Below are 72,089 nucleotides of genomic sequence, written 5' to 3' on the forward strand. Positions count from 1 at the left end.
CAGCCCACACGTGCTATTGAAATTGAAGGACTACAGCCTCTGAGTCAGCAGCATTGGCAAGAAGTTGCTGAAGCTACTGACATGATATGGGATGTGAGAATAATCCACTTTATTCCTGGAACAAATGCAGTAATTGCTGAAGAGTTCAAGCCTTTGTGTGAAGTGAGGTTTTGACAAAGAGATTGAAAGCTGACTAAATGAATTTGGGTAATGTGCATTCACTAAGACCTACATTAGCAAAACAAGCAAGCCTTTACACTGATAATGTTATTGGACTAATGTTTAAAGTGCTTGCTGGATGATTCTTTTTGCTGTCTGATGTTAAAAAGGAGCCTCTCATCACTCCTTCAAGGACAACCTGACCAACTTGTACCTTGAATGGTCTCTTTGGCATTCAAGGATTTGTTGCTTGATGTGTATGGGCACTGAGGGTTATAGCACTTCCCAAAGACTTGAATAGTGCAGCACTCTGTAGCTGGAATATGAACACTGGGAGATCTGAGTGTCTAATGACTCCCAAAGAGATCCAAATGAGACCCCTTCTACCATCACCTGGCTTCTAACTCCACATCTGCTTCAGCTACTCCTTGTTACCCTGGAAGTGGCTATTCCTACACATTCCTCACTTGCTCTAACTCAGTGAAAGCTCTACTGTCCCCATCCGACAGAACAATGCACATCATTCCTTTGAGTTGCATAAGCTCGAAATTGCACAAAGCCCCAGCTTTAAAATACACATCCGTATTTTAAAATCGAAGCACACCTTACCCCTCTCCACTGCTGTGAACTACTGTAGCTCTACAGTGGCCCATTAACCCCTTGACATTTCAGATACCAGTAGGATCATTATTTATTTCTCTGGGTGTGGGCATCACAGATATGGACACTGTTTATTGTGGTGGTACTGCAGTACACTTGCACCATACGCTGGGATGCTATTTCAGTTACCTGATGAAGTGACCATAACCTTCGGCCAGGAGTGGATGCCCAATCTTCACTGAGTGGTTCAACCCTTAACCACTACAATCTCCAGTTGGTGCATCAGCAATGTTGACCAAGTCACTGCCCATATGCTCCTGACTTCCCACTCAATTTCGCTCACCTGCTCCATATCCAGCGAGTGGCTCTTACTACCTCCTCTCCCATCCTGTGAGTGGCTTCAATTTTGCTTTTTTCATCAAGGCCCAGCACAGACAACAACCTTCCTGCTGACTTTGACAGGAACCCTCTATAGCCAATCTCCATGTGGAATAGACACATCTGCCGTTCTTTGTCCCTGTATTCCTGGACTAAGGACAGGTACTTCAGGGCCTTCCTCTCGTGAGCCCCCTCGCATCCTTCCTCTCATGGTACCGTGAGCTCCAGGATGATTTTCTTGTCTTCGGTGGACTACTGTCCGATGATTGGTCAAAGTATGGGTTGCATCAACTTTGGGAATTGCAGCTTCCTCCACACATTGACTCTCATCTCCCATGATTAGGCAGTTTGCAGCAGATTGGATTTGGGTCTCTTTGATATGACTGATGTGGCCCTCTCCTTGATGAAAATGTCTGCCCTGTTTGCTTCTCTGCAACACGATCAAAATAGCCTAGTGTTACTAAAATGCAGTGATTAGGGCTTGCTAGCTGGTTCAAGAACATAATGGTTGAAGAGAGATAGCTGATCTTGAGCCCGGTGGTGTGGGCTCCTGTATCTCTTGCCCGATGATAGTTATAAGAAGATGACTTGGCCCGGATGATGAGGATCTTTGCTACTGGATGTTGCCAACTTGAAGCATTACATTTTGTAGATGTTACTGACAGTGGGGAGGGACCATGTCAATGAAAGGAAGAGAAATAATATTTACAATTCATTTAGCCAATCATAATAATGAATGGCAGATAGATTTTACACTCAATAAACAGAAGACAAAGCATACTTAAACAACTGCCTCAAAGAAAGTGTGATTTTTGGGGAAAGTGGACAATTTAGAAAGATCTGAGAGAATATTGACCAGAGCATAAAAGCATTCTATTAGTGTGAAACCATTTGCAGCACAACTGATCAGATCTCACAATGCATCTTCAGTGCATGAGAATTAAATTACCCTCATCTCATCATGGATCGACAGTGAGTGCATGCTTAGGATACCGTTTTGCAGTCTCATGCCTTACTCAGACCTTTAGATGTCTCAGTGGTTTGCATGCTCCATTCTTTTTCCCGCAAACCAAAGTCATGCAAGCTGATGGGCTAATTGGCCACTGTAAATCAGCTCTAGTGTGCCAATGAGCCAACTTGGGGAAGTTGATGAAACTTTGAGGATAATAAAAATTAGATTAATGTAGAACTAGTGTAAATGAATGGTGAGTGGTTGTGATGGACTGAAAGGCCTGTTTTCATGCTGATTCTCTCTATGACTCAATTATAACTTTGGAATTTTACCTTTGTTGGAAAAATCTAGTTCACTTCAATATTCCAAAAGTTCCTGGGACCAGACCTCCAAGCCTTCCTTATCGAGGGAAGTCCTCTGGATACACAAGACCCAAGGCAGCCCAGCTTTTTGACCTTACCACTATTTCTCACAATACACGACTCTCTGCCGCACACTGGGAAGGAGATCTACTTTTTATTGTCATTTCTTGTCACAAGTATCACAAGCTCTGACTCAGACTTTAGCCATTAATATAGATAGCTACATTTCAGAACAAGCTGACAGGTGATAGGTAAGATCTGGTGAGTGGGAAGATGAGTGGGAATGTGGGATGAAGTAAGAAGTTGGGAAGTGATAGATGGAAGAAGTAAAGGGCCTAAGAAGAAGGAATAGGAGTGGGTGATGGACCATGGAAGAAAGAGAAGGAGGAGAACCAGAAGGAAGTGATGAGTAGGTCACAAGGGTTGGGGTGGCTCCTTGGTCCATTGCCCTCTCTTATTAGATTCCTTCTTCTTCAACTTTCTTCTACCATCACCTTCTAGATCCTTACTTTACCCCTGTTACCTTTGTATCTTCAGAACATTAAGCTAATTCAAAGGGAGACACAGAAGTCCAAAATGCAGGTCTAATCTTCAAGTTTACTTCAAGTGAGCTGTACACGTATCATGTAGCAGTGTGACAACGTATGAAATTAATGTATTCATACATATAAACTAATTAATTATTTGAATGAACAAGAAAGCTTTATCAAATATACAAGGACTGATTGATAAGTTTGTGGCCTAAGGTAGAAGGAGTCAATTTTAGAAAACCTAGCACATGTATTTTTCAACATCGTCCCCTCCTACATTTACATACTTAGTCCAGCGGTCGTGGAGCATATGGGTCCTTCTTTGTGGAAGACGGCATCTTGCACCTCCAGAAGTGGTCCACTGCAGGGGTGATTGTTAAGCTCATGGCCTAAGGTAGAAGGAGATGAGTTATACAGCTCTTGTTACATGCATATGCAGTTCAAATCTTTGAGTGATTGTGCAAAAAGTTTGAAGTTAATAACTCATCTCCTACCTTAGGCCACAAACTTATCAATCACCCCTGCTGTGGATCACTTCTGGAGGTTCAAGGTGCTGGCTTCTACAAAGAAGGGATTTGGATGCTCCATGACCTCTGAACTAAGTGTGTAAATATAGGAAAAATAAATACGCTAGTTTTTCTAAAATTGTCTACCTTAGACCATGAACTTATCAATCACCCCTCGTATATATACATATAAGATTATTCAAATGTTATTGAAATATTAAATACACACAACCCCTTTCTAACACCCCCCCACCTTCACTCCCCCCTCACCTGATCTCACGTAACCCCTGCCAACCTGTACTCCTCACCTCCCCCCCCACTTCCTTATTTTGACCTCTTCTCCTTCCTTCCCAGTACTTCCCAGTGCTTGGACCAAAGCACTGACGCTCCACTTCCCTCCATAAATGCTGTATGACCTGCTGGGTTCCTTAAGATTTCCATCATCTGCGGTCTCCCTTGTGTTTATTTTCTGCAGGAATTGGACACCCTGGTCAACACAGAGGAGTTGGGCTGAAAGGCTTATTGCCATGTGGTATGACTCTATATAGAATTGGGACTCAACATTGTAGACTCTACTTTTTCCCCAACTTGTGAACAAGTTTATACAAAGAAAGTTGAACTTTCACGTTTATTTGAGCACATCAAGAAAAGCCATTGTGAGCTAAATTCTAAAGTTTATAATTGAAATTCTTCTGTGCCTATTTTGCAACTAGTCAGTAATTTTTGCAGAGAAGAGAGTGTCAACTGGTAATGTCAGAATTCTACCCAATCCACCTATTGAAATGATGTGTTTATCTTTCAGGGTATAGCAGTTTATGAGCTAGCTATTGAGTCTTGATTTGGGAGCATACAAAGGAGTGATTGAGGAGTATTGAAATAATTATACAAGCATTTTATGTGATTCTGTTTAAAATCACAAAATATGCAGAATAATCCAGATTATTTGTAGAGATTGTTATGAGAATATTCTGAATAATTTCCAACCACTGGCTTTATTTTGGGAATCCAGGAACATATGACGTGACAGTCTTCAACTTTATCCCTAGTGGAGATTTTTCGCCCCATTTTACCACCTTCTTGTGTTTCCTCACTTCTGCCTGACGAGGCCATTTACTTTGCAGAAATAATCTGGTGCTGCAGGTCAGAGAAGTGTTTATCAGCTCTCGCTGATTAGTTCCGTGACTCATAATCATCAGTCAATTCAGGGTGAATTGTACTGAATGTATGACTTTCAAAAGTGCAGCATCAAAACAGGCACAATTTGCAATAAGTGCCACCTGTAAGTGTTTTAGTATGGATGCTTTTTTTCCCATGACTTCATTGCTGGCCGCAAAATAAAGGTCAAGGACGTAGGGATATATATATATATATATATATAGCACAATCTTGCAATTGAGGTTAACACCAAATGTCTAAATATCCACAAGGTTCTTACATTACCACCAGGTTCAAGAACAGCTACTTCCCTTCAACCAGTCAGTTCTTGAACCAACCGCTACCACTCTGATTACTACAGACTAGTGACCTGTTGATCACTTGCACTAGAACTTTTTTGTTGCTTTAGTTGCGTTCTTCCTTATAGAAATTGTGTCTAATTTCTGTTTCACCTGCACTTGCTGCTTATCTGATGTACTATACCAGTGATACTGCAGAAGGTAAGCTTTTAATTGCACCTGCGCATACCTGTACTTGTGCAGATGGCAGTAAATTAGACTTTTGGCTTTGAAACTGAATACGGATACTTGCTTTCCCATTGAATAGGCTGAGATGTTCTGACATCGGGACAGGGACATTGGAGATGCAAGTCTTTCCTTTCTTTGTGTTCGTAGCACTTTATCCCAGCATTGTGCTTCACCAGTGAGGAATACAGTTTTGGTTCAACTGTATCAATGGTGCCTCTTTCACTGATGCTCTAAACAACTTTTATGCACCCATCAATGTATGCCACACAACATCAGCCATGAAAGCTACCTCTTCCAGGTGAGCAGCCACTGTCTGTAACAGCAGCAGATGTGAGAAGGACTTGCAGAGAGTCACCCCCATATGGTAGCCGGGCCAGACAACATCCCAGGCCAAGTATTCAGGGACTGTGCACACCAGCTCACTGATGTCTTCATGTACATCTTCAACATTTCACTCATCCAGCTGCTGACTCTGTGCTTCAAATCAGCCATCATCATCCCTGCATGAAAGAACGCTACACCTTCAAAACTAAACAACTACCATCTGGTGGCGCTGACACCAATCATTATGAGGTGCTTTGAACGGCTGGTAGTGGCACTTATCAAATCCTACATTCCTGCCACACTGGACACTCACCAATATGCTTATGGATAGAACTGCTCTACAACAGATGCCATAGCGTCTGTCATGCACCTGGCCCTGACACACCTAGAAAACAAGGACACTTGTGTGTCCTTGCTGGTCTGTAGAATACTGCTTTTGGATTTTATTTCAGCATTCAATGCTATTGTCCTGCAGACCCTGGTGAACAAACTCCCCCTTGGACTGAATATACCATTGTGCCATTGGGTGTTGGAGTTCCTATCCAACAGACGCCAGATAGACAGGATGTTTCTCTCCCCCATCATCCTCAGCATGGGTACCCACAGGACTGTGCACTGAGCCCATTACTCTACACTCTGCTCACTCATTACTGCATGGTTAAATACCCAAGTTACAGCATTGTCAAGTTTGCCAATGACACAGCAGTGGTGGGGAGCATCATCAATAACGATGAAGCAGCCTACAGAGGATGCAGAAGAATTTGAGGCCTGGTGTAAGGCAAATAACCTCTTTCTCAGTGTCAACGAGACAAAGGAGACAATTATCGACTTCAGGAGAACTCGCAGCACTCACATCCCTCTTCAGATCGGCGACACAGCAGTGGAAACTGTGAGCAGTTTCAAATTCCTGACAGTGCACATCTCACAACCTCTCATGATCCCAGGACACATTCCAACAAGCAGGAAACAAGCTCTCCAATGCCTCCACAGTCTGAAGAGATCTGGACTCTGCACATCTCCGCTTATGTCCTACAGATGTGCAGTAGAGAGCATCCTAGCAAGTTGTATCACTGCTTCGTACGGAAACTGAACTGCGGCAGATGTGAGCGCGCTACGAGGGGTAGTCAAAACTGCTCAACGATTCACCAGCACCAGCCTACCTGTCACTAAGGACATAAATACATAATGGTGCTGGGAAAGGGCCAGTAACATCAAGAAGGATCCCTCCCACCCTGCTCATGGACTGTTTGTCCCACTGCCATCAGGGAGGAGGCTTCATTGCATCTGCACTAGGACCATCAGCTTCAAATACAGTTACTTTCCCCAAGCAGTAAGGCTGATCAATACTCTCATCCACAAACCCACCTCTCAGCACCCGCCATCAGCACTACTTTATCATTTCCTGTCAGAATCAAATTTTGTACAGATATTCCTGTGCCCAGCATCACTGCATGTACATACAATCCAGCTATGGATATGAGATATCCTATGTACTTATATTTATTTGTGGGGGTTTTTTGGTGCTGCTTTGGATCCAGAGTAACAACTATTTCATTCTCCTCTACACTTGTGTACTGAAAATGATGTTAAACAATCTTAAATCGTAAACCTTGAATCTTCACATCTAATACTCAGAGGGAATGGAAGGGAGAAACAGAAAGGGTAGGGTGAGGAGGTGGTGGGTGGAATGAGAAAAAGAGAAAGAAAGGAGGAAAGAGAGAAGGGGAAGAAAAAGTGAAAGGGACAAAATGGAAGAGAAAGAAAGAGAATTAGAAAAGGGAGAAAGGAAGAGAGAAAGTGAGAAGGAGAAAGAAAAGACTAAGTACAAAAGAGAGAAAGAAAGGAAGAGAGAAAGGAAGAACAGGAGAGGAAGAAAGGGAGGGAGAGCAGACTGAAGGTATACTTACATTTCTTAAATTCCTTTTACAGCCTGAGGACATGCCATACTTTACAGCGGGGAAATAATTTCAAAGTGCAGTCACTGTGTTCATTTACAAAACTGAGCAGCTAATTTGCATACAGCAAATCCTCATTAGCACCTATGAAATGAATGATGATCAGAAGGTTTGCTTTAGATGATATTGATTAATGGATAGATATTGGAGTCTTTGAGGCATAGAGAGAGAAAGCATGAATGTCGTTCAGTGCCGGCTGACCACCAGCCACCTGTTTATATTAAACCTGCCCTAATCCCGTTAGCACTTGTTCTCCCTTCATCCTGCACCCCCAGATCCTGCTCCTCATTGCAGGGAGCCATTTACAATGGCCAATTAACCTACCGACCTAAGCACCTTTTTGGATGAGGAATGAAATCAGAACACTGATGCAATGCTGTGTGGTCAAAGATTCAAAGTACATTTATTATCAAAGTAGCTATGCAGTATACAACCTTCCCACATCACAGACTTTCTTGTAGGATTTGTCTTCCCACAGACAGCATCGAAACAAGGAAAACAAGAGACTAGAAACACAGCACAGGGACATCAATAGAGAAGGCCAAGGACTGACATATTGGAATGGGAATGCGGCATAGAACTAAAATGGGTGGTCCCGCATTTTCAAGCAGACAGAGCACATGTGATCGGTGAAGCCATCTTGCAGTCTACGTTGGGTCCCACTGATATACAGGAAGCCACACCAGGAGCACCGGATATGGTAAATGACTCCAACGGACTCACAGGTGAAGTGTCATCTCACTTGGAAGAACTGATTGGGGCCCTGAATTGTAGTGAGGGAAGAGGTGAAGGGGCAGGTGTGGCACTTGTTCTGCTTGCAAGGATATGTGCCAGGAGGGAAGTCAGTGGGGAGGAATGAATGGACAAGGGAGCCCAGTAGGGAATGACCCCTGAGGAAAGCAGAAGGTGGGATGGAGGGAAAGATGTGTTTGGTGGTGGTATCCTGTTGGAGATGGCAGAAGTTAGAGTTATGTGCTGGATGTGGAGGCTGGTGGGGTGGTAGGTGAGGACGAGGAACACAACCCTGGTGGGGTGGCAGGAGGATGGGGTGATGGCAGACGCGCACAAAATGGAAGAGATGCGGTTGAGGGCGGTGGTGATGGTAGAGGAAGGAAATACCTCTCTTTAGTTCTAGAATGAAAAACTTCATCCTGAGAGCAGATGCGGTGGTGACAGAGGAATTGAGAGAAGGGGATGGTATTTTTACAAGCAACAGGATGGGAAGAGGTATATTCCTCTTGTGAGAATCAGTAGACTGATAAAATATATCAGTAGATAAGCTGTCTCCAGAAATAGAGACAGAGACATCAAGAAAGGGGAGGGAGGTGCCGGAAATGGACCAGGTAAATTTGAGGGCAGGGTAGAAGTTGAAAGCAAAGTTGATGAAGTTGATGAGCACAGGAAGCCGCACCACTGAAGTCATTGAACTAGTGTAGGAAGATCTGAGGAGTGATACCAGTGTAGGCTTGGAACGTAGACAGTTCCACGTAGCTGACAAAAAGGCAGGCATAGCCTGTACCCATGCGAGTGCCCCTGACTACAGCTTAAGTTTGAAGGAGGAGGCAGCAGCTGAAGGAGGAATTATTGAGAGTGAGGACCAGTTCTGCCAGACAGAGGAGAGTTGTGGTGGAAGGGAACTGGTGTCCAGAAAGGAACAGAGAGCTTTGAGGCCTTCCCGATGGAGTTGGAGGTGTGTAAAAAATGGATATCCATGGTGACAATAGGATGATTGGGGCCAGGGAACTTGAAATCATTGAAAAGTTCAAGAACGTGTGAAGTGTCACAGATGTAGTTAGGAAGGGACGGAGCCAGGGGGCAATAAGACTGAGTTGATGAACACGGATATAAGCTCGGTGAGTCAGGAACAAGTGGAAACAATGAGTCTATCAGGACAGGCAGCTTTGTGGATCTTGGGTAGGGGGTAGAAACAGAAGGTGTGGGGTGAGGGAACTATTCTGCCTGGATTTCCAGCATCTGCAGATTTTCTCTTGCTTGAGCGGGTTACCAGCGCTATAATACCAAACAACACAAAAAAGGAAAACTGTATCGATAGTAACCGAACTGGAGAAAAATGTTTTAAAAAGCCCAAAGATCCACACTGAACAATTGAGAAACAGCTTCTTTTCCCCCACCATCAAATTTCTGAACAGACCATGATTCCATGAACACTTATTTTTCATCACCTCATTCCTTTTATATGCTATTTATTTAGTACATAATTTTTTAGTAATTTCATGCCTTTATGATGTACTGCTGCAGCAAAACAAAATATTTCACATCATAAAACACTGATTATAAACCTGATTGTGGGGAATTACAATAACACAAAGCTGACATCCCACAAAATCTATTCCTCAACCTTAATTCTTTTCACACTGCTAATATATTGTTTGATTTCTCAGGACCCACTTAGTTAGATACCCTTTAATATAAATATTCCAGCTGTTTTATTCTTTTCTTACCCATTATCTATTTATTTGGTGCAGAATCCTCAAATTCAACTTGTATCAGGCACAATAATAAAAAAAACATAACCTTCAAAACGAGCTGGATTTAGAGATTGGCACTATATAAAATGCTCAGCTAACACCTCAAGGGAAAGAGACAGTTAAGTGCTCGGAAGGTCAAATTCACAAATTAAATGAAGCTGTCAATACTTAATCAGATGTTAGATAGAAAGGTTCCATTAGCCTTAAGATGACATTAGCTTAATAATCTTGAAAGAAAAAAAAAAGAGGTCTTGCTTCTGTACTCAGTCATTTTTAATGGTCAATACTCTTTATTTCCAAAGCTCTTTTCTGGGGGAAGTTTTCTCCAGAGAAGCTGGCTTTTCTTCTGACCTTTACTACTTCTAAAGGAGCTTCCTTGTTTGAGTTCTGCAATGACTAAATGTACCTCAAGATACTCACAAAGGAAGCCGCCTCAGTGAAAGAAAATGGGAAATATTTTATTAATGAATGCTTTCAGAATATTTGACTCTTAAAATGGAACTTGTTCAACTGCTCCAAGTCACTCCACAGCAAGCTTTGTTGACTTTTCATACAGCTTTTGAGCCCCAGAGGACAGAGGGAGAAAGAGAGGAAGAGAGAGAGAGAGCTGAGTCTGACTATTTTAAGTATTCGAGGGTTGTGCAGAGGAGAGGGTGTTTGCAAACTGTGGCATTCCTTGAAGAAAATAGTGGTTAATTGTTTTATGCAGAGGAATTTTGGTGGTGGCTAAAACCTCTGGACATTGAGGCATGGATTTCAGATTTCAAAAGCTATCTGTGTTTCAGCATTACCTTTTGACAGTGAGTTCAAGGAACTAAATAAAAAAAAGCTTTGTAGGCTTTTTCATTCTTAAGAAGACGAGAAGTTATTGCTCATCCCTAACTGCTCTTGAATTAAGTGAGAAGGTATGTATCATTATGAGCGTGGAATCACATCAAAAACAGATCATTAGATTCTTTTCTATTAAATGTCAAAAAAAAGCCTTTCTGCAACCCTGGCTCAAATCTAACACCATAGAACATAGAATAAAACAGCACAGTACAGTCCCTTCGGCCCATAATGTTGTGCCGACACTTAAACCCTGCCTCCCATATAACCTCCCACCTTAAATTCCTCCATATACCTGTCTAGTAGTCTCTTAAATTTCACTAGTGTATCTGCCTCCACCACTGACTCAGGCAGTGCATTCCACGCACCAACCACTCTCCGAGTAAAAAAAACCTTTCTCTAATATCCCCCTTGAACTTCCCTCCCTTTACCTTAAAGACATGTCCTCTTGTATTGAGCAGTGATGCCCTGGGAAAGAGGCACTGGCTGACAACTCTATCTTAATACCTTGTATACCTCTATCATGTGTCCTCTCATCCTCCTTCTCTCCAAAGAGTAAAGCCCTAGCTCCCTTAATCTCTGATCATAATGTATACTCTCTAAACCAGGCTGCGTCAGTAAATCTCCTCTGTACTCTTTCCAATGCTACCACATCCTTCCTATAGTGAGGCGACCAGAACTGGACACAGTACTCCAAGTGTGGCCTAACCAGAGTTTTATAGAGCTGCATCATTACCTCGCAACTCTTAAACTCTATCCCTCGACTTACAAAAGCTAACACCCCATAAGCTTTCTTAACCACCCTATCTCCATCCACTCTATAAAGTATTGGTTAGGCACAGGAGTACGTTCAGCCAGAGACTCATTCCACTGAGATGTAACACTAAGCGACATACGAAGTCATTCCTGCCTGTGGCCATCAAATTTTACTACTCCTCCCTTGGAGTGTCAGACACCCTGAGCCAATAGGCTGGTCCTGGACTTATTTCCACTTGGCATGATTAACTTATTATTATTTAATTATTTATGGTTTTATATTGCTATATTTCTACACTGTTCTTGGTTGGTGCGGCTGTAACGAAACCCAATTTCCCTCGGGATCAATAAAGTATGTCTGTCTGTACCTGTGGGGCAACTTTCAGGGATCTGTGGACATGTAACCCCAGATCCCTCTGCTCCTCCACACTACCAAGTTTCCTGCCACTGACTTTGTACTCTGCCTTGGAGTTTGTCCTTCCAAAATGTACCACCTCACACTTCTCTGGGTTGAACTCCATCTGCCACTTCTCAGCCCACGTCTGCATCCTATCAATGTCTCTCTGCAATCTTTGACAATCCTCTACACTATCCACAACACCACCAAACTTTGAGTCATCTGCAAACTTGCCAACCCACTCTTCTACCACCACATTCAGGTCATTAATAAAAATCACAAAAAGTAGAGGTCCCAGAACTAATCCTTGTGGGACACCACTAGTCACAACTCTCCAATCTGAATGTACGCCCTCCGCTTTCCGCAGGCAAGCCAATTCTGAATCCACCTGGCCAAACTTCCCTGGATCCCATGCATTCTGACTTTCTGAATAAGTGTACTGTGTGGAACCTTGTAAAATGCCTTACTAGAATCCATGTAGATCACATCCACTGCACTACCCTCATCTACATGCCTGGTCACCTCCTCAAAGAACTCTATCAGGCTTGCTAGACACGATCTGCCCTTCACAAAGCCATGCTGACTGTCCCTGATCAGACCATGATTCTCTAAATGCCCATAGATCCTATCTCTAAGAATCTTTTCCAACAGCTTTCCCACCACAGACGTAAGGCTCTCTGGTCTATAATTACCTGGACTATCCCTACTACCTTTTTTGAACAAGGGGATAATATTCGCCTCCCTCCAATCCTCCGGTACCATTCCTGCGGACAACGAGGACATAAAGATCCTAGCCAGAGGCTCAGCAATCTCTTCCCCCGCCTCGCAGAGCAGCCTGGGGAATATTCCGTCAGGCCCCGGGGACTTAACTGTCCTAATGTATTTTAACAACTGCAACACCCCCTCCCGCTTAATATCAACATGCTCCAGAACATCAACCTCACTCATATTGTCCTCACTGTCATCAAGTTCCCTCTCAGTGGTGAATACCGAAGAGAAGTATTCATTGAGGACCTCGCTCACTTCCATAGCCTCCAGGCACACTTTCCCAAGTTTAGCTCTAATCGGTCCTACCTTCACTCCTGTCATCCTTTTGTTTTTCACATAATTGAAGAATGCCTTGGGGTCTTCCTTTACCCTACTTGCCAAGGCCTTCTCATGCCCCCTTCGTGCTCTCCCGAACCATGCTAGCAAACCTACCCGTAAGGATATTGCTCCCCCTCGAGTTCAGGTGCAACCCATCCAATCTGTACAGGTTCCAAAGAGCAAACAGTCAGCATGTCAGGCAGAAGCTGCAGAGAGAGGGGGAAAAGGGAACAATTCAAAAGTGAATAGAGTTCATTTGTCATGTTTGTTGTTAATTCACGTTGATCTAGCTTCTACTGTACTATGCAGCTCCTGCAAAGTCTAAGTTTCAGAGCATTTACGCCCTGTGATTTAGGTCTGTGGCAATGAACTTGAACTTGATGAAGAACTCTCGGTGATAATCTCATTGTCCAATAAAGAGAAAGAAGTCTCAGAACCAGAACCACAATCAGGTTTAATATCACCAGCATATGTCATGAAACTTGTTAACTTTGTTGCAGCAGTACAGTGCAATATGTAATGATAAAGAAAAAAACAGTGAATTACAGCTGTCAAAATGGTTATTGTGATGTGTCTAGTGAGTTAGTGTAGAGGGTAGTGCTTGTAGCTCTCATTTTAAGCTTCCACCGCTGGCTAGTAGTCTTGTGAAAAGGAGAGCTGAGTGTGTTAAGTCTCTCCCTATCGATACATGGTATCTCCAACAGCAAGCACTTCCACTCCGTCCGCCACAACAGACAGGATCTCCCGGTTGCTACCCACTTAAACTCTGCTTCACATTCCCATTTGGATATGTCCATACCTGGCCTCCTCTACTGCCATGGTGAGGCCAAACTCAAGTTGGAGGAGCAACACCTCATATACCGCCTGGGCAGTCTCCAGCCCCTTGGCATGAACATTGATATCTCCAATTTCCGGTAATTCTCTCCCACTCCCTTCCCCCATCCAAGTTTCACTCCGCCTCCTCCTCCAGCTGCCTATCACCTCTCTCATGATTCCGCCTTCTCTACTACCCATAGTGCTTTCCCCTTGCATTCCTTCTTCATCTTTCCTGCCTATCCCCTCCCCCACCCCTTGATCTTTCCCCGACTGGTTTTTCACCTGGCACCTACCAGCCTTCTCCTTCCCACCCTCCTCCCACCTTCTTTATAGGGCCCCTTCCCCCTCCCTCTTCAGTCCTGACGAAGGGTCTCGGCCCGAAACGTTGACTGCTTGTTTCCACGGATGCTGCCCGACCTGCTGAGTTCCTCCAGCGTGTTTGTACATGAAGCTTCATGTAGTGCCTCCTTGGTGATGACACACGGAACTCAGGCTGAACTACAGAAGACAGGGAGGGGGTCTGACCCCTGCATACGTAGGACGCAGGCCCACCGGCGATGGACATGTCCTGTGCCCGTGAACCAGATCCCCAGCTGTGGGTAAACAGCCCCACCCCTTTGTGGGCAGTCTCGAGGGAGCGTACAGAAGGAAACCCAGACAGCAAATCTGGAGTGGAGCCTCGAAGGTGGCTGGATGTCATTGAACATCCTTCCTGCAGCCAAGCTGGTGCTAAATGTATTGCTTCATAAGCTTTCTTTTGGACTACACCGGTAAGGCCGAGAGGGGGATCTTGATGACTGAGCATCTCAGGATTTCCATACCTTCCACCCAGGCTTGTGATGATGATGATATATATATATATATATATATATATACACATACACACACAAAACCATTTATGTGTATATAAAGTAGTCAAATTAAATTAGTAATGCAAAAATAGAAATAAAAAAGTAGTGAGGTAGTGTTCATGGGTTCAATTTTCATTCAGAAATCAGATGGCAGAGGGAAAAATGCAGCTCCTGAATCATTGAGAGTGTGTCTTCATGCTTCTGTACCTCCTTTTTGTTGGAGCAATAAGAACAAGGAATGAACTGGGTGATGTGTGTCCTTAATGATGAATGCCACTTTTTTGAACATTGCTCCTTGAAGATGTCCTGGATACTATGGAGGCTAGTGCCCATGATGGAGCTGACTAATTTTACAACTCTCTGCAGCTTATTTCAGTCCCGTGCAATGGCCCTTCCCCAATTCCAGACCGTGGTGCAGCCAATCAGATTGCTCTCCATGATACATCTGTAGAAATTTTCTGAGTGTTTTAGGGGGCACATCAAATCTTCTCAAACTCCCAATGAAATATAGCCACTATCTTGCCTTCTTTATAGCTGCATCCAGGTTAGGTCCTCAGAGATATTGAGAAATTACTCTTTCCAGATTCAGATTCAGAAAGTCTTCAGAGTTCCCTGGTTGCTACATCATTCTACAAATTCACAGTTAGATCATTTAAGACTGATAGAGTTTTCAAGAACAGAGACATAGGAATCATGTAACTTTTCTGTTAAGGCCCTATGGAACAACGAAGCAGATTCAGAAAGTTAAACTTCACATTGCCTTTCATTCTTTCTAGGTTCCTATGATAAAGGAACACCCAAGTTCAGAAGTCTTTCAAGGGGTGTTAATGTTTCTGATGTTTTGTCCCCAAGGTTGTAAAATCCTGGTATCAGACATCTGAGGACAGCGGATCCCAAGATTGTTGGCCTGAGGTCAGTTGGTGGGTCCTAAGCTTATACCTGGTGAGTGCTGGGATGAATCTAGATAGAGGTCGAAGCCCAAAGGCTGAAGGTTCTAGGTTGGTTAGCCGGTGGTTGGAGGGCGGAAGTGGCTTCACCTGAAATTGGATACCTGACTGTGTAGGGGTTTGTTTTACAGTTGTTGTTTGTTGTATGCCGGCTCCACATTTTCTGTTGAACACTGTGGGTATGCTACATTGGTGACAGAATGTGTGACAACACTTGTGGGCTGCCCCCACATATCAGATTGTGTTGGTTGTTAACGCAAATGACACATTTCACTGTATGTTTCAATGTATGTATGATAAATAAATCAATCAATCCAATCTAATCAATGCTTGTCTCTCTTTGTAGTCGAGGCTATTGGGCAGCAAGATCTATTGATGCTTTATACACCATTATGGTACAGTATATGGTCTTGTGTTATATTATTGGATCAGGATATCAAGGAGCAGGCACCAAGTCCAAAACATGAGAACTGATCAAGTAAAGGGCTTTGTTTCAAAGAATGGACAGGGATAAACCTCCTAAAAAGTATTTATCTTATTGCTGTACGGAACAACCATCACAATTTCACCCAGGTCCTTGATTTAATGAATTCCATGGAAGTTACCCTGCCTCAAACATAAATTATCACTGAGCCACAGTGTCACACTGAAATCCGTTATACACCAGTGGGTTATAATATCAAACTGTCGGGCAGTAACAAAAAATTGTCCAAAAACTTCTGAAGCTTGCCGAAGGAAAAGAAATTCAAGGAATTTACCAAGGGTTGCGACAATTTGCTTTCATGTTAAGTGAACTGGATGCCTCTTGCAATGAAATGCTGTATGATTATGTAAATAAAGATAGATTTGAGTTTTTCTTATAGGTGGCATGTGATACATCAGCGCTGCAGGAGGGAAGTCCACTGGTCTATGCTCTATTGGAAATCAGAGTGTTGCATGTACATATGCTTTGAAAGACTCCTGGTAAGTAAAGAGAAAATTAAAGACATGAATCTCTGCAGCGTATTTCAATCCCTCAGGATATTTTATCCCTGTTAAAGTGCAAATATTAATGGAATGTAAGATTCACAACTGTATGTGAGTTCACACTTTGCTCTCACAGATGTTTTCCAGGTAGATCATGCCATGCCTAATCATATCATGATAGTGACAAGAGAAACAGAATGCAGAAGAGAGTGTTGCAGTTACAGAGAAAGAAGAGTGCAGGTTGACAAATGAAATGTTGGGGTGATGACAAGGTAGACTGGGAGATCAAGAGTTCATCTTGTAGCGTGTGAGGCTCAGTTCAAGAGGCTTATGACCATGGGGTGGAAGCTGTCTTTGAGCCTGGTGGTTCATGCTCTCAAACTTTGGAATCTTTATTTTATTTGGAGATACAGTACGGAATGAAAGCATTCTGGCCCAATGAGCTGTGTCACCGAGCAGCTCATCTATTTAACGCTAGCCCAATCACAGACAATTTACAATGACCAATCGACCTACTTACTGGTATGTCTTTGGACTGTGGCTGGAGACCTTAGCACCTGGAGGACGGACGGACGCGCGCACACGCACACACACACACACCTACCTCTGATGCTCCGAGCTGTAACAGTGTTGCGCTAACCCCTATGCTACCATGGCACCGAATCTTCTACCTGATGGGAAAGGGGTGAACAGAATATGACCAGGATGGTGAAGCTCCTTGGTTATGTTGGCTTCTTGCAATGTGCAGTACTCAATCATTTGTCTTTGGAACCCATTCTGCAGTGTTGAAACTAATGTCACATCTAAGAAATACTCAAATCCATCTTTATTCACATAATCACTGAGCACTACATTGCAAAAGGAATTAATTAACATAACACAAAGGCAAACTATTACATCCAGTAATAGTACATTCTTTAATATTCTCTTATATTCAATTTAATCTGAAGAATCATTGTAATCAGAGACTAACACAAAAGTTTGTTATACGCAGCCATAAAATATATTTTCTGAGGAGACAAAGAACTTTCCTCATTTTAGGTCTCCACATAAGGCGTCTTGTTTCAACGAGGCTCCCTGTGTCCAGCCAAATGTCCTTCTTTAAATTCTACCCATCAGCACACATCAGCACACAGCACACAAGCTATCTGCCTCATTTTACTCCAGTCAAATATCTTGCTTTATTGAAACAGACCTCTGCTATGCACGGTTAGAGTGGATGAAGTGAAAGATCACTCATTGGTCTCCTGAGAATAAAAAGCTGGGGGTTGAAATAACAGGCCTTGAAATTCTGAAAGCTTTTCAGAAAGTGTGGGAAAGAGAATGCTTCTCATTGAGGAAGAAATACCTAGAAGTGCAAACACAAAGAAATCAGTGATGAGTATGGATGACCATATTCCCCAATAGTGGGAAATATGGCTTACTCCCATAATAATAATAAAAGAATGTATAGATATATTTCAAGGGTAGTTAGACAAGCAAAGTAGACAGCCATACTGAAAGATGAAGGTGAATGGGCCAAATGATCCGTTTTGTGTCTATCCCTTGTCACTCAAAGTAGTTCAATGTCTGGCTGAACATTTGAGAGACTGAGTGGATCAATCTCAGTCCTTTTTCTGATGGTTTACGTACAAATCTATTCCACAACGTTTTCCGATATCCTTGAAGGATGTTCGGAAAGGATAATCTGTTTGCACAGGCATTTTTGCTCATACTACTGCTGCCATCTTCTGGGCATCCCTACCAACCCATGGATCAATGACTTGATTGCTGCCACTGTCCTAAATCAGATTTATTATCACTGATTTTTTTTTTTGTTTTGTGTACTGTACTGTGCAAAGGCATAAAATTTACCATAAATTACATAAATATTTAGAGTAAAAATGTAATAATAAGAAGTAATACAATATCATCAAGGAACTAAATATTCTGGCTAATCTTTTGTTTACTGCTCCACACTCAGTGTTCAAAGTTCAAACTAAATTTATTATCAAAGTACAGAGATGCGCAAATGAAAACAAATTGCAAATTTAAAAAAATTACTGAGAACAAGTTGCAAAGATTCCTTGAAAGTGAGTCTGTCGATGGTAGAACCATTTCAGTGCAGTGGTTATTGAAGATATTCACACCAGTTCAGGGGCTTAATGCAGTGTCTGCTTTACCCAGAATCAATGGTCTCAGCATTAGCATAGGGTCAGAGAAATAGCTTCATTACTTTGTATAGTGGTAGCTGAGAGCAAAGTTGTCAATCTGCAAAGGAAGAAATTGTTGAATAAGTAGAAGGAAAGCATTTTTTGTGTATTTTGTTCCATTGACAAACTGCATATCCAATCATACCCATTCAGAAGTGTATAGAAAGCTGAAATGTTCAGTCATGCAACATGAATACAGGCCCTCTGGCCCACCAATGTCTGTCTCAAACCGTTAAGTTCCCATCCGCATTAATCCCTGATTTCTCCTTGCAAGCTCATTAACCATTAACCCCTCCCTTCCATTGATTGTCCTGACACCCACCTACCCGGGGAAAATTTACAACAGCCAGTCAACCTACCAACCAGAGACACGAGGACGTCTACAGACCTGGACATCCAAAGAAACACACACAAGTGCTGGAGGAACTCAGCAGGTCAGTCAACAGCTATGGAAATGAATAAGCAGTCAGCAATTTGGGACAAGACGCTTCTTCAAGACTGAGAAGGAAGGGCAAAGATGCCAGACCTACCAGCAATCAGCATCTGATTGAAAGCAGAGTAGCTGGATGAAACCTATACAGTCAAAGGGAGAACATACAAACTCCATGAAGAGAGTTATCAAGGCCAACACCATACCCATGTCTCTGGAGAGCTGAAGTTGTAAGGCTAACCACTGTGCAACTTACAATCTTCCATCACAACAATGCTGGAGGAAGTCTGCAGATCAGGGGGCATCTATGGAGGGAAATGGACGGTTCATGTTTTGGTTTGAGATTGGGTGTCCAGTTGAATGGTCTCAACCCAAACCATTGACTGTCCATTTCCTTCCATAAATGTTGCTTGACCCATTGAGTTCCTTCAGATTCTTCTGTGTTGCTCCAGATTTCCAGCATTCGAAGTCTCTAATGTCTCCATGCTCTTCTACAGTGTATTTCTTTAGATTTCCATGATACGCCTGTACTCTGATACAGTAAAGTGCATCAAGGTTTCACACGTAAGTGTCATTATCTTCCTTAGAGTGAAGTGATTGAAGAGGCAACTTATGAATATGTTTAAATTCTGAGAGGCTGTTGGGAAGGATCTTTCCCCTTAGCAGAAACATGAGCAACCAGGAGTCCAAGTATTGAATGATATGATGGAAAATTAGAGGTGGAATTGCAAACAGCTTTATTCCAGTAAACATGCAGACAGGTCTGGAATTCACTGCCTGAACATGTGTTGGAGGCAGAAACCCTCAGGTGAGCCTGGCTGTTGATAATCAGGTTGAGTTAACTATGATATGCACAAAACATCTATGCACAGGTGCAATGAAAAACTTACTTGCAACAACATTACAGGCACATCATATAAGAAGCACTCATAAGAAAATTATGAATTGTGAATAATTAAATATATGTAAATTATGTACAATTTTTACAAGAAGGAGCACTATTAGAATTATAAAGGAACCTATTTTACTGCAAAGTGATCAGTGGTCATAGTGCTGTTAAACTCTAGGATTTGGTTCAATAAATGATAGATTAAAGGGTAGTAGCTCTTCTGGAACCTGGTGGTGAGGGGCTTCAAGCTTCTGCACCCCTAGCTTAATAGTTGCTGCAAGAAGATGGCATGGCCCAGTTGGTGGGGGATCTCTGATGATAGATGATGCATTCTTGAGGCAGCACCTTCAGTAGATATTACCAATGGTGGGGAGGGATCAGCTATTATTGCAAGCCAGACTTTGGACTGAGTTTGAGTTTTGCCAGTGCAGTCAATGCTTATTCCAGAGGAAAAGGTGAGTTGCTGGGGGAACAAGTCAGGCAGCAGCTGGGGAGAGGGAGTGGAATAGAAAGAAGTTGACAATCACGGACTAGAAGGGCCGAGATGACCTGTTTCCGTACTGTAATTGTTATATGGTTAGGTTTTGAAAACTGAAAATATACCAGGGTGTTTGTTGGCCATTTCAGAGGAGTGAGGGGAAATGGTAGAGCAAGTGATGGATAGATCCAGGTGAGGAAGGTTGATTGGCAGATTGAGACAAGTGGGGGAAGGAAAGGCGAAGGTAGTGCTAGAGGGTAGGAGGTGATAGGTGGATGCAACAGAAGGCTGCAGATGATGGAAGATGGAGCATGGAACAGGAGAAGGAGAGGACAGTTGGTGGAGGGGACTCAGTGGGAGGAGTGTGTGATGAAGAGCATTAAGCTACATGGGGGAGGAGGAGAGAAACAAGAAAGGGATAGAGGAAGGGCAGGTCACCTGAAACTGGAGAATTCAGTGTCCATGCCATTAGGATGCTGACTACCTTGGTGTCTCCATGCTTTAACCAAGTTTGGCTGATTTGTTCTTACCATATATGTCCACTGCCACACAGGGGATGCTACAGAGAGAGAGAAAGCTGGGGAAGTTCGGTGGGGGGGGGGGGGGGGAATTCCAGGTTCTAACAGACCCAGAGGTGGTTTGAATAAACTGCCACATGTGCAAGAGGCAAGAGGATGTGCAAGGGTCTGAAGTCTCTAGAGTTTAGAAAAATGAAAGGAGATGCCATTGAAAAAATATAGATTTCTCATGGGGTTTGGCTGAGTGAATGCAGAGTTAATGGCTATCCAGAGCCAGCAGTCATCATCTCAATATCAGTGTCTGAGCTGAGAAAGAATTTCTTCATTCAATAGTGGCGAGTCTTTGAAATTGATTTCCCAAGATATGGAGGTTCAGCCACTGAGGTTATTCAAGATAGCGGGCAACAGTATGTTAGAGAGCATTCTGATTGGCTGCATCACGGTCTGGCACAGAGACTCCAATGCACAGGGTCACAAGAGGCTGCAGAAGGTTGTAGACTCAGATAACTCCATCACAGGCACACCCATCATACCACTGAGGACATCTTCAAGAGGTGGCACCTCAAGAAGATGGTATCCATCCACAACATCCAGAATGTACCCTCCTCTCATTGTCACTGTTAGGGAGGAGGTGCAGGAATCTGAAGACCCACACTCAACATTTCAGAAACAGTTTGTTCCCCTTTACTCTCTGATTTCTGAATGGTTCATTAACCCATAAACACCACCTATTATTCATTTATTTTCACAATATTTATTTATTTTGTATTTTAGAATTATCTTACATATTTGCACTGCAGTGCTGCCACAAAACAAGACAATGATAATGCACTTGACTCTGATTCTGTTAAAATCAGCCTTGAACATACCGGATGAAGAAGCAGACAAGAAGGGATGAATGGCCTACTCCTGCTTCTATTTTTCATGTTCTTGAGGAAGATTAAAAAGTCCATATTAATTATTTTTTCAACTTTGTCCTTGGTGAGTTAACTCCAGTAAAAAAATAACTACATACTCAAGAGTATTTTCTGTTCTCAACCCACATACTTTGATTAGTTTCAAACCTAAATGTGCTGGTTGGAACGTGCAGCCAATCTGTGCCTGCTCTTTATGTAAGACAAAATGATGCCACTGATTTGTGCAGTGATCCGTCAGGTATGTTTGTACAAAGAGCAACCTGTTCTCACTGATAGTTTGATCTTGTCAGTTGTTTCAAAGGAAAAAAAAATTCAGCTATGCATATTCATTGCTGTCTTGGGAACAATAGTCACATTGCATGAATTCTTGTGAAAACTCTTCTGTTTACCTTCTTTGTGTCATTTATGGAAATTATTTTGTTTTTTAAATAGAAATCCATCTGTAATGGGCCAGGGCTTTTGCTTGCAAATCAGTTTCCATTGAAAGCCTGGTGTACACAATTGGCTGGGCTGGGACATACCAAGCAACCTCTCAACTACAATCCCCAGGAACGAGGGTCCTTCAACAACAAGCACCTTTAAATTTCTGAGTGTTGACATACTGGATGAACTGTCCTGGATGCAGTACGTAGATGCAATTACACGGAAGGTACTCCAACATCATTACTTTCATAAAAAGTTGAGGTTTGACTTGCCATTAAACACTCCAACAAATCTCTACAGATTTACTGTTGGAAATGGCCTTAACTAGTTGTCAGATGGCCTGGTGTGGCAGTTTAAAATTGCAGGAATATAAGAAGCTGCAGAGAGTAGAGAACTCTACCCAACACCTCAGAGGCACATCCCTCCCCAGTATCAACAGGAGGTGCTACATCAAGAAGGCAACATCCATTATCAAAGATTCCCACCATCTAGGTTATACCGTCTTCTCACAGCTAACATCAGGTACAGAAGGCAGAAGCCCAAACTACAAGGTTCAAGACTAGCTACTCCCCTCCAGCTACAGTATCTGGTTCTTGAACCAACCTGCATAACCCTAATCTCGACCTCAATACAGCAACACTGTCACCGCTTTGCATGACAGTGGATTTAGTTATGCTCTAACTGTGTTCTTCCTTGTAAAAATTGAATATAATGATTGTTTCATTTATGCTTTTTCCTTGTGAATGGTGTATCTGATAGTACATGCCTGTGATACTGCTGCAAGTAAATTTTTATTGCATCTGTGTATAAGACAATAAACTCAGCTTTGAGGTTTACCCTACACCTGGGATCAACAATACCCACAGCCAATAGTGGAAAACAGACAGTGAAGGAATTTCTTCTCTGGACACCTGGAACAATGGGAATTGTCAATGAAATAAGCTCCCATAGAAGCCTACTGGCTAAAAACTGGTGAATCGTGAATGGAATTAGCACAGATGGGTTCTAATGGTCAGCATGAACATAGCGGACAGAAGGGATCTTTTCTGTGCTGCATGGCTCTCTCTGATTCAATAAAATTATTTTGTATTAGACATGAAAAATAAACCAAAGTTTGCATTGTTGACTAACTTGGAAGTTGAGTAAAGAATGAGAAGCTTGTATTTTGCTGCCCAGAGCCATTTTACAGGAGCATTAATCCAGCTTGGGATGACATGGAAGAGCTGCTGTCCTGCAGGTCCAGTTCCCTGGGTTTGATCCCAACCTTGGGTGCTGTCAGTTTGCATGGAGTTTGCACGTTTTCCCTGTCATCACCTGGGTTTCCCCCTGCTGGTCTAGTTCCCTCCCCCATCCGAAAAGGTGTGCTGGTTGGTAGCTTAAATGGCCTCTGTACATTGTCCTTGATGTGTAAGTGAGTGGTTGAATCTGGATGGAGTTGATAGTAATGTGGAGAGACTAATATGTGATCAGTGTAGATTAGTGTAAGTAGGTGTTTGAAAATCAGCCAGGATGGTGGGCTGAAGGACCTGTTTCTCTACTGGTTGACTTTCAGAGAAAACTAAAAGTTTTGTTAAAGAAGTAAGTTTTAAAATGTATTATAAATGTCAACCCAGACAGAAAGAGGTAGAACATGATCAAGGGAATCTTAGAGATCAGGATATCTGGAGGTGAAGATACAGACAGCAGTAGTGAGCCCATGGAAATCAGGAGAATGAAAGGAACAGAGATCTGGGAGCTTGGTGGAGTTTTAAGAGAGTGTAGATACAGAAGAATGTAAAAACTAAGAAGAGAATTTTAAAAGTTTAGAAAAAGCCAGATTGAGCAAAATTTCAATTTACTAAACCACATATTGCATTAATCCTATTCAAAGATGCATCACACATCACTCGATAATAAGTAGAACATCCAGTCACACTTTTATGGAAGTGTGTTGCTGTTTTATCAAGTTTATCAATGTTCTTCGCACTTGCACATCAACCACAATGATGCAAGTATCTGACCACGGTAGTGGTTGAACCTTGTGATTCAGAATCATTCCGCGTGACAGACCTGTAAAAATATCCACAGACTGTGATGGGCTGAACTGAGTCCACAACAGCAGTCACTCCTGGCTTTAGTCTCCCCCCTCAAAGAGGAAACATTCTCTCCACTCCCACCCAGTCTACTCCTCTCAAGATGTTATGTTTCATTCAGGACACCTTACTCTTCCAACAAATGCTAGTCTAATCCTCCCAAACCACTGACTTATCCATCGCCATATGTTGTTTTTTAACATAAGATAACTTGGAATGTTGGAAAATAGTTCAGGAATGAAATGCAAAGTTATCTATGGAACAAGAACTGTTCAATGCATTGGCACTGTGAAACTTTCAGTTTCTTCATATACTTTCAGAAAACATTCTGATAGAAATCCAAGTCATAATGCTGATTTACTTGGGATTTAAGTTCTTACAAGTACTCCAGGGTTCAAAATTACTCAAGACTATTTATTCATGTTGAACACTTCCAAGAAAATTTTTGAGTAGCTTTCAAAATCTTTAAAATTCTAAGAAGGCAGAGGAGAATCGAAAATCCACAAATTTTGCCCAATCTGCTGAGTAATTCTAGCATTTTCAGGCTTTATTTCAGAGTTTTAACAATAAAAACATTTTGTTTTTGGAACACTTTTAATACTTGGAAAAAATATCGAAGTTGTTATGCCTTGAAAGAGATTTTTTTAATAGTTGCAGAAAAGATTTTAAGTTGACAAACTATTGCAGAATGCAGATGCAAGAGAAATACTTATTAACAAAGTAAAGTTTCTCCTTCTACAAAAAAACAAAGAAAACCGTCTGCCTACCTCATCATATCTGGTGCAAGATCTTCCAATGAGTTCACTCTGTAAGCACCAGGCAATTAAATGAAGTTCTCTGTTGCTACTTGAACTCCATCTTGCAATAGATGTCAACACACAAAATGTAGAGCTGAACTGGGGAAACACAAAAAGTGCTGGAGGAATTCAATGATTCAGAAAACTTCTATGAAGGGAAATAGCCAGTCATCAGGACCTAAATTGTCAATTGCCCATTTCCCTCAACAGATATAGCCTAACCCATTGAGTTCCTCAGCTTTTATTTTAATGCTTTGCTTCAATTCCAGCATCTATAATCACTTGAGTCTCCAATTAGCTGAACGGACAATAGCAACATTTGAATTCTGACACTCAAGGACACGGGCATGAAAATCCCAAAATTACTGTCAGGTTTATGAAGAGATAAACGCAAGCTCCAATCGTTTTCCGGCTGCTCCTCCTGCAAGGTGATATAAGCTTAGCTCAAAGACTGCCTTGTGCAATAATTGTGTAAAAGGATTTACTGTTTGTTTGCAAAGGTTGGTGAATCAATAGAGTGGATGTGGAGAGGATATTCCTAAGGTAGGGGAGTCTAACAGAGGACACAGCCTCAGAGAACAGAGATGGGGAGGAATTTATTTAGCCAGAGAGTGGTGAATCTGTGGAATTAATTGCCACAACTGGCTGTGAAGTCCAAATCAGTGGGTATATTTATGGCAGAGGTTGATAGATTCTTGAATAATTAGGGCATGAAGGGATACAGGGAGAAGGAAGGAGATTGGAGCTGAGAGGGAAAATGGATCAGTCATGATGAAATGGTTGAGCGGACTCAATTCTCCTAATTCTGCTCCTATATATTATGGTCTTGTGGAATCCGTAGAACTTTTCTTTAGCACTGGTGCTCCTGCACTGTGAAGCAAATATTTGGAAAAACAATCTTATATTGCAGGAAGGCTTTCAACGTGCAGTCATCAGAATTTCATTCATCTGTATGCTGATCATTTAATTGAATGATATTGGCCTTCACAAGCACAAGCTTATTAAAACAGGCCATGTGGCAGTGAAATCAATAGACAGCATCCATATTCCATCCCTGCATTTATTTAATTACTGCTTGTGGCTTTATGCTGTTCACATCACTGCCCTCCTCATTGTTATTATTGGAAGAAGTCCGGACCAGACATTCTTTTCCCCTTGTTATCTCTCGCCTGTAGAAATAACTTTGCTGAGCAGATTATACTCATTGATTGAACACAGGCATCTGTTCTAAGTTTCACCTTGTAACAGAGAATTAGCTGATGGTATCCAGGCTAATCATTCTGTAGCATCTGATAGCCTACAAGTCCTCGCTAATCAATTGGCAGACCCATGCCCAAGAGAAAGAAGCTAAAACTAATATAAAAATCCTGCTTTACTCTGTGACAGAAAATTAATACCTTGGGTAAAATCTGTAACTCGTCCTATATTTTTATAGCCAATTAATTCACTACTCAAAGACTTCTGCAATAAAGCCCTCAAATTAAGCTATTTATTAAATTGTTATCCCAGGACTGTAATTATTATCTGGAATGAAGTAGTAGGGTAAGATTCTGAAAGGCAAAAGTTGCTTTAACCTTGTATGAATCAATAGTAATGAAGGTTTTAAAGTGTCTTTCAGGATTCAGCCTGCACTGAGTTAAGTGGTCTGAATAAGGGCTGTTTTATGAGCAGGGCGATGTGATGAAGGGAGTGCTAAGGCTTGGAACAATTCATAGAACAGGACGGCAAACAAAGGGCCCTTTAGCCTACGATGCTATGCCAACCTTTAAACCTATTCCATGATCAACCTAACTAACACCAGGCCAAAATCCTTCACTTTCCTTTCATCCATCAGTTTCTTAGGTGTCACTAATGTATCAGACTCTACCATCTCCCCCAGCAATGCATTCCAGGCACTTTACACTCTCTGTGTAAAATAAAATCTAACTCTGACTCCTCCCCTCATCTTAATCTTAGCCTCTTCCCAGGGGCTGTTGTGCAGCTGAATAATGCTGTACCCTGGATTGCTAATGGCCTTTAAGTGTTATTGACTGAAGTCACCTGTCGCACATAAATATGGTTGACTCTTTTTTTAATTAAGCCATACTGCATGAATGTAAATATCTGTTTTGCACGGACTGGAGTAGCATTACAATCTCTTGTCTTGAGCAATGACAATAAAGTTCTATTCTATTCTTCCCTAAACGTTCTTCCACTCACCATAAAAGAATGTACCCTGGTATTTGCCATTGCTGACCTGGGAAAAAGATGCTGGCTGTCCACTCAATTTATGCACTCAGAATATTATATCCCTCAATCAAGTCACCTCTCATCCTCCTTCACTCCAAAGAAGAAAACCCCAGGCTTGCTCAACCTTTCCTCATAGGACCTGTTGTCTAATCCAGGAAAATCTCCTCCGCACCCTCTCTAAAGCTTCCATCACTTTCAAAAATGAGGCAACCAGAATAGAACACAATGCTCCATTCATCTTAGAATTCCCTTCACGGAAAAGTGCACAGCATTCCCAGACCTAATTCCTACCCACTGACCTTTACTGTGAGGAGGGAATCTTATCGGACTGTTTACAACCACAGCGACAATGTTCATCAGTGCAATGGCCATGTGGGTGAAGTTCACTGAGTGTAAAATGGGATATCTAAAATGGGCAATGGAAGAATAATCTGAGTTGGTTCCCAGTTACCTTTCTGGGACAGATGGGACATAGGGATATTTGGCAGAGATCCCAAAACTCGGAGCTGAGAACACTTGGGGGAGCAAAAGAAATACAGGAGGAGCCATTCAACCATCGAATAGCAAAAATCTGACACGAAGTGGTTCAGGTGAAAGGAAAGGATTTTACAAAAACAATATACCACCTTACATGACCTCAGGGCACCTTGAAATATTATAAAGTTAGACAAGCTCCAACAAATGGCAAACTAATGGCAAACTATATGAGGACAAACTAAAAACACGGAACAGTACAGCCTAGGAACAGGCCTTTTGGCCCACAATGTCTGTGACAAACACATTGCAAAATTAAACTTGGTTTCTTCTGCCTGTGCATGATCCATATTTGTCCATTCCCTGCTTATTCGTGTGTCTACTTAAAAACCTCTTAAATGCTAATATCATATTCTCGCTGCAGCCTGTACATTCTCCCCGTGACCGTATAGGTTTCCTCCAGATGCTCCGGTTTCCTCCCACAGTCCAAAGATGTACCAGTTGGTAGATTAATTGGTCATTTTAAATTGTCCCGCGATTAGGCCAGGATTAAATCGGGGGTGGGGGGGTGTTGCTGGGCAACGCGGTTCAAAGGGCCGGAAGGGCGTATTCAGTGCTGTGTCTAAATAAATAAAATAATAAATCATATCTGCTTCCACAAACACCCCTGGCTGCCTGTTCTAGGCACATCTTTCCCCACACATCTCCTGTAAACATAACCATAAATGCATGCCCTTGAATATCTGACCTTTCCTCCCTGAAGAACGCTATCTATCCTTTGTCTCTGACCAATTTTACAAACTTCTGGCTCAGCTGGTCAATTCCAGAGCAGAAGGGAAGATCAATTCTTCCTCAGGATGCACTGCCCATTGTCCAATAGAGACAGGGAACCAGCCCAGGCTTCTCACCTCCTAGGATGTTTGCTGATCCCGATTGGGTTATTGGTATTAGTTTATTAATGCCATATGTACCAAGATATAGTGAAAAATCTTTGTTAGCATACTATCCAGGCAGATCATACCATTCATCTGTACATCAAGGTAATAGAATTAAAACAAAATGCAGAATATAACATAGCAGCTACAGAAAGAGTGCAGTGCAGGTGCATGGCTGCTCCCTGTGAAGGGTATCTTATGTTCTCCTTGTGACCACATGCTCTGGTTTCCTCCTACATTCTGAAAATGTACCAGTTAGTAGGTTAATCAGTTACATGGGTGCAATTGTGCAGCATGGCACATTGTACTGGAGGGACCTCTTACACTGTTGTGTCTCTAAATTAAAATAAATCAAGGTAAAATAATTCCCAGGGTCATGGCAAGTTACTTCGAGAGATCTCCTGTTAAATTCCCATCCGGATTCTTTCTAAATCTCTTCCCTTTTAACATAATTCTATGCAACACGCACAAAATGCTGAAGGAACCCAGCAAGTCAGGCAGCAACTATGGAAAAGAGTAAACAGTCGACATTTTGGGCCGAGACACTTCTTCAGGACTGGAAAGGAAGGAGGAAGGCGTCAGAATAAAAAGGTGGGGGGAGGGTAAGGAGGATAACTAGGAGATGATAGGTGAAGACGTGAGTGAAAAAGGTCAAGGGTTGAAGAAGAAGGAATCTTCTAGGAGAGGAGAGTGGGCCATAGAAGAAAGGGAAGGAGGAGGGAACAAAGGATAGGCAGGTGAGAAAGGTAAAGCTGAGAGTGGGGAACAGAGGAAGAGGGGAGGAGGGAGGGAAGAATTTTTTTATTGGAACGAGAAATCGATATTCACATGCCATCAGCTTGGAGGCTACCCAGACTGAATATAAGGTGTTGCTCCTCCACCTGAGGGTGGCTTCATCTTGGAACAACAGGAGGCCATGGATGGACATGTCAGAATGGGAATGAGAATTATAATGCTTGGCTATCTGGAAGTTCCACTCATGGTGGATACATTCTCATGTTTTGGAATCTATGTGCTTTAGTTTTATCTACGTATGTCTGATTTGAGGAAATGTCTCCTACAGTCTAGCCCACTTCAGTTTATATATCTCAATAATGAAGGAGTAACCCCCTTCACTCCAGGGAGAAAAGACCTAGCCTCTTGGATGAGGTTCTGCTTCCATAAATGGAAGCATTCATCGAGTAAGAGGGAATAGTTTGCAGGAACCATTTCCAGACACTGTAAGAATATAAACATCATGGTGGTTAGTTCCCCAAGCAGACCAGAGTGAAGAGCAATCAAGAATCAATAGTACTTCAATCGTTGCTGCAGAAGTAAACTTGACCTTGTGTCAAGTCTTTAAAAGTATGATGGCATTTACTGGTGAGCCTACATAATCATTGTAATCACTGATGAACACTAATCTTGGTAATGCCATGCCTGTAGATGTCTATCATAGGTACTGTTACAAATTCTGGAAAGCCAGTGTCTGTACTACATCAAAATTTGAGGAGATTTGCTTCAGATCGTTTACGGCTGCAGTGGGTTTTAGATTCAGCCAGCTGCAGTGTGGACACAACTCTCTCCACTACTAAGGACATCTTCAGAAATCAGTGCCTCAAGAAGGTAGCATCCATTGTGGAGGATCCTCACCACCCAGGAGAAACCCTCCTCTCATTACTAACATTACGGTGGAGGTACAGGAGCCTGAAAATGCCCTCTCAACATTTTGGAACACCTTCTTCCCCTCCGCCATCACATTCCGAATGGTCCATGAACTCGTGTACGCACCTGCTATTCCTCTTGTGCAAGATTTTATTTTCCTCATTTTATTCTGATTCAGACTCAGTATGAAACGGAAATGGTCTGCCCTAATAGATAGATACATGCTAAATTGATCCCAAAGGAAATTACAGTGTCATAGTAGCATTACACGTGCACAAACATACAAATGTACAAATATTAGAACAGAAGCAAGAAAGCAAAATTAAGTTACCTCAAACAGTCTGACAGGAGGGGGTCATCACTTCTCTGGCTATAGGTTGACTCATTATGGAGCCTAACGGCTGAGAGTAAGAATGACCTCATATAGTGCTCTTTGGAGCAACATAGTTGTCTTAGTCTATTTCTAAAAGTGCTCCTCTGTTCAGACAAGGGCGGATGCAGAGGCTGAGAAACATTGTCCAGAATTACTAGGATTTTCCGTAGGGTCCTTTGTTCTACCACAGCCTCCGGTGTTTCCAGTTTGACTAATTTGGGATGAGGGACTTTCAGGACTTCTTTGGGCACCAGCACAGCCCCAAAATCAGGCTCATTCTTCTTAAAAATAATGAGAAATCAATGGGGTCAGTTCAGCTTCCTCAAATGTCTGCTGGCCGTACTGTGTTGTGCAAAACCACTTCTGCCAAATTCACAAAACCTTCTGAATGCATCAAGTCGTGCATTTGCCACAACATGTCACGTTGAGGTCAACAACATGTTGAGGTAAAAATTATAGCAGCATCTTCAGCGATCACTTCAGACATGAGGATATGTTCATGCAGATTAAGATTAATGGAAGATGTACTCAGGGGCTTCCTCTCATAGCCATGTGACAGCAATCAGTGTGGAAAGTGAAAAGCAAACTTTTGTTATAATTGGAGGAACGAGCAGAACACAAACCAGAATTCAATACCCACCATGTTTACACTCTCTGGCTTCTTTATTCGGTACATCCTGTAGCAAATAAAATGGCCACTGATTGACTGTTCGTGATCTTCTGCTGCTGTAGCCTAACCATTTTCAAGGTTCGATGCATTTTACGTTCTGAGATGCTCTTCAGCACACCACTATTATCATGTGTGGTTATTTGAGCTACTATCACCTTTTTGTCAATTTGAAACAGTCTGGCCATTCTCCTCCGACCTCTCTCATTAACGTGTTTTCGCCCACAGAATTGCTGCTCACTGGATCATTTTTTGGGTTTTTTTTTTGCACCATCCTCTGTACACTCTAGAGACTGTTGTGTGTGAAAATTCCAGGAAGTCAGCAGTTTCTGAGATACTCAAACCACCCCAAAAATGGCACCAGCAATTATTCCTTAGTCAGTCACTTAGATCACATTTCTTCCCCCATTCTGATGTTCAGTCTGACCGACAACTGAACCTCCTATGTTTGCATGCATTGAGTTGCTGCCACCTGATTGGCTGATCAGATATTTGCATCAGAGAGCAGGTATACCTGATGAAGTGGCCAGTGAGTGTATTTCGGTGATAACAAACCTGATTCTGATTCTGAATCTAATCCACTCAGTATGAAAAGGAAATAGACTGAACTAATTTGGGTTGAGGGTTTTTCAACACATCTTTGGGTGCCAGCACAACCCCAAAATCAGGCTCATCCCTCCCTCAAATTAAGAACAATCAGTGAGGTCAAATGCCCCGCTGGGCGTACTGTGTTGTAAAAAAAACCACTTCAACCCAACTCACAGAAACTTCTGGATGCGGCACCTTGTGCCCTTGTCACAATATACTTTCATTTGAGGTAAAAATGATAGTAGCATCTTCAAAGATAACTTCAGACATGAGGATATGACTTAAATATGTGCATGCAAATTAACATTAATGGAAGATACACTGGAGACTTCCTCTCATTGCCGTGTGACAGCGATCTGCATGGAAAGTGAGAAGCAAAATTCTGTTTAAATTGCAGGAATGAGCAGAACACAAACCAGAATTCATGACCCTTCATATTTATAACACAGCCATTAAACCAAAGTTGCTTCTAAGTTCAAAAATCTATGCAAACTTGCTAAAGTTTAAAAAAAGAAGTCTTGTCATTTTCATTACAAACACTGAATGAAATTCCAACGAAGCTTTGAAAGAATTACATCGGGATCGTACCACCACAGATGCAAATGCTGTGAGATTTAACCAAGTCTTACGGGGCTTTAATCGAGCTCTTTGTTTCTTCCTCTGAGTACGTGCAAAACGTATCCTAACCATCTTCTTTATGTTGCTGTGTTGATTTTCTTAGTGATATAGTTATTTAGGAAGATTATCATGAAGCCTGAGTTTATTGAGATTTAGGAATGTGAGAAAGTGGAAAAATACCATGTATTTTTGAAGCAATTTTCATGATCGCAAGATATCCCAAAGCACTTGACAGTACGTAAAAAAAATTCAAGTATAATCATAATAAGATCCTACAAACAGCAGTGAATCTATGATCAAGCTTTCTAATTTGGTTGTTCAATGAAAGGTAAACATGGGACCACTTGAGTTCTTCAACAATTGTAAGAGTATTTTGCTTTGATTTAAAGTTACATTTGAAATACTGTAGAGCTGAAGTTAGTCCTCTGTTCACATGTCCTCTATTAGTCCTCTATTCACCATTTCTGCCCTGGGAAAAAAGTCTTTGGCTATCCGCTTGAACTATGCCTTTTAATTGAAGATACACTGAGGCACTACATTATCGTTTCGAAATACCTGTTCGAATACAACAGTGGAAATGTTTGGATTGTGCATTGAGCAACAGGCACAATGACAGAAAAGGACCTGGAATACACAAACAAGAATCCTCAATGCTTGTTGGCTTTGCCATTCGTGGAAATAGCAGCCATAAAATGCCAGGGAATTTTATTTTTAACCAGCCACTGTATGAGAATAGCCTGTAATCAAAGGACATTTTCCGAAACATTACCCAAAAATTTCACATGGCAGCAAGTGGCACAATTCTCCATTGTAGAGGATCCATCCTCATTCCCAATGCAATGGTTCTTTGGAAGACGCCAAGTGCTACACTGATCAGAGAAAAATAACATGTGGCAACAGCTTACAAATCTAAATACAGGGCAACTGATCAGAGCATTGTTCAGAATCAATATCAGGTTTAACATAACTGGCATATGTGGTGAAATTTGTTGTCATGCAGCAACAGTACATTGCAATAAATAAAACAAAAGCTGTAAATTACAACAAGAAGTAAATATATGTGTGTGTGCGCGTGTGTTAAATTAAATGATTAATGCAAAAAGAGAGAAACAAAAGTAGTGAGGTAGTGTCCATGGGTTGATTGTCCAAACGTCCATCATGTACATTAAGAATCTGGTGGCAGAGGGGATGAAGCTGTTCATGAATTGTTGAGTGTGTGTCTTCAGGCTCCTGTATCTCCTCCCTGATGGTAGCAATGAGAAGAAGGCACGTCCTGGGTAATGGGGTTCCTTAATGATAGATGCCGCCTTTTCAGGCATTGCTCCTGGAAGTTGTCCTGGATACTATGGGGCTGCTGCCTGTGATGGACCTGACTGAGGTTACAACTTCCTGCAGCTTATTTCAATCCTGTACAGTGCCCTACCCACCCCCCCCCCCCACCCATACTAGACGGTGATGCAGCCAGTTAGAATGCTGTCCATGGTACATCTGTAGAGTGTCCTTGGGTACATACCAAATCTCCTCAAACTCCTAATGAAATATAGCCCTTGTCATGTCTTCTCTGTAACTGCATCAATATGTTGAGCACAGGACAGATGCTCCAACCTGTTGACAACCAGGAATTTGAAATTGCTCAACTTTTCCACTTCTGATCCCTCAACGAGGACTTGTGTGTGTTCCCTTTCTGAAGTCTACGGTCAATTCTTTGAGTGCATGTTTGTTGCTACATACCACTTAATCAGCTGATCAGTCTCACTCCTGTACATCTACCCATCACAATCTGAACTTCTTCAACAGTAATTGTGTCATCAGAACATTTCTAGATGGCATTTGGGATACGCCTAGCCACACAGTCATGGGTGCAGAGAGAGTAGAAAAGTGGGCTAAGCGCACATTCTTGAGGTGCTCCAGTGTTGATTATCAGCAAGGTGGAAATGTTATTTCTGATCCACACAGATTATGGTCTTCAGGTGAGAAAGCCAAGGTTCCAGTTGTAAAGGGAGGTACAGAGTCCCAGGTTTTGGAGCTTTTTGATCAGATTTGTGGGAATGATTGCTTTAAACAATGAGCCATTGTCAATAAACAGCATCCTGACATGAGTATTGTCCAGGTAATCCAAAGCCGTGTGAACAGCCAGTGAGATTGCATCCACAATGTGGCAATAGGTGAATTTCAGTGGATCCAGGTCCTTGCTTAAGCAGGAGTTTGTTCTAGCCATAAAAAATCTCTCAAAGCACCTAATCATCACAGCTGTGAGTGCTACTGGACGATAGTCATTAAGGCAGCTCACCTTGCTCTTCTTGGGCACTGGTATAATTATTGCCTTTTTGAAGCAGGTGGGAACTTCTGACAGTGGCAATGAGAGACTGAAATGTCTTTGAGCACACCTACCTGTTAGTTGGCACAGGTTTTCAGAGCCCTGCCAGCTACATCATTGGAACCTGTCACCTTGCAGGGGTTCACCCTCTTAAAAGAGGTTCTGATGTCAGCCTCTCAGACAGAGCTTACAAGGTCATGGAATGCTGTAGAGATCCTCACAACTGTAATTTTATTCTCCCTTTCAAAGCGTGCATAAGAAGTATTAAGCTCATCTGGGAATGAAGCATCACTTGCATTCATAATGTTAGGTTTTACTTTGTAGGGAGAAGTAGCCTGCAAATCCTTCCAGAGTAGATGTGCATCCAATTCCACCTCTAACCTTGATAAGAATTGTGGTTTGGAGATAGCTCTCTGTAAGTCAAACCTGGCCTTCTTGTATAGTCCTGGATCACCAGACTTGAATGCCGCAGATCTCGCCCTAAGCAGACTCCAAATCTGGTTCATCCAAGGCTTTTGATTCGGGTGTGTATGGTATGTTCTCACAGGCAAACACTCATCCTCAGATGTTTTCGTTCAGCCAGTGACAACTGTGGTGTATTAATTCAGACTTGGAGATAAATCCCTGAGTGCTGTCCAGGCCACTGACTCAAAGCAGTCCTGTAAGTGCTCCTGCACCTCCCTTTTCCGCATTGGGGTAGTACAAGATAACTAATAGCAGAGTGCAGAATAGAGCTCAACAACTACAGAGAAAGTTCAGTGCAGGTATGCCTTAAAGTACAATATCATAACAAGGTAGATTGTGAGGTCAAGACTCCATTTTATTATACTAGGGAATTATTTAATAGTCTTACTGTGATGTACTGTGCTAGATTTATGACTCTTCAGTTTCTTGAGATCATGGGCAGAGTAGTTGCCATGCCAAGCTGTGACCTAGCCATATAAGATGCTTACTGTGATATATCAATGAAACTTGAAAAAGGACCTAGTGCTTTCCCACCAGATATAATGAATAAACTCTTCTCAGTCTTCCAGTCACATACAGGTATCAATTTTAACCAATGTTTCTTTGACAAGCTCTGCCATCTTCAATGGGGACGATGTCTGGGCATGTCTAGCCCGATGTTATTTATATTCCTATCATCAGTCCTCCTTCAAACAGCTTTTTGCTATCACGCTTTATTTGCAATTAGTTGTCACACAGAGTTGCATTCTTATCAGAAATAGGAGCATATATAAAGTGGATGGTAGCAGCTTTCTCCCCAGGGTAAGGAAGTCCAGAGCTAGGTGACATAGGTTTTGGGTGGAAGGGGAAAGATTTGAATGGGACCTTAAGGGACAACTTTTTCAATCAGAAGATGGCGAGTATATGGAACCAGATGCCACAGGAAGTGGTTGAGGCAGATGTAACAGTATCATTTAAGAAGCATGTAAATAGGTACACGGAGAGGTGGAGCTTGGAGGGATATGAGCTGAATGTAAGAAATTGGGGTTAGCTGTGTGGACAGCATGGTTTGTTTGGGCCAAATAGCCAGTATCCATGCTCTATAACTCTCTCTAACTCTACAGTTCACCATGAAGAATATTCTGCCGAGCTGCTGCCTTTGCAGGCAATGGGCACCACTGTAGCAGAGGGTAATCAGTGATTCTTATCGAACTACTAAGGTGATTTCACAACCACACAAAAGTGAAACACCCAGGGGTGCCTTCATAGAGTCAGAGGTGTGATACTGTCTCTGTTGGCTGATGTTAACAGCTGAATTTGTGCAAGGCTGATATCAACAAAACCAGGCTTTCTGCAAATCTCGCAGAGACAGGCTCCTTTCTGAGATCAGTTTAATATTTTTCAGCAAAAAGCAGTCTGCTTGAGGAAATCAGTGGGTCGAGCAGCATCCGTGAGGAGAAAAGAAACCCAGCACAAGACTGATGTGGATCTTGACTTGAAGTGTCAACAGTTCTTCCCCTGCCCATTGTGTTCCTCCAACAGATTGTTGCTCCAGTTTCAGCATCTATAGTCGCTTGTGTCTCCAGTCAATGTGATTGCAGTTTCTTGCCGAGTCCAGCAATGGATCTAATACTGTGATACTAACTTCCTAAGAAGAATGAGAGATGGAACTGGACTGGCATTCAACAGAAAGAATTTGTCACTGAAAACCTGGTTTGAGTAGTGTATCTTGGCCTGGAGAGAATCCTAAAAGTCACATCAAGTTACACCATAAGTGCACTCATCTGCCATGCCTTGCAAGTGGCACAGCTTGCAGTGTCTCAATTCCAGAGATCCAGGTTCTATCCTGACCTGTGACAATGTCTATGTGGAGACAGCATGGTCTTCCTGCCCAGTTTCACCTGTCTGGCAAAAGATTTGAGGGTTGCTAAGTATATTTCTCACTGCAAGCTGCCCTATTATGTGGACGAGCAGTGGGATAGGCTATCAGGATAATTAGTGTAGAATGAGATTGTCCTGTGAGCCAGCATAAACATGATGGAGTAAAATGTCCTCCTACATTGTGAAGAGATCTGGATGTTGGGCAAAGGGCGAGATTTGTCTACAGAATCTGTTTATGCATTTTGTTTTAAATAAAAGTGAACTTAACCATGTAAGAGTTGAGAAGAAAGTGCTCACATTTATGTCCTGGGGTGATATAATTTCCATCACTTCCAACTGGAAAGACCTTTGTTCTTGGTACAGATCAAATATTTTTTATGATTGACTCTGGATCATAAAGCAGCCATTCCCAGCAATAAGAGTCTCCAGAATGTAGAGGTTGGTAGGTTTAATGTCACAGCTGAGTACTATTTATTCAAAGTAAAATGTTATTACTGACACACTGTCTAGGTTACCACATGAATCATCTGATACCAATGGTAGACACATCAGTCCCCAGAAGATTTCCAGTCATGAGTGTTGGGTTAATCTTGCACATGTGATGTGTTCCTTAAACAAGCCACGTGACAAACCCTGAGAGCGTGGGCCAGCCTGGATAACTGGCCAAATGATGACTCTTAAAGAAGGTGCAATTGGAGCAAACAACCAATGACTCAAAATAAATAATTTCAATTAAATGAAAAAGTCAATCACAAGACTGATGAACGTACATGAGACTGGGTAAGTAGTCCAGATTAGAGCAATCCAATATATTGTTTGGTACACATTGAAAACATGGTGAGAAGAGTCCATGTTGATCAGATGATCACCACAAGAGATGAGAAGATGAAGAGGAAGTGTAGACGGTCAATGGAGGGGCTGCTGGTTTCTGCAATGCACTGGACTCCCTGAAGATGTCCAAGTGATGAGTTAAACCCCATCTATTCCCAAAGCTGACACCAAAACAACTACTATTGAAGAGTCATAGTGAAACTGTGTCATAGATAAGCCCAGGTTATAGATAAGAGTTTCTACATTCTTGAGTTTGAGGAAGCAATATAACATCAGCGACAAACACACAGTTGAGGAAGACTAAATGAGGAAATCAATCATCTGTATTTGACTACATATTTGTCTGAAGAGTGTAGACAGTCGTTTCCAAAGAGGTGTGGTATATTTCAATATAATACGTAAATAGGTCATATTGGTCTGAAAGGTAGTTTAATTGGAAAGCTATTGACACATGTACAGATACAGTGAAAACCTTGTCCATATGCCATGCAAACAGATGACTCCATACAAACTGTATCGTGCTAGCACGAAAGGAAAAGCAGTCACCAAATACAGGTCACAGGTAACATGTGGTGCATATAGACAAACAAGATGCAAGGGCCATGTCAAAGTAGGTCAAGACTTTGTCTTTGTTGTAAAAGGGGACTAATGAGAGGGGAAGAATAGAGAATGACCAGGGTGGGAGGGGGTCTTTGATTGTGTTAGTTGCTTTCCTGAGGCTGCAAGAAATGTAGACAGTGTCTGCGGAGGGGATGCTGGTTTTTAATGCACTGCACTGCTTTCAAACTCTCTGCAATTTACCACCATCTTCCTCCATACACGGATCAACACGTTGATGTCATGTGGAGGTTTGAATGCTTCGAGGACTCTATTGGGCAGTGCCAACACAGGGCCACCCATGTTGGAGTGGCTGTGTACGAGATGCCAGATGAAGATCGATCCAACCCAAGCTCCCGAACGGATAGACTCACGTCTTCCCCTCCCAGGCCATGCGATACGAAACAACAAACTACCATCTCGGGAAAAGTAATGTTTCTATATGCATGCAACTCTATATCCATCTGCTGGTATCCCATAGATGTCACTGTGTTCAGAGCTTATCAACGTTCCGTGCGTACTACAAGATACATCCCATTCCAGAACAGAGCAAAAAAAATGGGGACAGTGCATGTTTCAGGAGGAATTAAATGGCAAAAGGGTGACATGTAAAGGGCAAGAAGATGATTAAATGGAGAGATGAAGGAACAAAGGCTGGTAACAGAATCAGAATCACATTTATAATCACTGACTTACATGATGTGAGGATTTGCTGTTTTGCAGCTGTAGTGCAGTGCAAAACCATTACATTTCAATAAGTTACAAAACTAAGTATAGAGAGCAAAAAGTAGGAATAGTGAGGTAGTATTCGTGGGTTCATGGGGAATTTGAACCAGTGACTGTGGGTCGTCATGGTCCTGGAACTCCTCCCTGATGGTAGTGGTGAGAAGAGGGCGTGTCCCAGATAGTGTGGGTCCTTAATGATGAGTGCCACCTTCTTGCCCCAATGCCTCTGCTGCACTATTACCAACCTACTGTCCTCCAACATGTGTGTGGCATCCGTTAGTCTCATGAGACCACAGGTCTGCGCCCTCTCCAGGACGCAGGCCTGGGCAAGGTTGTATGGAAGACCGGCAGTTGCCCGTGCAGCGAGTCTCCCTTCTCCACGCCACTGATGTTGTCCCAACAAGTTATAGTAGAACTAAAAGATCCCAAGCAGTAGAGTTTGAGGGAAAAGCCTTACAAACAGGACTGACTGCAAGATCCTCCACTATTGCACAAACTGGCCCATTCTTTCTCCCAGACATTAGCTGTAATTAAGCAAACAGATTAAGTTTCACTCACTAGCACTGAGCATTAACCCTCATGTAAAAGCTATAGCTCACTCATTATTAGGGCTCACCTAAAGGGCAACCAAGAATAAAAAATATGCAGAAACTACAGAAAGATGGGAGATGCTCTTTTGTCGTGCCCTGTGGTAAGTAGCTAATGGCATTTCATGACAGATTGCTGTCAACCACATGAATTAAAAAAATCTTCTGGCCTTGTGTGGAAACAAAAGAGTTTTGACAGCATTTCATTGCTCTGGAGTATGTCTGTACCTATTCATTGCTAATGCAAACATTGTTCCCTGCTTTTATTAAGAGCTCCTGAAGGATTAATGTGTGAAACAATTGCACATTTGCCAACTGTATAAAAACTGTAACTGCATGGCTTCTTATTACTTAATGGGAAGGAACACTTGCTTCATCTTCTGTCTTGATTTCAGGTGCTTAGCACCGAATTTAATTAACCTTCACTAACATAATAATTGTTACCCTGTGCACATTCTAACAGTTCTGATACTATCAAGACACTGTAGGCATAGCTATCATCCCTGAAATTTACAGGTACATGGACGTGGCAGCTTCTTGAAAAGGGACAGAGGAGAATTCATGAGAATGTAACCTATGAGGAAAGATTTATGAAATGGCATTTTGTTCCCATTTGAGAAGGAGAAACAGAGAACAGATCAAAGAGGGGAATATAAAATTATGGTCAGGAATTAAACCATGAATTTTGTTTCTCTTTCAGATTAAGTGTTGCCTGATCAGCTGAATGCTTTAACACATTTTAGATTTATTTCAGATCTTTCTTTTTGCTTATTCATTTGTGGTTTTATTTATTTCACATTATTTTAAGATTCTTAATTATTTCCAAAGTCAAGGAGCATGGAGTTAAAGTAATAGGCGGAAGAATTAGGAGGGAGATGAGAAAACTTGGGCTCTCATCATGTTTGAAGTACAGAGGGATTATGGGCCCAAGTCCATAACTTCCTAAAAATGGATGTGCAAGCTGAGAGGGTGGCGAAGAAGACGTACAGCACCATTTGCCTTTATTCATTGAGCTCAAGAGTCAGGAGGTGATGTTGCAGCTTTATAAAAGAGCTGTATCTAAAGAAACGCATTCACTCCGGGTCACCCCCTTAAAGAAAGGATGTGGAGGCTATGGCAATGGTGCAGATGAGGACATCAGCTATAAGGAGATGTTGAACAAGCTTGGAATGTTTTTGCTCTGAGGGGAGGCCAAACAGAAGTCTATACAATCATGAGAGGGATAGAAGAAGTAGACAGTTGGTGTCCTTTCCCCAGCGTCAAAATGTCTAATACTAGAGGACATGCATTTAATCTAACTTTAAAGAAGATATGTGAAGATTTTTAGATAGAGAATGTCAGGTACCTGGAACAGGCTGCCAGGGGTGCTGTTGGATACGAATACATACAACAAAGGTTTTCAGATGCTCGTAGATAGGCACATGGATATAGACCATTATGACCCATGTGTAGGCTGAAGGAATAAGTGTAATTAGGCATCATTAGCTTCATTGATTCAGCATAACATCATGGGCCAAAGGGCCTGTACCTGTGCTGTACTGTTCTATATCCTATGTTTACAAAATAACCGTGGTATTTCATTGACTGGGCCAGTCAGCAAGGGAGGAAATCTGATCTTACAGCTGGCCAGTGACACAACATTAACTGTGTTTAAAAATGCATATCCCATAATAAAAACAGCACAATGCACAAAGCTCAGTGGGAATGAAATTAATCAGTGCCTTCAAACGGGAACTGGGTGGACAGAAAGAAGAAACGTTCCCAGGGCTATGGGGAAAGTCTCGGAAAGCTGTGACTTAAATTTCCCGCAGAATGACAGTAGCTGCCTGTCTCAGAGATGTGATGTGGAAGGAGCACAGCCCTTTCAGATGAGATGTTGAACTGAGGCCCCTTCTACCTTCGTATGTTAATTTAAAACTAAACTTCCCATTGTACATTTTCAAAGGTGTGCTGAGGAGTTCTCTCCTGTGTTGTGGCTAATACCTACTCCCCAATTATCATCATGAATTGCAAGATCCTGGTCAAGGGATTTGGCCCAAAACATCAGCTGCTCCTTTCCTTCCAAAGATGCTGCCTGACCTGTTGAGCTCCTCCAGCATTCTGTGTTTAATTCCTTTCATGAAATCAGATCATCATCAAAATGGATCACTGTCACGTAACCGTTTGTGGGAGATTGCCTTGTGTAAATTAACTTCCATGTTTCAACATTGCAACAATGACGTTGCTTCAGAAGATTCTTCATTAAAAAGTACTTTTTTAATCAAAAGCTGCTTTGCAAATTAAGTTTTTTGTTATCTGGACTCCAAGTCTTCACTGATGGTGATAAAGCATGGAAAGAAGCCGTTCAGCCCCTGTGGAATTTCAAGTATCCAGTTGTTATGCATTGTAACACCAGAAGCTAATCCAATGAAAAACACTTGAATCAGGATGCTCGTCTACTTAGCTTTTCTTTTCCTTTTTTATGAGATGCATACATATGACGTGATGCCGTAATGGTGTATGCCATTCACGTACTTTTTACATATAGCCCATAATGAATTACATGAACAAAGAATGCTTAATCAAGCAATATATTTAAAATATTGCTCAATTACTGAAATATTAAATACCCTACACTGCTGGAGAAGAAAGAATAGTAAGGGCTTACAATTATAAAATACGGATGTGGATTGTGCTAATGAAGTAACAGGGAACCTCAGACAAATCTAGAAATAGCCATATGGAATGCAGCAATGACAATGCCCAAGTATCAGAAGCTTCATTAATTATATTATAGTGTGTTCCCATCATTGTAATAGAAAATCAGATTTACTGTTAACTACAGTAGACTTGTAACATGGAACATAGAACAGTATGGCACTGGACAGGCAATTTGGCCCACAATGTTGAGTCAGTTTATACTTGTGGATAGTCATTTTAATCTGTAATGAAGATCTAGCCAGTTACCTAATTAAGCTTTTCTGTAATCACCACTCTGTTATGAAAACCTAGTTTTACTGTTAATAAATACAAGAGATTCTGCAGTAGCTGGAAATCTTGCTCAGCACACACAAAATACTGGACAAACTCAGCAAGTCAGGCAGCATCTAAGTCATGAAATAAATAGTCAACGTTTTTGGCTATCACTTTCTAGCTATCCTCCTTCCCATAATTTTATTTTGACATTTTACCCCTTCCTTTCCGGTCCTTAAGAAGGGCCTTGGCCTGAATCATTGACTGTTTGTTTGTTTGTTGATGCTGCTTGACCTGCTGAGGTCCTCCAGCATTTTGTGTGTGTTGGATTTCCAGCATCTGCAGAATTTCTCATGTTTAGCATTTTGGGCTGAGAAACTTCATCAGGAATGGAAAGGAGGATGGCTTTCCATTCAGAAATAAAAGATGGAGGGAGGGGATATTAAAGAAGCAGTGAAGTGATTGGTGGAAGAGGTGAAGAAGAAGGAATCTAAGAGGGACAGAGAACCTTGAAAGAAAAGAAAGGACAAGTGGAACCAGAGGGAGGTGATGGGCAAGTGAAGAGAAGAGAAGGGATGGGAGGATAACCATGATGGGGACTGGAAAAGGAGAGAAGGGGGAAGTGGGAGTTATTACTGGAAAATAGAGAAATCGATGTTCTTGCCATTCGGTTAGAGTTTACCCAGATAAAATATGAGGTGTTACTCTTCCAACCTAACTTTGGCCACACCATGGCTGGAGAGGAGGCCGTGAACAGATACGTCAGAATGTGAATGGGAAGTTGAATTGAAATTGATAGCCACCAGTAGATACTACCTTCTGTGGCAAACAGAGCAAAGATGTTTGATGAAGTGGTACCCCCCTCCCCCCAATCTGTGTCAGAGCTTACTGATTACTGATGTGGAGGAAGGATCACTGGATACAATATTTAACCCTGACAGACTCACAGCTGAAGTAGCGCCTTACCTGGAAGGACTATTTGGGGCCAAGAATGGAGGTGAGGAAGGAGGAACAGGCATAACACTTGTCACACTTGCAAGGGTAAGTGCTCAGCTTCTGTGTAATTTCATCAACGGAGAATGTAAAAGCGGTACCAAATACATCATCTTTGACTAGTCTCCTAGTGCCCACCAGTTTAACTATACCAACTGGTATTTTGAACACTGACTCCATGTGCCCTTTAGGATTGCTCGTGCAACAAGTAATTCTACACTAATCTCATTTCAGTTTGCATTATATTCTGTCCACTCAACGACAAAAACGAATAAGTTACTGCAATTTACAACAGTTAATGAATTCACCAACAAGCGTGTCTTTGGGATGTGGGAGGAAACCGATGTGTCCAAGGGAAACCTGCATGGTCACTGGGGAGCGTACAGACTCCATACAGAAGGCAGCCAGTGTCAGGATTGAACCCATGTCACTGGAGCGATGAGGTCAGAGTTTCACTAGCTGTGCCACTTTGCTTCCCTACATGTGTGGTATATTTATATATTTAGCAACACAACACAGATTGGGCTCTTCCAGCCTTGCATGCCACGCTGCCCCAGCAACCCCTGATAAAACCGATTAACCCTCACCTAATCACAGGGCAATTTACAATGACCAATTAAACTACCCGATATGTCTTTGGACAGTGGGAGGAAACCAGAGGGCACAGAGAAGATCCATGTATTCCATGGGGGGCGGGGGGGGGGATGTAAAGAGACTCCTTACAGAATGGTGCCCGGAATTAAACTCCTCGAACTATAACAGTGTCGTGCTGACCTCTACGCTACTATGGTGCCCCACGGTATCTTGTTGGGATGTAAACTGACTGCTACATAGAGGCATTGCTCCAGGTCTGATGTTTTGAGTTAAGTTTCAGCTTTTCTTGGAGATGAGCTACTAAGGAAAATATTAAAGTAGGTTGTTGAAAGCAGAGTTATGAAGGAGCTTCTTAAAGGAGAAAGAGTTTGAAAGGTACAAAGGAGGGGATATCAAAGCTTAAGCCATTGCCGGGGGAGCAATGACCACTAGTGTACAGCATCCAAAGTAAAGGAGAGAAAGAATGGGTGGAGGAGAAAGGAAAATTAAAAGGTTTGTAATACAGGAAGGTTGGAGGAGACAGAAAATCTATCAGGGAAGTCTAACCCCAACATCAGATCCAAAAATTGAATAAATCAGCACAAGCCAGTTGTCAACCAAGATATTCAACTAAATATTCAAGCTCAATAATCAAACAATATCGACCAATCTTAAACTCAGTTTCTAACTTGACATTAAAAAAATTCTTACTGGAGAAAATTTGAGCTTTGGTCTTGATTTACGTTGAACTTTGAAGCAAGTGTTCTTTAAAAAAGTATTAGTCTGCATCAGAGCACATTTGCGCTCATCATCAATTCCAAAACAACTACTTCTCTCTAAAAACTGCGGTAACATTTCTGCCTCTTGTTGGACGGGATGACTGACTGATTAACTACTCAAAATTCATAAAATTACCATAATTGCAAGCGAGTTTTGTTTGGCTAGCTTTCTGCTCTAAGGAGTTAAAACAACATAGATTCAACTCGGTTTGTGGAAGTTTGAAGATGTTTGGATTTGATTAAATGGTGACAAAGCACTGAGCAGCCAAGTGTGTGAGATACACCATTTAATTTGCGGATTTTTTTGCTGCCATTAGTTATTCCCGGATGAATGAATCATAATGTGGACTGGCTGGAAACTTAGATGGAGTGGGACAGACTTTCCATAGGTGTTACTCTGCTCCCATGTTGCACTCCCTATTGTGAAGCCCAGGTATGCTGGAATCACCCATCATTCCATTGGACGAACTGCATCCACCTAGGAACAAGTGCAGAATCAGATCCCAACCTATTGTGTAGTGACTTCTAACTTGGAGAATTGAAAATAAAAATAGAATTGGAATAAAATTGGGAAGTCCTCTTCATGGGATCAAGGTGGAGATCTTTGGTGTTAACATATCAGAGGATATGTTAAGTGCCAACACAAAGAAGGTACAACACTGCTTCCAATTTCTTAAAAGTTTGCAAAGATATTTTGTCATCAAAATCTTCTATTCACATCTTCTATCTTCTATGCACATTGGAGAGTATCCTAACTGGGTGGGTCACATCCTTGTATGGAAACACCAATATCCAGGAGCAGAAAAGGCTACATAAAGTGATGGATACAGTAGAGTCCATCAAAGGCAAAGACCTCCATATCACTGAGTACATTCACAAGAAGCAGCATCCATTCGCAAAGATCCCCACCATCCAGCACACACACTTTTCTTGCTACTATCATCAGGCAGGAAATGCAGTATAGACGCCTTAGGCCTTACACCATCGGGTTCAAGAACAATTGTTATCTTACAACAATGAACCAGAGTGGATAACTTCACTTGCATCAACTCTGAAGTGATACCATATCCTACAGACTCAGTTTCAAGAACACTACAACTCATGTCTTCAGTATTATTCATTCTCTTTTTGCACTTCTCATAGCCAACACTATTGGCAGGTGTTCTGAAAGGTCAGGACAGACATGGAAGGCATTGCTTATGCTCGTGAGACACTAGCAGGATCTGTTCCACATATTTATGGCCATCAGTTCCAGTATTCCTGAATAAAGACACCCTTGAGGCAATGCAATGTGTCTCAAAGACTTGACCCTTTAAACTGGACATATCTGATGATGTTTCGTCATTTGGCAGCGAGTGTTACAACTGATCCCCTGAGCTTGTTCTGGGGTTGACCAGTCCACTGTCATGTTCTCGGTTGAGGAGAGCGATAGCTGGTGTGTTCTGGGTAATCTGAGTGAGAGGTGTATCCTTCACTGAGTTGTGTAACTCTGATTATCTAAAAACAGAGGTAATGCTTTCCCGGCATGTATGACGAATAAACTATTCTCGGGCTTCTAGAGGGTTACAGGTATCGATTTTAATTGACGTCTCAATCAGGATTCCACTGTCCCTCCTTGCTTACAATCGAATTCCAGTTCTTACTTAGAGCGAGATCTTCATCTTTGTTAAAATTAATTTTCCCCTAGCTTTATTTCAATGGCTTCTTTCATTAAAAGCCATTGGTGTGGCATAGTGGGTATTTTTACCATCAAGGTCAAACCTATGGCAATTGTGAATGCAATGTTCTGCTACTGCCGATTTCTCCAGGTAAGCCAGTCTGAGTCCATCACCCTTACACCCCAAATGCTTCTTCAGATATGTTGATGACACACAAGTAGTGTGGCGTCATGGTATCCAGGCACCCCAACAGTTCCACGACCATCTGAACATTCAATTTATGATAGCGATGGAGATGAATAGTTGCCTTCCAGTTCTTGGATATTCACTCACACTGACTTATACCTCAATGAAACAGCCACCATCTGGCCTCACAGATAGCGGTTTTTTCTCTATTTTGATTTACCATGGAAAGAAGATGACTACGCACATTCTTCCTACAGAATGGATACAAGGTGAAGGAAATCAATTGGGTCCTTAAAAGGGTCAATGGAAAAACCAGGAAACATAACAATGAGGAGTAACCTCTCACTACCGCTTGTCTTCCCTATATTTCCATGGATTCTGGAAGGATCACCAGATTCAGAAGAAATATCAGGTTACTACCGCCCACAAACCCATAAAGAAACTCAAAACACAGTTTACGTGGGTCAAAGATGACCTGGGACTCAGGACAGCTGGCGTTTACAGGATTCCTTGTGAATGTGTTGCAGCGTACATCAGCCTGGTGAAATTCTGCATTAAGGGGCACAAGAGGTATATCTGTTTGGGTTACCTGGAGAAATTGGTGGTAGCGGAGCACTGCATTCACAACGGCCATAGGATTGACTTCAATGGCACAAAACTATTGTCCCACGCCAGTGGCTTTTGGGACCGCCTGGTAAAGGAAGCCATTGAGACAAAACTAGAGGAAAAGAATTTAAACTAAAATGAAGGCCTTGCTCTAAGTAAGAACTGGAATTCAATTGTAAACAAGGTGGGACTGCAGAAACCTGATTGGACGAGGCCTAACCAATTGGGAAGGACACATGATGGGGGTATAAATACCACCAGACTAGATTTGCCCAGACATCATCTCTGATGAAGGTGGCAGAGCTTGTCATCAAAGTGTCAGTTAAAATCGATAGCTGTACCCGGCTGGAAGCCTGTGAAGTGCTTATTCGTCTGATTATCTTCCTTGGGTTGCTGTACCGCTGACTACCAAGGTTACGCAGCAGGGAGAATCAAATGCAAGAAAATAATAAATATGTCTGTACACTGATGAACAGCATGTGTCTCTTGCTGCCTCACTGAAGTTATTTACAGAAAATGCTGGAATTATTCAACAGGTCGTGTTAACATTTCAAGTCAATGAACTTTCATTAGAAAGAACCAAATTGGTAAAATGGCAGAATGAAGTTGTCAGATTAATACAGGCTTACATTACTCTAACATGACCATGTAAGAGTTGGAAACAAGAGCTGGTCATTAAGCCCCTTGAGCCTGCTAACCCTTTCAATAAGATCCTTTGGATGAATCTGATCATGACCTTACTTCCAATTCGCAAATCTCCATACCCTTGACTTCTCCATAGTACGAAAGTCCATCTATCCCTCCTTCAAAAATGTTCTGTAACTCCACTTCCTCTGCAGCATCTTGGTTAGGAAATTCCAAAGCACCACAACTCTCCAAGAAAAGAAATCCATCCTCGTATCCAAGCAACACTCACAAAACGCTAGGGGAACTCAGCAGGCCAGGCAGCATCTACGGAAAAGAGTATAGTTGATGCTTTGGGCCGAGACCTTCAGCATTTTACATGTGTTTATTGGATTTCCAGCATCTGCTGACTTTCTCTCGTTTCCTCCTCATGTCTATTTTAATTGGGTGACCCCAGGTTTTCCATCCAGGTTGGATGGGACTACAGCGGAAGCACAACCAGAGGTTATGGGTTAAGGGTGAAAGAGAAAGTTTAAGGGAAGCATAAGGGGAAACCTCTTCACTCAGAGGGCAGTGAGAGTTTGGAACGAGCTGCCAGCACAAGTAGTGCATGCGAGCTTGATTTCAACATTTAAAAGAAGTTTGGATAGGTACATGGATAGTAGGGATGTGGAGGCTATGGTCCCAGTGCAGGTCAACGGGAGAAGTCCGTTTATATGATTAGGCGTGGACTAGATGGGTCAAAGGGCTTGTTTCTGTGCTGTACTATGACTCTCTGACTCAATGTTCTAATACATCCCCTATGTTTCTATATTAACCTATGAATGGAGATGTCCTCACAACACCTATCCTATCACATATATGTTTCAATAATATCACTTCTTCCTTCTGAACCCCACTCAAATCTGCTCCATCTTCCCAACAATGAAACAACAGTACTCCTCCATTCCCAGAAATCAACCAGTTGCTTGCAATGGAGTTGCTTGCAATGCAAGGGAGGCCATCCATTAATGAAGAGACCATACTTCTGCTCTTTTCCACTCTCTCCAAAAAGGCCAACATTCCATTTCCTTCCCATGATGCCGCATTCTTGGTGTTCCATTTCCAAGACCAGTGGATGCTTTCAGCTAACCATTTGGCACCATTCACCACTCAACCTGTGTGGCATGTAGTCTTGTGGTATTCAACCATGCAAAGCATCTAAAACTTAAGATATTTCTTTGATATCTTGATATCAAATGATCGATAAGGATTGATAAGAAGCCAGTAGCAAAATTATCGCAACCTTGACTGTTTCACTGGTCTGTGATTGATGAGTGAGGCACTACAGGAAATCTTAAAACTCACCCATGCAAGCTACAATATACAGTATATCCTTCCTTAACCCAAGCCTCCATTGACTATGGAAGCTTGGGTATTTGGCAGACCAGTGGATCTTCTTGAACATCTTAGATTTCACTTCTTCAGCTATGACACAGAGGCCTGCATCTGTATTTAAATCAGAATATTTTTCAAATCCAGGACCATCCACAGCAGTGCAGTTTCCCTACCACATAATGATGTAGCATTTGCATCAATTTGGTCTTTTGACCTCATAATCTATCTCATTATGATCTTGCATCTTATTGTTTACCTACACTGCACTTTCTCTGTAGCTTCTACATTTTATTTTGCAATACAATATTGATTTTATTTGAAAAACAATATTATTGTTTTTCTCAATACACTGTGGAATGATTTGGTCTGTATGAACAGTATGCAAGACAAGCTTTTCACTGTATCTTGGTGCATATGGCAATAATACACCAATATTATATAACCATATAACAATTACAGCATGGAAACAGGCCATCTCAGCCCCTCTAGTCCATGCCGAATGCTTACTCTCACCCAGTCCCACTGACCCGCACTCAGCCCATAACCCTCCATTCCTTTCCTGTCCATATACCTATCCAATTTTACTTTAAATGACAATACCGAACCTGCCTCTACCACTACCAATATTAATACCAACATTGCCCAACACTGGATGAGTAGAAACTCTGTTCAAGAAAGAGTGCAAATCCCAAAGTCACTATCTTCTGATCCTGCCACCTCAGCTCAAATTTCACCAAACTAGTTTGGCTTTGAAGGATGTCAAAGTGAAATGGATGTCGAGCTGGGCTGCGAAGTGGCAGGTAGAGTTCAAATGAGAAAGTTGAACTTAAAAGCAGAGTGTAGAGTCAATGGCAAGATTCTTAACAGGAACAGAGGGATCCTGGGGTTCACATCCTCAGAGATGCAGTGCAAGTTGATAGGGTTGTTACGATGTCATATCGTATGCCACCATTCATTAGTTAGGGTATTGAGTTCAAGAGCCATGAGGTAATGCTGCAGCTCTGTAAAACTCTGGTTGGACCATACTTAGAGGTATTTGGGGCAAGGGGTTAGATTAATCTTGGAGCAGGTTAAATTGTCAGCACAACATTATGGGCCAAAGGCCCTGTACCATTCTACGAGGGGTGATTGATAGGTTCTTGGCCTAATGTAGAAGGAGTCCATTTTAGAAAACTTAACACATTTATTTTTCAACAATAGTCCCCTCCTACATTTACACACTTAGTCCAGCGGTCATGGAACATACGGATCTTGGACCTCCAGAAATTGTCCACAGCAGGGGTGATTGATAAGTTCGTGAGTTCGTGGCCTAAGGTAGAAGGAGATGAGTTATGCAGCTCTCGTTACATGCACATGCAGGTCAACTCTTTGAGTGATTATGCAGAAAGTTTGAAGTTAATAACTCATCTCCTTCTACCTCAGGCCACAAACTTATCAATTACCCCTGCTGTGGACACTTTCTGGAGGTTCAAAATCCATATGCCGCATGACCGCTGGACTAAGTGTATAAATGTAGGAGGGGACTACGTTGAAAAATAAATGTGCTAGGTTTTCTAAAATTGACTCCTTTTACCTTAGGCCACAAACTTATCAATCACCCCTCGTATGTACTATGTTCTTAAAATCAGTGACAAATGGATCTTTTGTGACTGGACCAAGAAGCTGCTAAAACCAAACCCTTACATGGCTGTGAAAGATTGTGAATGTTTCCAGCATTGTCTGTTTTCATTTAGTTGATCTAATTTTCACAAGAAAGTGCTTTCTATTTTTAGCAAGCATGGAGAGTTCAGTGTTAAATACCATGAAATTCTATTCTTGGACCTTCCGTTATTGAGAAACAATGGTCAGCTACAAACTGTTTACTACGCTAGATTGCCATGGAGTCAATTAGATACAGTTTTGTAATACATTACTTTTTAATTTGCTGATGGTTTGGAATTAGGGCAACCAGTCATAAGATTTTAGCATTTGTCACAGCAACCTAGCAGAAGATGTCATAAATGACGACCTTAACCTCTTACAGCCACTACATGGCAGCGTCAATTGAAAAGCTGATTGGAAAATGGCAAATATAATTAAGATCAGCAGAAAGCTTAGATTCGCAGGAGCAAGCAAGCCCTTCATTTGTCAAAGCACATTAATCTCTCTGAATGCTTAATTGCACAGGAATATAAAAGAAGTAATTATTAGACGCTCGATGCAGTCTCTCAGAATAAATAGGGTTAGACTGATACAAAAGCGAAAGAAAAGTTACTGAGAAGGAGAAATAAGCCAAATACCATAAGCTGGAATACTCGTTCTAAATAATGGCTTTTGATCTGAAACATTACCTCCGTTTCTTTCTCAACAGATGTTGTCTGACCCGCTGAGTGTTTCCAACATTTTCAGCTTTGATTTCAGAGTTGCTGGGAATTTATATGGTGACGTAGAGCAGATTGTATCCAACTGACAGGCTAGAATAGAGCCTCAGTTTAACATCTGATCTGACAGGCAGCTCTTACAGCTCAGTTAACTTACAGCTTAGATCTAATACTCACTACCCAAAAGGTTTTTAGGTCAGCTGGGTGAAAGTCTTAGATAAAAATGTACGGGAGAAAAGCTCCTTTATCATATTGAAGAGCTCACAACTTATTTATGCTTTGGAATCTAGTGTACGGCTGGCCATATATCTGACAATTTCAATGATAAACTCTGATGAATGCTCATTGACCTGAATATTCAACTCTTTCTCTCTTATCAGACGCTACCTGACCTGCTCAGCATTTTCAGCTCCTCTTGTTTTTTCTAATTTCAGATTTTCAGCATCCACATGGTTCTTGTTTTGCATATATTACTCACTGACTTCAAAACAAAACAGTGATTGGAAGGAGCCGGACATTTTTTTTATTTTATTGAATGCATTTGAATTGTTTTCATAAGTTTTTTACGTTCTCATATTTTAAGTGTTATAATATTTTTATTTACTATAAAAAACAATGTTGGAAGAACTAATCAGAATCAGATTTATTATCATTGATTCATATGACTTCAGAATTTGAGGCTTCATTGCAACAGCACAGTGCAGACACATAAGATACTACCAAGTACAAAAACAAGTAAATAGCAAACATAAAAGGAATAAGAGGTACTCTTCATGGACCGTTCAGAATCTGATGGTGGAGGAGAAGAGACTGTTTCTGAATTGTTGAGTGTGGGTTTTCAGGTTCCTGCAGCTCCTCCCTGATTGTAGGACTGATTAGAGGACATGTCCCTAGGTCCAGCACACAAGTGCCATTACAAAGCAGGCATGGGAACACCTCTACTTCTTTAGAGGTTTGTGGAGATTTGACATGTCATCTAAAACTTGACATACTTCTATAGATGTGTAGTGTATAGTATAGTGATTGGTTGCATCATATGTTGGCAAGGGAATGGAAAAAACCTATAAGAAGTAATGGAAATGGCCCAGTACATCGCGGGTAAAACACTCCTCACCACCGAGTACATTTACAAGGAGCACTGTTCAGTAAAGCAGCATCTAGCACAAGGCCCCCCCCGCCCCCCCACCATCTAGTCCATGCCCTTTTCTCACTGCTGCCATCAGGAAGAAGGTACAAGAACCTCATATCCCACACCACCATGTTCAGGAAAGTTATTACCCCTCAACCATTAGGCTCTTGAACCAGAGGTTATAACTTTAATCACCCAAGGCTGAATTGATTCCACAATTGCTTATTGCTTATTTATTTATTATTAGTAGTGATATTTGTATTTGCAGATCTTGTTGTCTTTTGCACATTAGTTGTTCATCCCTCTCTGTTATTTGAGATTTTTCTTTGATTCTATTGAGTTTCTTTGTATTTGCTGTGAATGTCCACAGGAAAATGAATCTCACAGTAGTATATGGTGACATATATATACTTTGATAATATATTTACTTTGAACTTTGAACTTATTTCTGTGGCTGTAAAATGATCTGGAACAAATACTAGAACCATTAATCCATCAGATTAAACCATTGCTAAATGTACTGTGGTTTGACTCAGCTACAATGGGAATGTAAACATATATGAAACCTTCATACAGTTCTTTTATTAATAACCCACAGCATTAATAGTCATTCCTGAGAATATTGATAATCTAACTGTATCAATTTTTATCAACAATACTAGACAGTGTGTATGGTAATAGTCACCATTGGAGTCTTGTAATAGACCTTAAATATAGACCATCCCACCCATCGAGTCTGCTTTCCCATTAAATTATAGCTGATTTTTTTTTCTCAACCCCATTCTCCTGCCTTCTCTCCATAGCCCTAAATCTCTTTACCAATCAATGAACTATCAGTCTCAGCCTTAAGTACACACTTAGGGCATTCTCGCTCTCTATTCCTTCAGGATAGATCATAATAAGGAGCTGACCAACTGCAGTGTCTCCTTACACCATGGAGACATTTCTCTGCACTGTAGTATTGGTCCACTGTGGTTTATGCTCATTATAGAAAAACAAACTTTACTTGCTTTTAAGTAAAAGGGGATGGCAAAGTAGTGATCTTGGGTTCAGTCCTGACCTCTGGCTCTATCTGTATGGATTCTGCATATTCTCCCTGTGCCTGTGCAGGTTTTCCCAGTTTGGGAGATAGACTGTGTTCCTCCAACTGCTGGGCTTCCGTGTGTTCCTGTCAAAATGCCTTGAGAATCTTTGTGCCTTATTGGATACTCCTTCTCTGTCTTGTTCCACCACATGCCCAGGATTCCCAAAAGTATATGAAGCTGTTAAATTTTATAGAATTGCACCTTGTATCTCCCTAGTGGTCTCTGGTGGTCTAGCGTTGATATCTGGATAATACAGCTTGTCTATCAGGCCTACTGAGTGTATTCAAATCAGTTTCTTATCATGCACGCCAGGGTACAATGAAATTCCTTACTCACATGAAGCTCATGTAAGTGGCATCATAAAGAAGGAACAACAGCGCCTTTACTTTCTTAAGAGTTTGCATAGAGTCGGTATGTCACCAAAACCTTCAACAAACTTCAAAGTTCTGTAGATGCACATTAGAGAGGATCCTGACCATCATTCAGTATATTTACATGGTGCGCTAACATAAGAAAGCAGTATTCATCATCAAAAGACCTCCACCTACCATGCCATGCCTTCTTCTCCCTACTGCCATCAGGCTGGAGGCTCAGAAGCCTTAGGCCCCACACCACCTGTTTAGGAACATCTATTACCCTATATCTATCCTGAACTGATGTGGATAACATCAATCGACATTACTCTGAACTGATTCTATAACCTACAGACTCACTTTAAAGGATTCTTTCCAAATCATGTTCTCAGTAATATTTTGCTTCTTTGTTCAATTTATCTCCTTTTGCATATTTTTTGTCTGTTTATAGTTCTTTTTGGAAATTCTAATGTATTTCTTTTTCTCCCGTAAAATGCTTGCCAGAAAATGAAGCAAAAGGTAAAATAAATTGTAAGTTTTATCTAAAAAAGTGAGTTTTGAGTAAACTATATTTATCTGACAATTGCTCAAATGAACAAAGGTTTCCTCCAACAAACAGATCCCAAAAACATTTAATACCCAACCTGTCCCATTCTTTAAAAACTAAATCAATCATAGAGGGTTCAAAAATATTAGAATAAATAGGGCTTGAAAGGGAAACCTCAATAAACCAAAGTGTTTTCTAAATTGTATCCAGATCCTCAGAGTATGTTTAACTATTAAATTATCAATTAATTTACTTACAGATAAAAGAAGTGAGGATCCAAGAAGAGAAATATAAACATTTATTAACAGAGTTAGCTTCTAAAGAAACCCATACCGGACAATCTACAGGATTAATATAATATAGTCAAAATGTAAGATATTGTATATTAACTGCCCAGTAATAAAACCTAAAATTAGGTACGGCTAAAACTCCAGACTTTTAGATTTTTGAAGATGAACATTATTTAAACGAGGATGTTTATTTTTCCATATATAAAGTATAAATCCAGGCAAATCCAGGGCAAAAAGCAAAAAGAGCCACTTTTCAACATAATTGTATAAGGGCTAAGAGTGTTGTAAAAACAAACCTGAAGGCTTTGTGTGTCAATGCGAGGAGCATTCGTAACAAGGTGCATGAATTGAATGTGCAGATTGTTATTAATGAATATGATATAGTTGGGATCACAGAGACATGGCTCCAGGGTGACCAAGGATGGGAGCTCAACATCCAGGGATATTCAATATTCAGGAGGGATAGACAGGAAAGAAAAGGAGGTGGGGTAGCATTGCTGGTTAGAGAGGAGATTAACGCAATAGAAAGGAAGGACATTAGCCTGCAGGATGTGGAATTGATATGGGTAGAGCTGCATAACACTAAGGGGCAGAAAATGCTGGTGGGAGTTGTGTACAGGCCACCTAACAGTAGTAGTGAGGTTGGGGATGGCATTAAACAGGAAATTAGAAATGCGTGCAATAAAGGAACAGTAGCTATAATGGGTGACTTCAATCTACATATAGATTGGGTGAACCAAATTAGTAAGGGTGCTGAGGAAGAGGATTTCTTGGAATGTATGCGGGATGGTTTTCTGAACCAGCATGTCGAGGAACCAACTAGAGAGCAGGCGGTTCTAGATTGGGTATTGAGCAATGAGAAAGGGTTAGTTAGCAATCTTGTCATGCGAGGCCCCTTGGATAAGAGTGACCATAATATGGTGGAATTCTTCATTAAGATGGAGAGTGACATAGTTAATTCAGAAACAAAGGTTCTGAACTTAAAGAAGAATAACTTTGAAGGTATGAGACATGAATTAGCTAAGATAGACTGGCAAATGATACTTAAAGGGTTGACGGTGGATATGCAATGGCAAGCATTTAAAGATAGCATGGATGAACTACAACAATTGTTCATCCCAGTTTGGCAAAAGATTAAACCAGGGAAGGTAGTGCACCCGTGGCTGACAAGGGAAATTAGGGATAGTATCAAGTCCAAAGAAGAAACATATAAATTAGCAAAAAAAAGCGGCACACCTGAGGACTGGGAGAAATTCAGAAACCAGCAGAGGAGGACAAAGGGCTTAATTAGGAAAGGGAAGAAAGATCATGAGAGAAAGCTGGCAGGGAACATAAAAACTGACTGTAAAAGCTTTTATAGATACGTAAAAAGAAAAAGATTGGTCAAGGCAAATGTAGGTCCTTTACAGTCAGAAACAGGTGAATTGATCATAGGGAACAAAGACATGGCAGACCAATTGAATAACTACTTTGATTCTGTCTTTACTAAGGAGGACATAAATAATCTTCCGGAAATAGTAAGGGACCAAGGGTCTAGTGAGATGGAGGAACTGAGGGAAATACATGTTAGTAGGGAAGTGGTGTTAGGTAAATTGAAGGGATTAAAGGCAGATAAATCCCCAGGGCCAGATGGTCTGCATCCCAGAGTGCTTAAGGAAGTAGCCCAAGAAATAGTGGATGCATCAGTGATAATTTTTCAAAACTCCTTAGATTCTGGATTCGTTCCTGAGGATTGGAGGGTGGCTAATGTAACCCCACTTTTTAAAAAAGGAGGGAGAGAGAAACCGGGGAATTATAGACCGGTTAGTCTGACATCGGTGGTGGGGAAAATGCTAGAGTTGGTTATCAAAGATGTGATAACAGCACATTTGGAAAGAGGTGAAATCATCGGACAAAGTCAGCATGGATTTGTGAAAGGAAAATCATGTCTGACGAATCTTATAGAATTTTTTGAAGATGTAACTAGTAGAGTGGATAGGGGAGAGCCAATGGATGTGGTATACTTAGATTTTCAAAAGGCTTTTGACAAGGTCCCACACAGGAGATTATTGTGCAAATTTGAAGCACACGGTATTGGGGATATGGTATTGATGTGGATAGAGAATTGGTTGGCAGACAGGAAGCAAAGAGTGGGAGTAAACGGGACCTTTTTAGAATGGCAGGCAGTGACTAGTGGGGTACCGCAAGGCTCAGTGCTGGGACCCCAGTTGTTTACAATATATATTAATGATTTAGACGAGGGAGTTAAATGCAGCATCTCCAAGTTTGCGGATGACACGAAGCTGGGCAGCGGTGTTAGCTGTGAGGACGATGCTAAGAGGATGCAGGGTGACTTGGATAGGTTAGGTGAGTGGGCAAATTCATGGCATATGCAATTTAATGTGGATAAATGTGAGGTTATCCAATTCAGTTGCAAGAACAGGGAAACAGATTATTATCTGAATGGTGGCTGATTAGGAAAAGGGGAGATGCAACGAGACCTGGGTGTCATTGTACACCAGTCATTGAAGGTGGGCATGCAGGTACAGCAGGCGGTGAAAAAGGTAAATGGTATGTTGGCATTCATAGCAAAAGGATTTGAGTACAGGAGCAGGGAGGTTCTACTGCAGTTGTACAAGGCCTTGGTGAGACCGCACCTAGAATATTGTGTGCAGTTTTGGTCCCCTAATCTGAGGAAAGACATTCTTGCCATAGAGGGAGTACAGAGAAGGTTCACCCCGAAGAAAGACTGGATCAACCAGGCTTATACTCACTGGAATTTAGAAGATTGAGGGGGGATCTTATTGAAAAGTATAAAATTCTAAAGGGATTGGACAGGCTAGATATAGGAAGATTGATTCCGATGTTGGGGAAGTCCAGAATGAGGGGTCACAGTTTAAGTATAATGGGGAAGCCTTTTAGGATGGAGATGAGGAAAAACTTCTTCACACAGAGAGTGGTGAATCTGTGGAATTCTTTGCACAGGAAACGGTTGAGGCCGGTTCATTGGCTATATTTAAGAGGAAGTTAGATATGGCCCTTGTGGCTAAAGGGATCAGAGGGTATGGAGAGAAAGCAGGTACAGGGTTCTGAGTTGGATGATCAGCCATGATCATACTGAATGGCAGTGCAGGCTCAAAGGGCCGAATGGCCTACTCCTGCACCTATTTTCTATGTTTCTATGTTCCTAAAATAGAATCGAGAGAATCAAAAAAAGCATTTAGGAATAAAAACTGGTAAAGCCTGAAAAAGATATATAAATTTAGGTAGAATATTCATTTTAATAGAATTAATTCTTCCAGTCAGTGATATTGAAAGAGGTGACCAATTTAATGATATCCTTTTTACATGATTCAATAAAGTAAGAAAGTTTTCTTTAAACAAGTGTTTGTAATGCTTAGTAACTGTTACACCCATGTAAGTAAATTGATTTCTTACAACTTTAAAAGTACTAATTGATACCAAATTATTTAAATAAAATGCATCACTCTTATATAGGTTCAATTTATATCCTGAAAACTGGCTAAAACGGGAGAGTAAAGAAAGTATGCAAGGTAAACGAGGTCTTCTTCCTCCTCCTCATGCTCAATGGTTATGTGACATTATGTCATGTTTAGATTTAGAGAAGATTCGTTGTTCAATTTCTGAATCTCGTCAAGACTTTCAAACATTGTGGGGACCTTTTCTGAATTATTTTCAAAACCTTCAATTCGTTGTTTAAACTCAGATGTTGGCTATTATTAATTTTTATTATATAAGAAGGTATTTACCTTCTTTTCTCCTTAATAAACAGCTTCGGTCTTGGTAGGGGTTAGATTTTTTTTTCCTTCTGTAATAAATTAGTATAGTTTAATTTAACTATTGATGAACATATGAATAAGGAGTAATATAATTGTTATTATGAACAGATATAATGTAACTGGTTTTTTAAAATCTTTTCTGACCTTTTATATACCCTTTCTTGTACTCTGTATTCCTCTATGTAGAAACTAATAAAAATATTGGAAAAGAAAAATTTACTTATACTTTACTTTGAACTTTAAACTTCAAATTTAGGTATTCAGTGTTGGAGGTGTTCTGGCAGAAAATGTTCACATAGGTTCATTTCTTCTACCAGTGGATGTGGAGGATTTATTGGGGACAAGGTTGGTGGAGTCTCTGCAACAGTTTGAGTAGGTAGCCATGACTCAAGAGCTTGCAGCAGGACTCACCTACCTGGAGGAAAAACATCAATAAGTCTGAAAGAGTGCAGAGAAAATTTACAAGGATTTTGTCAGGACATCAGGACCTGAGTTATAGGGAACGGTTGAAAAGTCTAGGACTTTATTCCCTGGAGTACAGAATGAGGGGGTACATCTTATAGGGATATAGAAAATTATGTAGGTAGGGTGATGCATGAAGGCTTTTCCCCCTCAGGTTGTGTGGGACTAGTACCAGCGTGAAAGTTGCAATATTTAATTAGAATCTGAAGAGAAAGCACTTTACTTAGAGTGTGGTACAAATGTGCAAGTATTAGATGTGGGTTCAATTGTCACATTTAAGAGAAGCTTGGATAGGTGCATGGATGAGAAGGAGGGCTATGGTCTGGGTGCAGGTTGATGGAACTAGATAGATGCAACTGGACCAGATAGGCCAAAGAGCGTAGTTCTGTGCTGTTGTACTTTATGACTCTATAACTGAATAGCAGACCATGAGCTTTGTATCTCGATCTTTGAAGACAAATTTCCTTAAACAACTAGTCCAACGGCTAGTTAAACATCACATGCATGGAAGTTTTATTATAGAAGCAAAGTAGTAACTAAAGAAACTATATTTCTTGAGCACCTGTCAAAGCCTAAAGGTATCATAAAATGCTTTACAATAAATGAAACGCCTTTTGAAGAGCTGAAGTGTAATACTGACAATGGCAACAAACTCCCACAAACTGAAATGTGATAATGGCCTTGTAACCAAGTCAGTGATGTTGGTTGAGGGTTCATATCTGATCAAGGAATAACTCCTACACTCTTGTTTGGAAAGCTGGCACGCCATTTTACACTCACCTAAGGAAATGGATGCAGCCTCACTTAGTACCATTTCCAAATGGGACACTTCTAACAGTGCAACAATCTTTTTGTACCACACATGGTTTCACCTTGCCTGAAAACAACACATGAAGTAGCTTTAGATTCATACTTGTTATCCAATGCAATATTGATTCAGGGCAATGCAATCAAATTTCAGCTAATGTAATTTGTCGAAGATTTAGAGGAGTGTTGAGGAAAATATTTTTTTCATCTAGAAGGTGGAACGTTCTGCCTGAAACGATGGTGGAAGCAGGAAACATTATCACATCTAAACAGCAGGCGGGTGTGCACTCTAGAAACATGATGTGTGTAAGGGTTATGGGTCTGATGCACAAAGTTAAGATACTTATCATAAATTGGCTTATCTGTTTCAAATGTCAACTCAGTCACTATTTTCTCCAGCCAGAAAACTTCTTATCTAATGATCTGTCAACCTCTTCAGTCCAAATTGAAACCCACCTCTTATTTCTCCAAGTGAGATGTATGATTCTCAATTTCATTGGGAACAAGCCATACCATTCATACCATTTCACATTTTGAATTTGAGATGCTTATGTCTTTCATTCTGACTTTAGCCTATTTTGGAAGAAAACTCAATATCACAACTCTCACATTGAAATCTTGTGCCAGCTCCTCCCCATTACCAGCAACAACAGAGCCCATAATGGCATCAGCACCAATACTAAATCTACAGTTAGGATAATAGTGAGCAATTGCATGGTTTTCTGCCAATCCATATTTATTACATTTAACACTAACTTCCACTTAAAATGTTTCAAAGTGTTCCTTAAATCACCCTCTCTTTCTCTCCACCCACCCCCCTTTCTCTTTCTCTCTGTCTTTCTGTCCCTCTATCAGTCTCTCCCTTTCTCTTTCTCTCTCTCCTTCCCTCCTTTCTCTCTTTCTCTGTCTTTCTGTCTCATTCTGCACTTTCAAACTTCATATTTGCAGAGCAGTTTTCTTTCACAAGATGCTGCAGTGTCTGGGAGTGTCACCTATCCAGCCACCACACCCCATGAACGTAGGGGTTAGCCACCCTTTTTGAAGATATTGCTACAATTGTAATTTCTCAGCAACACTCAGAAAATGCTGAGGGATCTTAGCCAACCAGGCAGCATGTATGGAAAAAGTACAGTTGACGTTTTGGGCCCTTCATTAGGACTGGGAAAAAAAAGATGAGGAGTCAGAGTAAGAAAGTGGGAGGGGAGGAACCATGAGGTGATAGGTGAAACAGAGAGATGGGGAGGGGTGAAGTAAAGAACTGGGAAGTTGAATGATGAAAGATACAGGGCTGGAGAAGGGGGAACTCTGATAGGAGAGGACTGAAAGCCATGAAAGAAAGAAGAGGGGGAGGAGCACCAGAGGGAGATGATAGGCAGATAAGGAGATGAGGTGAGAGAGGTAAATAAGAATGGGGAATAGTGAAGGAGGGGCATTACTGGAAGTTTGAAAAATTGATGTTCATGCCGTCAGGTTGGAGGCTACCCAGACAGAATATAACCTGAGTGTAGCCTCGTCGTGACAGTAAAAGAGGCCATGCACTGACTTGTCGGAATGGGAATGGGAAGTGGAATTAAAATGGGTGGCCACTGGGAGATCCCGCTTTTTCTGGCGGATGGAACATAGGTGCTCAGCGAAGTAGTTATTTCAATGTAGTGCAGTGCTTTGTATGAACTGTACATATTAAATGGAAAAATTAGAACAAAAGCATTTTGCCAGAAGTCCTTCCTTGGCTCTATCTCCAGCACAAATAATTTTAACAATGTAAGGTTGACAAATATATAAAATAGAAAGTTTAGGGTTGATTTTTAATTTTTACGCCTCTTTCTATGATGGGAATTTAGTCTGGAGGATCTTCGGCTATCCCCTTACATCTGTTGTTGACAGTAGCTGCGATTGTTCTGAAATAATGCAGTTTTATGTTTGCTACACTGTTCTGCTCCGCAGTGCTTTCGATTTACTGATTTAAGCTGATACAGAGTCGCTGTAAGGTAGGAATTTATGATTGATGTCCAATGGACGACATTAGCCGCACAGCCTTGTTGGGATTCAGAAAGTGGAACATCTCCTATGGATTTATGAATGTTCTATTAGTGTTTTTAATTGACTTGACAGCCACGGTTTACAAAGATTTGTTTTTAATATTTGTAGAGCTTGCGTGATGCAATAAAAGAGGATTTAAGGTATCAGGTTAATGCCAATTATTCACGCAGTCATATTTCAGCCTTTGCTTAAGTAATGATAGGTAAACCATAAAGGGAGCTATACAAAAATGCTCTCAAACATAACATCGTCAGTCATAAAAGGCACAATGGAAATTTGGGTCTTACTTTCTTACAGTGATCACCCAGCACAGCAAGGACATCTTTCAAAGCTGGGTGGATGAAGAGAAACCATCTCTGGGCGAGGAATTAGGGACTCAGCAACAAAAGCTAAAACACTTAGAATGACGCAGTGGCAAAGCCATTGCCTCAGCTCCTGTGATATGAGTTCAAACCTGACCTCCGTTGATGTCTGTGTGGAGTTTGCATGTTCCCTCCCTGAACCCTTGGTGAAGTTTCCTGCTACAACCAAAAGACAATGTTAGTGGAATAATTGGCTACTATTAGTTGTCCCCTGTGTGTAGGTGAGTGATAGAACCTTAGAAGTAAAATTTAACTTATTTGACATGTACATTGAAACATCAAAACATACAGTAAAATGTATTTATTTATTGAGATGCAGTGCAATATAAGTCCCTCCAGCCCTCAAGCTACGACCCTCCCCCCCAGCAAGCCCTCAATTTAATCCTAGCCTAATCATCGGACAATTCATAATGACTAATTAACTTACCAACCCGTACTTCTTTGGACTGTGGGAGGAAACCAGAGCACCCGGAGGAAACCCACGTGGTCACGTGGAGAATATACAAACTCCTGACAAGGAGCAGTGGGAACTGAATCCTGGTCACCTGTACTGTAAAGCGCTGTGCTAACCAATGTGCTACTGTGTGCTGGTGTCAAAACAAATCAGCAAGGATTGTGCTGGGCAGCCCGTAAGTGTTGTCATGCTTCCGGTGGCATTAGAGCATGCCCACTGATTGTACAACTTTGGGATGTGGGAGGAAACCAGAGCACCTGGAGGAAACCCACACTGTCACGGGGAGAACAAACAAACTGCTTGCAGGCAGTGGCGGAAATTGAACCCCAATCGGTGAGAGCTGGCACTGCAATAACGGCATAACAATAACCAAATAGGATTAGTGTGAATTGAGGTTTGATGGACAACACAGACTCTGTGGGCTGAAAAGCCTATTGCAGTGCTGTATGATTCAAGCCAGAGTTTCAAAAGTGCGGTTAGGGCACAGGCAGTTGGAAACGTCTTCAACAAAGATTGATACTGAGGGAGTTTTTAATTACCACCTTAGCCCAGCCTGGACAGTGCTCCAACCATCACACTGGCAGCCCATGGATTTTTACCTCACAAGGTTTGGTTAAACTTGTTGGCTTGGGAAGTATCTAAAAACCACACTCACTATCATCTGCAAGTCGACATGTTTTAGAAATGCTTTTAACTTGAGTAGTAGCACAATAGATATTTAATATTAAGACACTGAGTCGTGTTCACTGGTGTGGTTGATCAGTCAGTACAGATTTTAGAATGTCATTTCCGGTCATCTTTAAGTCAAGCTATGCAAGGATGATTGACTAGGCACACTGAAGAGTTAAAAGTTAATTTTAGGTGAACTTCGATTTGATCAATAATAGACAATAGACAATAGGTGCAGAAGTAGACCATTCGGCCCTTTGAGCCTGCACCGCCATTCTGAGATCATGGCTGATCATCTACTATCAATACCCGGTTCCTGCCTTGTCCCCATATCCCTTGATTCCCCTATCCATAAGATACCTATCTAGCTCCTTCTTGAAAGCATCCAGAGAATTGGCCTCCACTGCCTTCTGAGGCAGTGCATTCCAGACCCCCACAACTCTCTGGGAGAAGAAGTTTTTCCTTAACTCTGTCCTAAATGACCTACCCCTTATTCTCAAACCATGCCCTCTGGTACTGGACTCTCCCAGCATCTGGAACATATTTCCTGCCTCTATCTTGTCCAATCCCTTAATAATCTTATATGTTGCAATCAGATCCCCTCTCAATCTCCTTAATTCCAGCATGTACAAGCCCAGTCTCTCTAACCTCTCTGCGTAAGACAGTCCGGATATCCCAGGAATTAACCTCGTGAATCTACGCTGCACTTCCTCTATAGCCAGGATGTCCTTCCTTAACCCTGGAGACCAAAACTGTACACAATACTCCAGGTGTGGTCTCACCAGGGCCCTGTACAAATGCAAAAGGATTTCCTTGCTCTTGTACTCAATTCCCTTTGTAATAAAGGCCAACATTCCATTAGCCTTCTTCACTGCCTGCTGCACTTGCTCATTCACCTTCAGTGACTGATGAACAAGGACTCCGAGATCTCTTTGTATTTCTCCCTTACCTACACCATTCAGATAATAATCTGCCTTTCTGTTCTTACTCCCAAAGTGGAGAACCTCACACTTATTCACATTAAACGTCATCTGCCAAGTATCTGCCCACTCACTCAGCCTATCCAAGTCACCCTGAATTCTCCTAACATCCTCATCACATGTCACACTGCCACCCAGCTTAGTATCATCAGCAAACTTGCTGATGCTATTCTCAATGCCTTCATCTAAATCATTGATGTAAATCATAAACAACTGTGTTCCCAATACCGAGCCCTGTGGCACCCCACTAGTCACCACCTGCCATTCTGAGAAACACCCGTTCACCGTTACTCTTTGCTTTCTATCTGCCAACCAGCTTTCTATCCATGATATCTATAATCATAATATCTATAATATTCCTGGTTTTTGACAGCCTCACAGGATGAAAGATAGCCTGCTCCGGGATGTGAGGGCAGGCATGAACTGTTCACAATGCTGTACATCTAAGGTGCAGATTGGAGAGGAACACAGGCATCGTAGTCCCATCTTACCAATAACTGCAGAATGGGGAATTAATTTTAACATAGACATCTTAAAAGTACACCTAATTGGATTGTACATAACCCATAGAGGGAGCAACAAAGTTGAAAGTTTCACAATATCCTTTCAGGGATGAGGAAGTAATATCAACGTAAAATGAGATGCAAACCTCAAAGAATACTTTTGTTTAGTGAGAAGTAAGAAGAAACTGAGTCTGTTCAGCTTGTCTGCTGATTGTTTCTGATTGTAGCATTGTCCTGGTCCAACCACAGAGACATGATGGTCAAAAAGGCAAACTAGTGCCTTAACTTACTCAAAAGCATGTCCCCATTGACCCTCACCATTTTCTTGTTTATATACTATAGAAAGCATTCAGAAATTGCAGAAAGTTGTGAACACAGATAAGAACATCATGGAAACCAGCCTCCTCTCCACAGACTCTACCTACACTTCTTGCAGACTCAGAAGAGTAGCCAACCTTATCAAAGACCCTATGCACCCTAGTAATTCTCTCTTCTCACCTCTCCCACAAGGCAGAAGATAGAAAGGCTTGAAATAACACAGCACCAGGTTCAACAGCAACTTCTCGCTCAGTGTTATAAAACTTCTGAACAGGCCTCATTACGTTAAAGATGGACCTACAATTTGTCCACCTGTATTGCTCTTTCTTTGTAACAATAATGCCATATTCTGCACTCTGTTATTCCTTCTCCCTTTATACATATGTTTTGAAGTGATCGGTATGGGTGGCTTTTAAAACTAATGTTTTCTGCTGTATCTCGGTATATGTGACAATCATAAACCAATTCCAGTTCCAATTATAGAGGAAGCATGAAGCCTAGCTTGTGAAATTTCAAGTGCCTTCTAAGAAATTCTGCTCCATAATTTCCGCACTCTCAGTGGGGTGTGAGGCCAATTTTTTCTGTTCCTTGAGACAAAAGCATGCATTCCTGGCAAAGGAATGTGATCAATAAGGTTGAATTACCAGGCAAATAATCCTAAAGCCTCGACTAAGAGCACAGTGACAGGGTTCAAACCGCATGGTTGAAAATAATGAGTTTAAATTCCATTAATTAAATTCTTTGTAATTATCATGAATCCAGATTTTAGTTGGGTAAGGTCTGGATCACTGATACCCCACCAGGAAGCAAACTTTCGGCACTTTAATGCAAGAAGCATCATGAACAAGGAGGATGAACTTAGACAGTGGAGCTGTAATGTGGACATTACAGAGACTTGGATGGCTCAGGAGCAGGAGTGGTTACTTTGACTGCCAGGCTTTAGATGCTTCAGAAAGGACAGGAAGGGAGGCAAAAGAGGTGGGGGTGTGGCACTGTTGATCAGAGATAGGCTGCAAAAAAGGAGGAAGTCATTGAGGGATTGTCTACTGAGTCTCTGTGGGTGGAAGTTAGAAACAGGAAGGGGTCAATAACTCTACTAGTTGTTTTTTATAGACTACCCAATAGTAACAGGGACATCGGGAGCAGATAAGGAGACAGATTCTGGAAAGGTGTAACAATAACAGGATCATCAAGGTGGGAGGTTTTGATTTCCCGAATATTGACTGGTATCTTCCTAGAGCAAAGAGATTAGATGGGGTGGAGTTTGTTAGGTGTGTACAGATATGTTTATATAGGAGGAGAGGTTGTACTTGACCTGGTATTGGGAAATGAACCTGGCAGACCTCTCAGTGGGAGAGCATTTTAGAGATAGTGATCATAATTCTATCTCCTTTACCATAGCATTGGAGAGAGATAAGAACAGACAAGTTAGGGAAGTGTTTAACGGAGTAAGGGGAAATATGAAGCTTTCAGCCAGGAACTTGGAAGTGTAAATTGGAAACAGATATTCTCAGGGAAATATATGGCAGAAATGTGGCGAATGTTCAGGGGATATTTGTGTGGAGTTCTCCATAGGTACGTTCTAAAGAGACAGGGAAAGGATGATAGGGTACAGGAACCGTGGTGTACAAAGGCTGTTAAAAATTTAGTCAAGAAGAAAAGAAAAGCTTACAAAAAGTTCAAAAACTGGGTAATGATAGAGATCTAGAAAATTACGATGCTAGCAGAAAGGAGCTTAAGAATGAAACTAGGAGAGCCAGAAAGGACCATAAGAAGGCCTTGGTGAGCAGGATTAAGGAAAACCCCAAGGCTTTCTACATGTATGTGAAGAGCAAGAGGATAAGACATGAGAGAATAGGACCAATCAGGTGTGACAGTGGAAAAGTGTGTTTGGAATCGGAGGAGATAGCAGAGGTACTTAATGATTACTTTGCTTCGATATTCACTATGGAAAAGGACCTTGGCGATTGTAAAGATGACCTACAGTGGACTGAAAAGCATGAGCATATAGACATTTAAAAAGTGGATCTGCTGGAGCTTTTGGAAAGCATCAAGTTGGATAAGTCGCCAGGACCGGATGAGATATAACCCTGCCTACTGTGGGAGGCAAGGGAGCAGATTACTGAGCCTCTGGAAATGATCATCACATCATCAACGGGGATGGGAGAGGTTCCAGAGGATTGGAGGGTTGAAGGTAGAACCATAGAACCATAGAACATTACAGCACAGAAACAGGCCTTTTGGACCTTCTCGGCTGTGCCAAAACATTTTTCTGCCTAGTCTCACTGACCTGCACCTGGGCCATACCCCTCCAAGCTCCTCTCATCCGTACACCTGTCCAAGTCTTTCTTAAATGTCAAAAGTGAGCCCGCATTCACCACTTCATCAGGCAGCTCATTCCACACTCCCACCACTCTCTGCGTGAAGAAGCCCCCCCTAATGTTCCATTTAAACTTTTTCCCCTTCACCCTTAACCCATGAGGACATGATTTGAGAGTTAGGGGGCAAAAGTTTAAGGGAAACACGAGGGGGTATTTCTTTACTCAGAGAGTGATAGCTGTGTGGAATGAGCTTCCTGTAGAAGTAGTAGAGGCCAGATCAGTTGTGTCATTTAAGGTAAAATTGGATAGGTATATGGATAGGAAAGGAGTGGAGGGTTATGGGCTGAGTGCGGGTAGGTGGGACTAGGTGAGATTAAGAGTTCGGCACGGACTAGGAGGGCCGGAATGGCCTGTTTCCGTGCTGTGATTGTTATATGGTTATATGGTTATATGACCTCGGGTTTTTTCTCCCCTGGCCTCAGTGGAAAAAGCCTGCTTGCATTCACTCTATCTATACCCATCATAATTTTATACACCTCTATCAAATCACCCCTCATTCTCCTACGCTCCAGGGAATAAAGTCCTAACCTATTCAACCTTTCTATGTAACTCAGTTTCTCTAGTCCCAGCAACATCCTTGTAAACCTTCTCTGCACTCTTTCAACCTTATTAATATCCTTCCTATAATTAGGTGATCAAAACTGCACACAATACTCCAAATTCGGTCTCACCAATATCTTATACAACCTCACCATTACATTCCAAGTCTTATACTCAATACTTTGATTTATAAAGGCAAATGAACCAAAAACTCTCTTTACAACCCTATCTACTTGTGACGCCACTTTTAGGGAATTATGTATCTGTACTCCCAGATCCCTCTGTTCTCCTGCACTCCTCAGTGTCCTACCATTTACCTTGTATGTTCTACCTTGGTTTGACCTTCTGAAGTGCAATATCTCACACTTGTCCGCATTAAACTCCATCTGCCATTTTTCAGCCCATTCCTCCAACTGGTCCAAATCCCTCTGCAAGCTTTGAAAACCTTCCTCACTGTTCACTACACCTCCAATCTTTGTATCATCAGCAAATTTGCTGATCCAATTTGCCACGTTATCATCCAGATCATTGATATAGATGACAAATAACAATGGACCCAGCACTGATCCCTGTGGCACACCACTAGTCACAGGCCTCCACTCAAAGTAGCCATCCTCCACTACCACTCTCTGACTTCTTCCATTGAACCAATGTCTAATCCAATTTACTACCTCTCCATGTATACCTAGCCACTGAATCTTCCTAACTAACCTCCCATGTGGGACCTTGTCAAAGGCCTTACTGAAGTCCATGTATACAACATCCACTGCCTTCCTTTCATCCACTTTCCTGGTAACATCCTCAAAAAACTCTAATAGATTGGTTAAACATGACCTACCACATACAAAGCCATGCTGACTGTTTCTAATAAGTCCCTGTCTATCCAAATATTTGTAGATCCTATCTCTTAGTATTCCTTCCAATAATTTACCTACTACCGATGTCAAACCTACCGGCCTATAATTTCCCAGCTTACTTTTTGAGCCTTTTTTAAACAATGGAACTACATGAGCTATACTCCAATCCACCGGCACCTGACCCGCGGATATCGACATTTTAAATATTTCTGCCAGGGCCCCTGCAATTTCAACACTAGTCTCCCTCAAGGTCCACGGGAATACCCTGTCAGGTCCTGGGGATTTATCTACTCTGATTTGCCTCAAGACAGCAAGCATCCCCTCCTCTTTAATCTGTATAAGTTCCATGACCTCCCTACTTGTTTGCCTTGTTTCCATAGACTCCATTCCAGTTTCCTTAGTAAATACAGATGCAAAAAAACCCATTTAATATCTCTCCCATTTCTTTTGGTTTCATACATAGCCGACCACTCTGATCTTCAAGAAGACCAATTTTATCCCTTACTATCCTTTTGCTCTTAACATACCTGTAGAAGCTCTTAGGATTATCCTTCACCCTGACTGCCAAAGCAACCTCATATCTTCTTTTAGCCCTTCTGATTTCTTTCTTATTTTCTTACTCTTTTTATACTCCTCAAGCATCTTATTTTCTCCCTGTTGCCTATACATGTTATACATCTCTCTCTTCTTCTTTATCGGAGTTCCAATATCCCTCGAGAACCAAGGCTCCTTATTCTTATTCGTTTTGCCTTTAACTCTGACAGGAACATACAAATTCTGCTCTCTCAGAATTTCTCCTTTGAAGGCCTCCCACTTACCAACGACATCCTTACCAGAGAACAACCTGTCCCAATCTACACTTTTTAGATCCTTTCTCATTTCTTCAAATTTGGCCTTTTTCCAGTTTAGAACTTCAACCCGAGGACAAGATCTATCTTTATCCATAATCAAGTTGAAACTAATGACGTTATAATCACTGGAACCAAAGTGTTCCCCTTAGACACACTTCCATCACCTCATTTCCTAATAGGAGATCTAATATTGCATCCTCCCTAGTTGGTAAATCTATGTATTGATTTAGAAAACTTTCCTGAACACATTTCACAAACTCTAACCCATCTAGACCATTAACAGTATGGGAGTCCCAATCAATGTGTGGAAAATTAAAATCCCCTACAATCACAACTTTCTGTCTCTGTTTCCAAGCTCGCTGTACTCACTCTTCAGCACCTCCTAGATGTTGTTCCCTTATTCAAGAAAGGGAGTAGAGTTAGCCCAGAAAATTATAGACCAGGAGTCTTACTTCAGTGTTTGGTAAGTTGATGGAGAAGATCCTGAGAGGCAGGATTTATGAACATTTGGAGAGGTATAATATGATTAGGAATAGTCAGCATGGCTTTGTCAAAGGCAGGTCGTGCCTTACGAGCCAGATTGAATTTTTTGAGGATGTAACTAAACGCATTGATGAAGGTAGAGCAGTAGATGTAGTATATACAAATTTGAGCAAAGCATTTGATAATGTACCCCATGCAAGGCTTATTGAGAAAATAAGGAGGCATGGGATCCAAGGGGACCTTGCTTTGTGGATCCAGAATTCACTTGCCCACAGAAGGCGAAGAGTGGTTGTAGACAGGTCATATTCTGCATGGAGGCCGGTGACCAGTGGAGCGCCTCAGGGATCTGTTCTGGGACCCCTTCTCTTAGTGATTTTTATAAATGACCTGGATGAGGAAGTGGCGGGATGGGTTAGTAAATTTCCTGATGACACAAAGGTTGGGGATGTTTTGGATAGTGTGGAGGTTATAGTGGGACATCGATAGGATGCAAAACTGGGCTGAGAAGTGGCAGATGGAGTTCAACCCAGTTAAGTGTGAGGTGGTTTATTTTGGAAGGTCAAATATGATGGCAGAATATAGTATTAATGTTAAGACTCGTGGCAGTGTGGAGGATCAGAGGGATCTTGGGGGCTGAGTCCATAGGCCCCTCAAAACTGCTGCGCAGGTTGACTGTGTGGTTAAGAAGGCATACGGCATTTATCAACCGTGGGATTAATTTTAAGAACCAAGAGGTAATGTTACAGATTTATAGGACCCTATTCAGACTACTTGGAGTACTGTGCTCAGTTCTGGTCACCTCACTACAGGAATGATGTGGAAACTATAGAAAGGATGCAGAGAATATTTACAAGGATGTTGCCTGGATTGGGGAGCATAC

General features: G+C 41.6%; 1 long non-coding RNA gene across 1 annotated transcript; it reads right to left on the reverse strand.

Annotated features, from left to right (window-relative positions):
* Positions 1-17,393: 17,393 nt before the first annotated feature.
* On the reverse strand, positions 17,394-52,339 carry LOC140715855 (uncharacterized). Its single transcript, XR_012096192.1, has 3 exons — positions 52,290-52,339; positions 25,271-25,399; positions 17,394-18,834 (listed from the first exon to the last, which is right to left on the reverse strand). It is a non-coding gene; the product is annotated as an uncharacterized lncRNA (long non-coding RNA).
* Positions 52,340-72,089: the final 19,750 nt, after the last annotated feature.

Source organism: Hemitrygon akajei, chromosome 2, assembly GCF_048418815.1.
Source record: "Hemitrygon akajei chromosome 2, sHemAka1.3, whole genome shotgun sequence".
Lineage (NCBI taxonomy): Eukaryota > Metazoa > Chordata > Chondrichthyes > Myliobatiformes > Dasyatidae > Hemitrygon > Hemitrygon akajei.